The 72,089-nt window shown below is 41.9% G+C and overlaps 1 protein-coding gene across 1 annotated transcript; it reads right to left on the bottom strand.

Annotated features, from left to right (window-relative positions):
• Positions 1 to 19,838: 19,838 nt before the first annotated feature.
• On the bottom strand, positions 19,839 to 56,123 carry SEPSECS (Sep (O-phosphoserine) tRNA:Sec (selenocysteine) tRNA synthase). The gene is made up of 11 exons (XM_081083162.1): positions 55,986 to 56,123; positions 54,901 to 55,055; positions 51,315 to 51,433; positions 50,123 to 50,281; positions 46,132 to 46,285; positions 42,840 to 42,942; positions 35,992 to 36,121; positions 35,771 to 35,862; positions 24,155 to 24,248; positions 22,383 to 22,473; positions 19,839 to 21,036 (listed from the first exon to the last, which is right to left on the bottom strand). The coding sequence occupies exons 1-11, from the start codon at positions 56,097 to 56,099 to the stop codon at positions 20,733 to 20,735; spliced, it is 1,515 nt and encodes a 504-aa protein (XP_080939288.1). The 5' UTR covers positions 56,100 to 56,123; the 3' UTR covers positions 19,839 to 20,732.
• Between the last annotated feature and the right edge of the window lie 15,966 nt (positions 56,124 to 72,089).

Here is a 72,089-nt window from a genome sequence, read left to right as displayed (position 1 = left end):
ACTCAACTCTCAGGACTGAATTGAGGTCAGGACCACACTCACTTGGTCACCACTGTTCCTGCATGGCTAGCTGTGTGCCTGACCCACTGTGCATCTCGCCAGGTGGATGTGTGCATGAGGGGGAAAGAGCCAAAAAACTAAGATGGGAAATAAGAAACAAGGATATGTTTAGAAATGAGATTTTATTTTTAACTAGAGGCCCGGTGCACAAAAATTTGTGCACTCGGGGGGGGGGGGCGGTCCCTCAGCCTGGCCTGTGCCCTCTCGCAGTCTGGGACCCCTCGGGAGATAACGACCTGCTGGCTTAGGCCTGCTCCTGGGTGGCAGAGAGCAGGCCCAATCCCTAGGTGCAGCCCCTGGTCGGGCTCAGAGCAGGGCCGACTGGGGAGTTGGGGCGCCACCCCCTGTCACACACAAAGCAGGGCGGATCGCGAGGTTGTGATGCCACCCTCAGTCATGCTCAGGGTAGGGCTGATTGGGGGGTTGGGGCACCACCCCCTGTCACACTCAAGGCAGGGTCGATGGGGAGGTTGGAGTGCCACCCCCTGTCATGCACAGAGCAGGGCCAATCAGGGGGTTGGGGCGCTGCCCCAGTCACACACAGAGCAGGGCCAATCAGGGGGTTGGGGCACCGCCCTCTATCACCCACAGAGCAGGGCCGATCAGGGGGTTGGGGCGCTGCCACTCTCACACTCAGGGCAGGGCCGATGGGAAGGTTAGGGCTCTACCCGTCACACACAGAGCAGGGCCCGTTGGGGGGGGGGGGGTTGGGGAGCTCCCCCCTATCAGGCACAGAGCAGGGCTGATCAGGGGGTTGGGGCGCCTTCCCCTGTCACAAACAGAGCAGGATGGATAGGGAGGTTGTGGCCCCGCCCCCTGTCACACACAGAGCCGCAGGGCGATCAGGGGGTTTGGACTCTGCCCCCTGTCACGCTGATCCCGGTGCCGGGAGCCCTCGCGGCTCCGCTGATCCTAGTGCTGGGAGGCATATTGCCCTTTTACTATATAGGGTAGAGGCCTGGTGCATGGGTGGGGCCGGCTGGTTTTCCCTGAAGGATGTCCTGGATCAGGGTGGGGGTCCCCACTGGGGTGCCTGGCCAGCCTGGGTGAGGGGATGATGGCTGTTTGCAGCTGGTCACACACCATTCAGGGTAGGGGTCCCCACTGGGGTGCCTGGCCAGTCTGGGTGAGGGGCTGAGGGCTGTTTTCAGGCTGGGAGTGACTGAAGTTCCCAACTGCTCCTTTTTTTCTTTTTTCTTTTTTATTCTGGGCCAGCTTTAGCTTGAGGCTTGGCTCTTAGGCCAAGCCAGCTCTTAGGCCTCCACGGCGGCTGAAAGTAGGTTTCTGGCCTTTGCATACAATGTTGCGAATCTGCTGGCTGAAGTCCCACGGTATCTGTTACAATGTTTGAAACTGCAGGCTCAGAGGTCTGCAGTGGCAGCAGGGAAGGTTGGTTTCCTCCGTCACTGAAGCAAGCAAGCCTCATGTTAGTTTCAAGCTGCCTGGCTGCCGGCCGCCATCTTGGCTGATAGTTAATTTGCATATCTCGCTGATTAGCCAATGAAAAGGGTAGCGGTCATACACCAATTACCATGTTTCTCTTTTATTAGTATAGATGGGGAGGTCAAAGTAGGGAGAAAAAGAAAGACAAAGAAAGAATGAGAGAAGAGTGAGAAGAATGATGCTCAGCTATATCTCTGGTATGGATTTACAGTTCCTTATCTATTACCTCAGGAACAGATAGTTCCACACTGGGAATGTCAGGGATTTTAAAAAGGCTGCTATGGGGTATAGTCCATATGGGGCAAACTCCTGAACACAAACATTGATATTCCTGCAGCAAAACATGGAGGAATATTTATACAATGTAGGATCAATGAAGACTAGAATCAAGTCAGATTTTTTTAAACTTGCGGTTTTCAGAGGGTTGGGACTTGTTAACAAGGATACTGTTTACAGAGCCCGGCTCCAAAATGGCACAAAGCCAGGCTGAGACGGAATCTTGCTCACACCTCCCATTTCTAAGCAGGGAAATGCTCAGGCACAGAGCCCTCCCCCGCCACTGTGTCCTAAGGCCACAGCCACGAGGAGCTTGGGGAGGGGGTTCCCAAGAAACTGTTGGTGATAAAGCATGTGTTCAATGTATAAAAAGTGATTTGTTCTCAGTCAAAGCAAGTTGAAGAATGAGAGGCCAGAGGGAAGACTTCTTACTGAAGACTGAATCCTTCCTTTAGTTCCAGATCCCTCCCCACCTTCCCCCCTAATACCACATTTTCCATTGTTCTTTTCTGGGAAATAGTTCTCCAGTCATCTGCCCGGAGCCCAGCTGTCCCCTGTGGCAGATGGTCTGGGTGGAACACCCATGGGGCCCCAGGCATCTCCTGAGACCTGCTGAGCATTGAGAATGCTCCCCTCCTCGAGAATTTGTCCTTGAACCTGGCTGAGCTTATTCTCAAATGACTCGAGCCAGCTGCTGACATATATTTGCTGTCACTCAAGGATCCCAAAACTTGTGTAAGCCTAGGTTTCTCCATCCCACCAAGGGGTGAGGATTGGAATAGAGCAGAGGAAGGAAAACAGCAGCTCTGGCCTTCCATCCTGTCCTTAACACTTGCCTGTGACCTTAGGCATGTTATTAACTATATATATATATATATATATATATATATATATATATATATATATATATATATATAGTTTTTTGATTTTAGAGAGGAAGAGAGAAGGAGAGAGAGATAGAAATACCAATGATGAGAGAGAATCAGCTGCCTCCTGCATGCCCCACACTGGGGATCGAGCCCGCAACCCAGGCATGTGCCCTGACATGGAATTGAACTATGACTTCCTGGTTCATAGGTGAATGCTCAACCACTGAGCCACACAGGCCAGGCTGATTTACATCTTTCTCAATTTCAGTACCTCCCTATGTAGAAGAATGATTTCTTTTGCAGGATTGTTGTGATGACTAAGCCAGATAACATATGACAAATGTATGAAAAGCCTAGGCCAGCCGTGGGCAAACTACGGCCCGCGGGCCAGATCCGGCCCGTTTGAAATGAATAAAACTATTGAAAAAAAAGACCGTACCCTTTTATGTAATGATGTTTACTTTGAATTTATATTAGTTCACACAAACACTCCATCCATGCTTTTGTTCCGGCCCTCCGGTCCAGTTTAAGAACCCACTGTGGCCCTCGAGTCAAAAAGTTTGCCCACCCCTGGCCTAGGCCCTTAATAAGAACCTTTGCTATGTTTACTGACCCATGAACCATCCCTTGATACTTCCTAGAGCCAGCGGCCCACTGTTTCCTACGTAGGGGTGGTGGAATGGAGAACTTGGAAGACTTTTGGAGCAAAGTCCCAAGTTTCTCTTGCACTGGCCCATACCTCCAAACCTTGGGCAATTCCACAGCTTTTAGGACCCTCCACAGAGTCCCCTTAGAAGGTTGTCCCGGATTTGGGATGAGTTCCTGTGAAGGTAGGATGACCTTAAAACCACGCATCCAAAATGTGAATGCTCCCATCAGCTCCTCCGTGAGTGACCTTGTCTACCCGGGGACTGGTAGACACCCCATTCCCCCAGGGCTGGCCCTGCCTCAGCACAGACACTCCTCTGTGCCCAGGCAAATTTGCACTGGGCACAGCTCCTCAGCTCTTACCAAGTCAGTTGGTACAATGGTTGGCAGCTCACAGGCCCTCGGAGACAGGGAAGGGACTTAACCAGTACTGACTACTGATATTAATTCCCAAGCCAGCACAAAGGCCTCCTCAGCTTCCCAAATCCCAGGACACACCCATAAGGTTAGGTCTGGAAAGATCAGCTACACATGGTCCCTATTATTTGTCCTATGTTCTTGGCTCCTGGTGTGGAGTCTTCGTGGTCCAAAGTGGCTGCTTGAGCTCCAGCCATTACATCTGTGCTCCTCTCGTTTCCCAGGGGCCTCCCCAGGCAGAGTTACCATTACTGAGGTTCATTGATATGTGTGGTGGTTTTAAACATGCCCACAAATTCTTTGCTATTCTTACATGGAAAGGGGGAGGTCTGTGTCCCCTCTCCCTAAATCTGGGCCAATGACTCACTTGTTACCAATAAAAGGCAATGAAAGAGGTAGCGTGACTCAGCTCAGAAAGGCCAGGCAGCTTCTATCTAGCCAGTAGCTGCTTGCTTTGGAGGGCCAGGCACCACTCCAGAAGTCTCACACCCTGGGCCACTGTGCTGAAAATGCCACGCCTGGAGAGCATCGGTATAATGACACCGGATGGGACTCAGAGGCCCAGGGCCAGCTGAGTGCCAGTCCACAAGCCATGCTTCCTCTCTCCAGCCTGAAGGACAGCAGTGGCAATGGTTCGAGTGTGGGCTTCTGAGGCTGCGTGCCGCCACTCATGTGCTGTTTATCTACTCGCTGGCCGAGTATCCTCACACAAGCCGCTTCCCCTTTCTGTGCCTGTTTTCCCCCTCCGGGCAATGGGGTAAGAACCCTTTGGGCACAGAATTGACACAAAAACTATATGGGTTAAAACATGTGACAGTTTTTTTTTAAAATATATTTTATTGATTTTTTACAGAGAGGAAGGGAGAGGGATAGAGAGTTTGAAACATCGATGAGAGAGAAACATCCATCAGCTGCCTCCTGCACACTCCCCACGGGGGATGTGCCTGCAACCAAGGTGCATGCCCTTGACTGGAATCGAACCTGGGACCCTTCAGTCCGCAGGCCGACACTCTATCCACTGAGCCAAACCGGTCAGGACATGTGACAGTTTAGAATCACGTCTCATTCAATATTATCTTGTCTTCTTCACTTCACGGCATCAATTATTTCCTGGAAGGACTGTTTCCTCTGCAGTTCTCTCTCTCCACGGGACTGTGAGTGGACAGGGCAGGCACCGCGTGCACTATCCTCACTGCTGTCACCGCCAGAAGAACGTCTGGCACACAGTGGGGACTTGTATCAGTTTAGCTTGGGTTTGGCTGTATGTGACACGTGAACACTTGACAACAGTTTAAAAAATAGCAGTGTATCTGCCTCTCGTGAAAAATGTTTGGAGGTGTGCAGACCAGGGAAAGTTTTATGGAGCTGCTGTCATCAGAGGCCCAAATTATTTCTACCAGCTCCTCCACCATGCTTGCCATGCCCACCTCATGGTCCAACATAGGTGCCTGAGCTCCAGCCATCATATCTGAATCCTGTGTGAGGACCAAGGGAGCACAACCATATGTATTACTTCTCTTTTTAGGAAACTTTCCAGCAATCCCACACAATAACTCAGCTTCCATCTCACTGACCTGACCTTACTAGGTGGCTACACCTAACTCCAAGGCAAGCTGGGAAATTTAATCCTTCCAATGGATATTCCCAGTGAAAGCTGGGAAGAAACTAGCAGACTCTGGCCAGTGCTCAGTAAATCTCGGTCAGACAGGTAAATGGTCCAGCAGCTTCCGTCCTTTTCAACCATGCCCTGGGGAGTCCCACGAAGGCCAGTTGACTTGTAACTTGTGCCGTCCCTGCCTACACTGGCCTGTGACTACTGCTTGCATGAGTTGGAGTTGGAAGGTAGGAGGCTGCCTCAAGAGAGAGGGATGAGGCAGAAGCAGCCACACCTCCGTCCCTGGGTTCCCCCTCCATCCCATACAGAAGGCCCCACATCACTGCCAGAGCTGACCCTGAACCCGAAGGGCCGACTGGCCCCAGTGAGGCTGTCCAACGGAATGGGGACCGCTAAGGACCTTCCTCATTGGCATTCGCCCAGGAGTTCACCTGCTTCACCAGTGGCGGTGCTCACCACCCACGACCTCACGATGCAGTGTCACCTTGCGGTGTGGTCGGAGGGAGTGTCAGCAGTCCTCCGGGCAGGTGCACATTCCCGCTGACGATGGGGAACTTCAGGCCAGAGAGGCAGACACCCCAAACAGCCTCTTGGGACCGACGAGCCCTGCTCCCTTCTCTCCACCACATCCTCCCCTTCCCCCCCTGGCTCAAGGGTATAGAATCATCCAAGAAGATTGGTCTATAGAGGGTTCCAGAAACAGGTGCCAAGTCACAAGCTTCTGCTTCTGAAAGGGGAGAGGAGGGAGCCAGGTTTTGGCAGATCTAGGCCAGGTTCACACATGCTGAGCGGACAGACTCGGACTTTTTCCTGGACTCAGCTCCTCAGCAGCCTTCTGTGCTCACAGGCGTCTGCCTCCTCCCTCCTCTGTGATGCTGGAGCCCACGGATGGTAACCCTAGGGCTGGGCTGAACCCTCTGGATACCAGGAGCAGAGAGTTCCAAAGTCCACAGTGTCTTAGTTCCCAGGTATAAAAAGTACATATTTGGCTAATAGACTACCCTCTGCCCCCCACCCCTACTCCCACTATCACCATTAACACCAACACTGACTGGGCTCTTCAGAACCTGAGCTGAGAGGGAGGTGTGATGAGGTGCAGACAGGGAGTCCTTTATGTGCTCTGAATTGTGCTCCTAATCTGCTAAGCACTGGACAGCCATTATCTTATTCATTTTCTCCTCAGTCCTACAAAGTAGAGACTATGATTATTATCCCCATTTTACAGATGAGGAAACTAAGGCCAGAAAGCAGAAACTGCTTACCCTGAGATCCTGTCAGCAGGCCAAACATGCAGCCTATTTTCATTTCGTTTGAGCCTTTCTGTCCCTGACAAGTTATTATTTTTTAAAGACTTATCTTTGGCTAAAAAAAAAAAAAAAAAAAAAAAAAAAAGTATTTCTGTCCCGTAGGCATGTCTAGATTTCCCCTCAACACACAATTTTTCATTAGCACCAGGTGCAGGAAAAGGCTGAGGTTGTTTTAAAGAGATCAGAGTCCCCTTTCCATGTATTTGAGAAGACACTGTTTCCCCAACTTAGCATCATCGAATCACGGCACCTCCCACGTACTGCGGGCCGACTGTATAACAGACATTCCACCAGACACTGTGCAGTCCTAGCATTTCCTCCTCAGTCCCTGAAGGGACAAAGCAAGTTCCAGCCAGCCTCATGTTTTTGTACTGATACTGTTGTAATTAACCTAGTTATTAAGAACAGGAAAGAAGCAAAGAAAAGGCCAAATATTCTAGGCATATCATTTGGGCAGCTTCACCAGGAAGCTACAACTTTACACTCCCCAGGGGTCCAACACAGGGAAGAGAGATGCATGCCCAGTAAAGTTGGGGGGACTAGCAAAGGTGCTTACTGTCAGTCACACTTGGGAACGGGTCAATTTAATCCCCTGAACAAAGACGTTCACTCCCTTGGTTTCTCCTGGTGCTCTTGGCTGTCTTGGGATTCTTGTTGTAGGGGGTGCGCTCTTTGGCTCCCCTACATTCGCCCACATGGCCACGGACCACACATAATGGACTAGTGGACTGTCACTAGCCTGATGCTGAACTGGTCCCGGCTCCAACCTGGAACGGAGACTCTGGACTCTGGCCTTGCTTTTAGCTCTCCTGAAGCCCCAACTACACTTCTTCCAGGACTGGATTAAGGGAAATGGGACTTTGGAAACCCGTGAGTAATTCCACACAAATAGAAATCACTCATCCTCCCATGCACGTCTCAGAAAACTCTTTTTCTTGATATCATAAGGACTCCACCCCCAGGACTCAGTGGGGAAAGGGATACCTCAACTCCCCTGATAACAGTATGACCTATGAGCTAAGAATACGTTTTACACTTTTAAATGATCGGGAACAAAATGGTATGGAAATGAATAGTTCACAACTCATGAAAATTATATGAAATTCAAATGTCAGTGTCCATAAATAACGTGTTATTGGAACACAGCCATGCCCATTCATCCACCCTACTGTCTGTGGCTGCTTTTAAGTAGTTGTAACAGAGTCTGCATGGCCTGCAAAGCCTAAAATATTTACTACCTGGCACTTTATTTAAAAACAGCTTCCCTATCCCACCCCAACGTGCAGGATCTTAACCCTTACTCCAAAGTTTCCAAGGAAGCTCCACAGCCGGCATCAGAGCCCTGAGCACCACGATTCCTGATCCTCCCCCTGGAATGAGGCCAGATAAGCCATCTAAGCCACCCAACTTCTCAGGGGCTTAACTGCAAAACACCAATCATCATCTCGCCCTGCCTGGCTCCAAGGACTGTCAGAAGATGAAAACAAGATAATGTATGTGAAAGCATTTTGTAATCGGAAAGCACTCTATAGAAACGGGAAGGATACTGCATGATTTGATTCGGAGAAAGGAGGATGGGATAAGGGAAATAAACCAATTGGGGGAGGGGGGGGGGGTTCTGCCCAGCTTTTGCATAATTCATTAATTAAACAAACCAAACCTGCTAGACATGAGTAGGCCTTGGCCACTCATGTCAGTTTCTTTGGCCCTGAAGACAGAAATCACCCCTAACGTATTCAAATTCCGGGTCAGTGCCACCGCCCCAGAGAAATGGCTCATAGCCTTCCCAAGCAGTCATCTGCATCCCCCATCCCTGCCCCGCCCCCGCTCCAGGGGAATCTTAAGGTGCCAGGAGGACTTCCCTTCCCTAAACATGCCCAGATTCATTTCTCTTTATTCCAAACTTAAAACAAATATGTCTGTAATAGGCTAACGTGAAACCCTATTGGTTATTTCTCTAGTGTGAACAAGTTAGTTGTTCATTTTTTCAACAAATATTTACTAAGGTCCCCCAAAGTGCTGAGGAAATGTACATAGATTAATGATCCCCAGGAGGGAGGCCATCCTAGGGACAGGCAGGGGAGGCCAGGTGGGTGCCATTGAATCTGGTGCCATCACCACTGTGCTGAACCACCCGCATTTTTCAAGGTGTCTAGAAAAGTGGAAGGTGCAGAGCGAGGCGCAGGGAGTTCCAGGAGGAATGGTTGGGTTCAGAATGGTTTTGTAATAGAGAAGATCAAGAGTATGAGGTACATCTTGAGTGTGAAGAGGTATATGGAGCTGCCGCCTGATAACTCTGGGGTGGGGTTACACAGAAGCCCCTCCTACTCCCGCCCCCCCCCCCCCCCCCCACCGAAACCTGCTGCCCTGGGGGCTCTCCACACAAAAGCCAATCTGGAATCTGACAGCAGCCCTGCTCTCCTGTGCCCCAGCCCCGCCTGAGTCCCCCTGCTGGAACCGTGTAGGCCTGACACTCAGTCCATCTTTCAAAAGTGAGAAACAAACAAAACTGTGTGCAGAATTGGATGTTTATTTCCACCATCTGCGTGGCGATACAAGTTCAAGTTATAATGGCATCCGCTCTCCATCAGTATTAGGGAACCATTTAAACATACACAGCCATTTACTGATGATGAACACACACTGAAAAAGGGGCGGCAAGTGGCATGTGGCCCCGCACCTGGTGCCTTTGTGTGCGTCAGTCAATTTCATGCCTAGGAAGCGCTGGGCTCCGTGGGGATGGATATATAAGCAGCTTGGTTCATTGTGGGTTTTTATTTATTTTTTCCTGGGAAAGTGCATAAACCAAGTTGGCTCAAAAATACACTTATTGCAAATAGATGGGAATAAATGGAAAATAGACAATGATCATAAATGCAAACCAAAAAATGCTGACTTTCCTAATGTTAACAGGTCCATTTACTTCTAATTAGTAGATTAAAACTGAAGAGTATTTTTATCAGCCTTCAAGGAAAGTTATGAGGGGTTGCTGTGCAAAAGGCTCCTACCTCCCATGCCCAGCCCCTCACCACACCACACCACCCACTCTCTCCCTGGATGGTCTGAGTCACTGGCAATGACAAATAGGGGATAAATTGGACAGAGTAACAGCAGGCAGGGGAAACTGAAGGAACAAAGAGAAATTGATGCTTTTTTTAAAAGGTTGATTTTTTTAAAGATTATTTGAGAGATAGGAAGGTAGAAAAAAAAAAAAAACCCATGTGAGAGAACAACAGTTGCCTCTTGGATATGCCCTGATTAGGGATCGAACCCACAACCTGGGTATGTGCCCTGACCAGGAATCAAGCGCTCCAAGCAACTGAGCCACACCAGCCAGGGTGAAGTAGATGCATTTTACAGGGAAACAAAGGAAATTTACCTAAAAGGTGTGACATGTTTTCTGGATCAACTTTTTATCTTGCCTGCTTCCGACCAGCCCCTGCCTTGTCATTGGCCCACTTATGGCTCCGTACTGAGTCTGACTTGAGCAGCATTCTCGGAGCCTGTTTTCTTACTGGGACAGCTTCAAAGGGGGCGTTTCATTAGCCCACCGGATTCCAGGAGCTCTGGGTGGCACATTTCCAGTTCACTGCTCAATGGAGAGGTTTGTTTTTGCTCTGTTTTGGGGTTTTTTCTGACAGCTTTCTAACTATAAGTACGTTCTGCCTCTATGACCAAATGTTTTGGAGGGAGGAGTGTAGAATAACACTCAGCTTTTTAGTAAGTCATGGGATGTCAAGTACAGCACAGCAAATACAGTCAATAACATCACAGTAACTCTGTATGGTGACAGATGGATCCTAGATTTCTCGTGATCACCTCTTAAATGCCTAATCACTGTGTTATACACCTGAAACTGATATAATATTGTGTGTTGACTATAATTTAAAAATAAGTATTTTTAAAAGCTAAAAAAAATATCGAGTACAAAAGGTTTATGGGGAAGTAAGGTCCTATAACAGAAAAGGGGGACAGGCTGGGCAGGGGAGCCATCAGCCTGTGATGCAGACCCACAGAGTTCAGTCAGTGCCCAGGGGGCTGGAAGCAGAGCCTGCCTGCTGGAGTAGTCACATCGGGTGGAAAGAGCCAGGGCCCTCTACCACCACCCTGCTCCGGAATTGACCAAGAGTTGACTTTGGCTCAAACACCGAGTTTTGACCAACCCTGAAGGAGCCAAGAGCAGGGAGGCTGTCAGCCAAGCACACCCCTGCAGCGGTGGCAGGCCTTTTCTTGAAGGGAGAGCAGAGCAGTTCCTTTTGTGTCGGCCACACGGGATAGAACTTTTAGGGCCCTGTTCTAAAAGCAGTGGAAAACCACTGAAGAGTTTCAATCAGACAAGATGGGGTTTCATAGTTGCATGAATATGCAATGCCTACTGAACCATTCACACCCGAGTTGGGTGTCGGTCATGTGCCAGGTGTCTAGGTGCTGGGGACAGGAGTGGACAGAACTATGGTCCTGCTCTGGTGAAGCTTCTGTTCTTCAGAGACAAACAGCAGGTACTAAGAAATATTCGCATTACATAGTATTTCTGCTCCTCAGTGTGGTCCATGGGCCCACAGTATCACACAGGGGTTTGCTGGAAAGGCCGGCCTCACCCCAGACCTACTGAATGCAAATCTGCATTTTACCAAGAAGCCACGTGACTTTTATGCACAGTAATATTGAGGCTCCACTCTCAATCTTTTAAAAAAAATATTTTTATTGATTTTAGAGAAACAAGAAGGGAGAGGGTGAGAGAGATAGAAACATCAACGATGAGAGACAATCATTGAGCGGCTGCCTCCTGCATGCCCCCTACTGGGGACAGAGCCTGCAACCCGGGCATGTGCCTTGACCCAGAATCAAACTGGCAACCTCTTAGTTCCTGGGTCAACGCTCAACCACTGAGCCACACCAGCCTGGCTCCACTCGTAATTCCAAGACAACTTTTAGACAATGTTAAAGTGAGGGCGATAACTACAGTATTAAAAAGTATAGTAGACCTCATTGAAGAGAGAAGCTGATTGAAAACAAAAAGGAGGGGAGGGAGTTGGCCAAGCATCTGGGTTGAGATGTTCACAGGCAGAGGGAGCAGCTGGAACCAAGGCTCTGAGGCAGAAAGTGCCTGTAGCCTTTGAAAGCAAGATGGGGAGGGAGCTACTGCAGTAACCCAGACAAGAAACACTGGCAGTTCAGACCTACTTGGTAGCACAGAGGAGTGGAGAACTGGTTTGATTCTGCATACGTTTCTAAGGTATATCCAACATGAATTCTTGGTGGATCAGATGTAGAATGTGAGAGAGAAGTTGAGAATAAGTCCAAAGTTTTTGGCCTAAGCGGTTGGAAGAAGTGTGATCGATTTAAGTGGGGAAGGCTTTGGGTACAACAGGTTTTTTGGGGTAAGATTAAGGAATCATGTAGAAGTTGAGATGTCCGTTAGACATCCACAAAATGATCAGTTTTACAGAAGCGTGGAGCTCAGGAAGGAGGTCTGCTAAAGATATAAATTTGGGAGCCATGATCAATCATTCCACTATGGTCTTCTGCGAATAGGGCTAAGTATAATGAACTATTGCCATGCTTGCAGATCTGCTGATTAGACCAAAAACTCTGGTTAGACAATACAACCGATGTGGAAGTCACTGTAACACTAACTTTTTCTATAATCCCTCCTGGGTCGTAATCTGACATTACAGGTGCATAAAATAGTTAGTGCAGTTTAAATATTGTTTTCTTTAGAATATTCTCAAATATAAATGCACAACAAAAGTTAACTCACTTGTAAAAAACAAAACTGAAAATAAAAAGAGATGGCCATCTAAAATCAACTATACACTTTTTAATTTCCATTGGAGAGTGGACAAAACTCATTGATGACTCCCTCTCAAAAAATGTTCTACTAAAATAAAAGTTCTACTAAACTAGACAATGAATATATTTTAATTAAAATCTAGCAGTACTTGGTGTAGTATAGCTGTATGCAGAGCATTACAGCAGTTATTAACGGAAGTGCTGTTTCAGGCACTCATAGTTAACCATTTACATATACTATTATCTCATTTAGTCCTCAATCCTATAAGGTGGTACCCATTTCACTTAGGAGACCAAGATTCAAGTTAAATACGTGAGCTCACACGGTTAATATGCAGGAATCTAACTTCCTATAAAACTCAAACAGCCCGATTTAGAAATGAAATCTGCTGAGGAAGTGATACTAATCTATTTTATTTTCAAATAAAGATAAAGTTCTTCTTCTAGGAAAGACTATCTTCTAAGCACCCAACTGTCTACAGTCAATATATCCTTTACAAAAAGGTTGCTGGAATAGTCATTTCCTTCCTCTAAAAAAAAAAAAAAAAAAAAAAAAAATCTAACCACTCCCACCCCCTATGACTCATGATTTTCATTGTAAATATGACTTTTCTTGCAGATATCTAGGCAAGGTGATATTGAATTAAAAAGTGGGCAAGTAATTTTGTGTTAATTATCTGTACTTTCAGATTTTATCTGTAGCAATGATTAGGTGAAATGATACAATGTACTGTTAATGATTTTTTAAATTTTATTTCATGTAATAAATTATATAATTCATTTTTATCTTTAAACAGTCTACAGCAAAAAAATATTTTTGAAAACATCTTTCTCTTTTAGTAAAACAAATAGGTTAGCAGGCTGACGTCAGCTTCAATCCTAATGGCTAAAACCCCCTACAATTACACAGTTAAGCATAGTGTTTCTTTACACTTCTCTAAAAGTTCAAGTTGATACCACTTGATAAAAAGAATACATTTCCATTCTGCATAAGGCCTGGATTGAACTGTAGAATATTAGGTGGGAAATTATAAAGATGTATTTGTTAGCCTTGAACTCATCATCTTACATGTGTGTATATCATAATGGCCAAAAGGAGCATGACAGTGAAAAATAAGGCACAAAAGGATGCAGTGGGTAAGTCTTAGTCCTGTATATTATGAGCGGCGGCCATAAAAGGTGTATAATCCACATACTGTGACAGATAAGGACGAAAACAGTTCATAGGAGGTGTTGGGGTGGGTTTTTTTTTTTTTACTGTTACCAGTAAATTTGATTGTTCCTATCAAATTATTCAGAGGCTATCAAACTTCTGTGAACATCAAGCATGTCAAACCCACGGTCTGCGAGCCGCATGCCTCGTTTATTTGGCCCATGTTAGCCTTTGAGTTTGACATGCTTGGTGTACATAAATTGGATTACCTTTCAGTTACAAAGTAAGGTTGGCCTCATGAAGTGCACAGGATAACAAAACCATTTAAAGGCTTGGCAGAAATCAGTACCTTAGAAAGTGGGAAAAGAAAACCCAACTTTTAAATGCACCAAAGGGTATGTATGCAAAACAATTCCTCTGAATGTATATAAAATGAGACTGATCAGCATTTGTTGGTGTTGTCAATTGTTGCCTCTTTTCCTCCATGAGAGTACACAAGAATTTAACTCTCACAATGAGCTAGCTACTTATTCAATATTAAAGTAACATCACTGGTTAAAAAAAATTACCTTTGTTTAATTTAAATTTTACTAAAACCTATCCTAGGCATATCGTCTAAAAATAAAAGCACATCCTATAGCTTAGGCCTCATTAAAGTTCTCATTACGGGGTGGTTACAGAAACACAGCCGGACACCAGGTCACGTAAGGCCTACCCGCTGGTAGACCCAGCCAAATCATTAGTGCCAGGATGCTTTTCTTTGGTCCTCAATGTTCAATTCAGGAATTCATGCCAGTACATAAAGGTAGCACTTGCAAGTACAACAACAAGTTTCACATGTCCTTCCTTCCATCCGCTTTAACCATAGACACAGAGCCTTCCTCAGCCCAAGAAGTAACCCTCTTTTATAAGTTGAGTGAGCAAACACACCCTGACCTTCACACTAAACTGGTAGTTCCAAAATACCATCCCCAACAAGGAAGGGATATCACTTACACCAGAAGCCAGCTAGCACCCATTCTCTGCTAAGTTTGAAGTCGAAACTTACTCACTTGAAGCAATCCGCCCGGGCCCACTTGCGAGTGAAAGCTGACCAAAATGATTGCTCACAAAACAGACCAGACCTTACAGTCTTTATTAGACTCCACCCTCCTCAGACTTGCAGAAAACGATCTCTCTGCTGCTGCCTCACGCATACGGTCAGCTGTATCCACTGCTTGGAACTCCTCATCTGACCTAACAACTCGAGTTCAGCGTAACATCCCAGTCAACCTCAACAACAGAGTTTCTGAGGATATTAGAAGAAACATCTGTATTTGCTAGAAGTAATCCTCACGGTTTCCTTCTCAGAGACTGAGTACCAACGTGCAAGACCTATGTCATTGAAATCAAGGTGCTCCTCCCAAAGCAGATTCAGGAAGACAGCCAATTGGTTGCAGCCCTGGCACGTGTTGATCCTGTACGGGGAGGTCTTCCTTCTCCTGCCACTCAGCCTTCGGTCATGTTCAAAGGTACTGTTGACCCTTTGACTTTCCAGCTCCACCTACTCAAGACCGCTATTTCATGCGGGGTCTCAGCTGGAAAAATTCACCAGATTGCTAAGCTGTACATTGCTCAGGCACCAAGCTCGATCGCCTTATGTCCTGATCCCACGTGCCTTAATATTAGGCCGCTGCGGAAACCTAAGGTTGTGTTGAAGGAGAGGATTGAGTATTCACTTGGAGAAATGATGGGATCATCGAGAATCTTGAGCCTTATGCAGACGGACATTACTGCAAAAGGAGAGATCTTGGCAAATGATCTTTATACTCTGGAACCTTTATACCCTCGGTTACGTTATTTGTTCAATAAAAGCAATGCTGCCTAGTCACTGTCTCTGCTGGACAAGTTTCCGAAATCAAGCACAATCATTGCCTAAGTCAGGCTGTTAGCTTGAGGTCTATCGCAGAGGCTAGTAAAGCTCTCCTCATCCACATTATCACTAGCATTTTGGTGCCTAAACACAGTGGTCTTAACATTCTGGCTTTCCTTCATGGCTGTACTGTTGATGCTGCAGATAAGCTGAGAGAAGAAAATTACATGGTGTAACCATGCCTTCCATAGCAGAACAATTTTAACTCTGTAACTCAGCCATTGCCCAATCTGTGAGAAGATCAATAATCTTCAGGCCTGAGTCTTTGCTAGAACCACGATGCTGGGTTAAAAGGGGGAATAAGTCACTATATATAGGCTCACGAACATTTGTTAAGATAAACCAAGAAGCAATTACAGGCCTACCAGAGGGAAAGCTAGGCAAGACGGCTGAAGACCTCACAGCCGCATGTGACTGGATTAAGCTCCTCGGATCTGTTGGCCCAAACTTGAAGCAATTATTATCTTGCCTGCTTGAGGACAAGGGTGTGATTCCACCTGATGTTCCTAGTGTTGGGTGGAATGCTGACAACTGGCTGCCAACAGCTTCGGATGACTGATCTGTACTTGCTGGGTCCCTAAACATCATGTCAACCCGTCATGTTTACTACTGACTACATGGCAGACTTTGCCAAATTGCAATGTGACCATGTGGTACATTTTCAAGCAACATTCATACATGGTTTCAACCTCCTTGCCTCAATACTGCACTGTCGTGAGCTCCAGAAGAAGCATTCTACCCAACACTGTCATGCAACTCCTATACCCATGAGATCTTAGAGAAGGGGTGTAGCTTAAGTTGGAGAACTATTTATCCAGGGATTCCTTTCTCAAAACTGCCAACTGAGACTACTACTCATACGCCGTCACGGGAAGGCGATTCAGCAACTGCAGTGTCCTATAGGCTGGCAGATGAAATCTTCTTATCATTTGCTCAAGAAGTTAAAGAATTGGGTACTCTTCTTGACTCGGGTTAATTGCCTAAACACTTGGAGAGGTTGTCCCTAAGCCATATTGCCCCTCTCCCTGGACTGCTTATATTTGTGTCATTTTGGTACATGGGGCAAAAATATAGAGGCAAAGTCTTGTCTGTAGCCAGGTATATCAGAGTTGCCTCTTACATACCAACTCTTTTCCAACCCTCAGGTGGGCCACTAAGGCCGTTTATAATCTGCTTGATGTCAATGAGACCTTCCATCTAGCATTTAAGTTCAAGTTGACTCCTGTTATAGCTTAACCAGACATATCACTCAGGGTGGGGCTCATTTCTAAGTTACTTTTTGTAAGGATTGTGACGATAAGTCCTGATGCCACCCAGCTAATGAGGAGGCTAAACATTACCGGGGTTGACAGTCAAGGGGTGCAAGCGCCTGACTTGGACTCTTTACTAGGAATGCTGAAGCCTCTCGGCGCAATCAGGACAACAATCTCTGAAGTAAAGAAAACCATAGAATTTTGCCAACCCTCTCCTTGTCAAGCTCATCATAACATGAGGTCTTTGCTCACAAGCCCCAAATGGCACTTGTCTGTACTCCTGAAGGCATATATGGCAGTGTTTGTATCCGAAGTACTTGTTCTCTCTCAGGACACTCCCTCTGAGGTCATTCTAGACCTCTGCCATGTTTGTGGATAATTATTCACACAAAGGGTGATGCTAGGTATTCAGAGAGAGTTATTGAAGATTTGTGTGGCGCTATCCAAGAGAATTTGTTGTCTGATTTTTCACTCGCCACTATTACTAGTGCTCAGCACTACTATGGTCATGCTAATTCTAGGATTCAAGGAGCTATCACCTACTGTACCTTCGAAAAGCCTGCATTGGTAGGACCTTGCCAGACTTATCTTGTAACAGGTTACTCAGGGATAACAAGCTTATTGGTCTGTCAGAAGCGTCTTCTTTGCATCTTGAGCCTGGTGATTTGTGCTCCTCAGTATGTCCAAAAACTGACGGTATTTTCTGTGCCATTGTTGATGCTACACTGTCAGTACTCAATGCTGCAGTCTTACCCAACTGTTGCCAAGCATGTTCAGTTTGGAAGATCTGATTTCTCCCAGCAAGTTCTTGTTGCTCCAAGGCTAACTCCACTGATCTAGCAACTGCACTGCTATCTAGAGATGCTCCGCAGTGCAATGAAGATGAGGAGAAGGAATCCTCAGACTGATGTTTGCTTGCCCATGGCTTCTGGGGGTGTTCAGGTTTCATTATTTGGGGAAGGACTTCGCATACAGGTTCAATCTGATGTTCCTGACATGGGTTGGGTTGTCCCGTCTTCCAGTTGGGCTCTGGATAGGATCTCACCACTGTTGTAATCTAGTAACCATTGGGACCATTTAAGAAAAAAAAAAAAGAAAAAGAAAAAGAAAGAAAAAAAAAACACAGAGCCACAGCAGCATTATATGCTGGGCAAAACACTGAAAAAACTTAATTTATATTTAAATTTACCATTCTGTATATCAAGTGCCTATTGGTTGACCAAAACTGTATTCAATAATTCACATTCTATAGCTTCATTCATCTAATACACAAAGCTAACTAGAAAGATTTATAGCTGAACACTGAGTTCCTAAGGCTGGTATCACATGTCATTCCCTGACAGAGTGAGAATTCATCAGCTGAGAACATAAGAGCCAAATTGAGAGTTGGATTTAAAATACCTTTCCCTTCTGTGTGTACAAGGAACACATTGTGTAGTGACCTAAAGAATATTTTGTGTTATTCAATTTTCTTTTCTGGGCAGACTACCACAGCACAGTGACTTTAAAAACCCAACTCCAAAACTCTACCTGACAGCCTGAGGAAGAGCAGTTGGGTCACAAAACCAGAGAGGCCACCTTAGTCAATGACAGAAAGGCATCATCCTTGGCCCCTGCCAGTTTCAGGACAACTAAGGCCAATGAGGAGGGTTACCAATCAGTACTAGCAATTGAAAATAAACAACTCTTTGTACATACTTTTTCATACTTACATGTGGAAATGGGAGAGAGCAAGGAAAACAACACTGGGGTAAGGTAAAGGAAAGCCTGTATACACAGAACCTACAACAACTCTTCAAAAACTCTTAGGAATTCTATGATCTCAAGGTCAAATTTAAACCAGCAGGAATAGAACTAGAATTCCAAAACCTCTGAAAAGAAAGTGCTAATAATAAACACTGCATTTTATGCACAGCTGATTTTATGCACCAGGAATGAAATGTTATAACACATCTATCATTCACATGTGGGCTCATGTAATTTATCTTCAATTAGGGTGATTATCTATTCAGCAGCTGAAGCCTAAGAGCTGCCGATACACTGCAGAAGAAACAACATTTGCTAGTCTCTCTGCTCTGGTCTTTCTTAGATGACAATACTGATCACTTGCCTGTAAAGCAGTTCTGGCTTACACACAGACAAGTGCACTGTCAGCATTTACACTGGCAACATCACCTCGTTCCCTTTCACAGACTCCAGAGGTTCTGTGCAGACACTTCAGCTTATGGTTCTACAATTCAGTCCCAAATTCACATAGAAAACATGATGCAACTTTTAATCCAGGATTTACTCCTTTAAAATAAGTTGTTAAAGCTCTTTTTTAAAACAGATCTTTACAATATTTGAACTCTAAAGATATATGACATTTATAATTAAGTACTTTATCTCAACAGTCTTGACTCCTAAGGTTGTCAATCCAGTGTCTAAAGTGTTCTAACTTATACTTTAGTGAGAGTGTATCTGTCTAAGCTCATGTTTAATAACACACATTGCCAATCAAGAGAGAAAAACACAACCCAGAAATCAAGGCAGATTCTCTAGTGCAGTGTTTACAAAAGTATGTTCAATGGATGTCAATAAGTCTTCAGATAAGGATATGTTCAAAGTGGTTTCAAAGGAATTCTTAGAACCTTTACTACACCAATAAGCAGGTCTGCAAAGTCCCCAAATTATTTGTCCACAAGATCTTTTATCCCCATAAGCACCTCTTAGGAACAACACATCACAGAGCAGGACTTTAGAAACACAGCTTCACCATTTGGTGTATTCAGAAGCTTCACTAATTCCTCAGACTAGGAGACATCAGTCTATTTCTTCAATGACACAAATAATTGTTACAGCCAATAGGTCAGGAATTTCAGACTCAGAAAGTGAACATGTGGGCAGGGTCGGGTGTGGCAGGGATACACCTGTTTATCACACTACATCATTTTCACTTCCCTAGCAATATATGTTCAGAAATACCCATGGTTAACCACTCTTCCTAATGGCTGTGCACAACACCTGGGCACACTAACCAATATTCGAAGGCTGCTTAGAGCAAAAACAGTGAAATAAAGTTTTCATTTACCCAAATGGAAAGATGCACAAGTGCCATATAAAACAATTTATAATTACATATTTAGAACTGGTAACGCTGGTTATTACCCAGAAGTCTATACCATATAGACAGATAACACTTTAGAGCTATCTTCTTTGAAGCACTATTGAATAATTAAAGTTGCTATGGAAAATTCTTCCCTCGAGTAGTTAGTTTACTTTAGAGCAGTGTTTCTCAACCTCAGCACTACTGAGATTAGGAGTTGGATAATTCTTTGTTTTGGAAAGTTGTCTTGTCCACTATAGGATGTTAGATGTCAATAGCATCCCACCAGTCGTAACAACCAAAAATATCCCAGATATAAGCAAAAATGTCCCAGATATTTGCTTGTATATAAGCAACTCATCCCCAATTGAGAACCAGTGCTGTTGAGAGAAAATTAAAGCTTACCCCTTGACTACGCTTCTCTGGGAAGTGTCCATTTTACAGGCACACTGTGACTTGCATACATCCACAAACATCTAGAAATTAGTAGCATTAGAGATCTTTCTAAATTCTGTGTGATCAGAAACAAAAGTAATTTGTGAATGGTAGAGAATAGTTAGGAAGAAACAGTCTACACATTTCAAAAAGTATTGTGGTAATTTTACTGCTCTTATATTAGTAAAAATTATCTGAATCATAATGCTTAACTGACAAATATTTTCACAATTAGAAAAATGCTAATTGTGTATTATAATCCATTAAGGATCATAATGCTTGAGGCTATCTAAGAATAAAAAATGTAACAATCGTCAATGGCTAAATCAGGCCATATTCTATTCCTTGACCAAACATTCTCCATGACATTCTCAATTCAAAAATTTCAAGATTTGTCTTTAAACTGCTTGCTTATACTGTCACCTCATCATTTCTTTCAAATTATCAAAAAGAAACCCTTCACATGTCATGAAGAAGAATCCTCAAACTTGTCAAGAGATACATTCTCTAGTTTTAAACCCATTTCTTCAAAAACCACATCTTCAGTTTTGTCATTGTCAACTCCAGATCCATCACTCTCTCTATTTTGTTCTTTTCTTACTATCTTGAAACACTTGTCCAGTCTCTTTATGAACAAGTCCACATCCTGTGTCTTCATTCCGATGGCTGACGCAGCATTGAGGTAGGCACAAGGATAATCATTTGTATGTGACATGAAGCCTAGGAAAGTGTAGCCACTCACAGTTTGCACAGCCCCGAGAGGCACAACTCTAAAATAAAAAAAAATTTACCAATTTGATATGTCTGGTGGTATTAGAGTATCACCCACAAACAAAAGATAGCTATGTTACTAAGCCTTACACCTACTTCTTAAGAAGTTTATAAACAGCCATAAATCATGGTTTATGAAGAAAGACTGTCAGCCTTAAACTAAACAGTATACAACACACTCAATTTTACATGGAAAAGTGATTAATATTTACTTATCTCCTATTAAAGAGGTACAAACTCTAGGGATTGCAGACACCTATACATATTCTTCAAAGAGTTAAAAGAAAATTGTTTTTGTAGCAAATATGGAATCTGACTTCACATATATATAAACTTTAATGGAATGGTGGAACTAGTACATCAAAATCACTTTGGTTAACTGCCATGTATCACCTCAAATAATCAGAAACTAAAATTACACCTATCTGATCAGTGCTATGCAATAAGAGTTTTAAAGCAAGAATCCGAAAAAAATTACGTAACTGCTTACAGTGGGGCAGTGGTCAGCAATCAGTAATGGCACACGCATTTTTTTTAAGCTTCATTTCATTGGCATACTTGACATAAGCAGATTTCTAAGAGTCCTTTTTTATTTCTCAAAGAAGTCAATTAAGATAAACTTAAACATAAAGACAAATAGTGGCAACACTAAAAACAAAGCTAAGAAAACCATTTTAGAAATATCCAACTATGCTGTGTTATATCAAGGTAAAAGCTGAATTAATCTAAGATTTTTTTTATTTAAAAAAGTTGTCCTTTGATGTGAAATCTCTAACCGCTGGTAGTCAGAGGAAAGTAATAGAAGAATGTAAATAGGAATACTTACAACAAGGTATTTCTTTTCAAGTCATTCTTCTTTGACATCATCAAATTAAAAATGAAATTAATTTTTAAACCAGGTACATAAAGGAGCAAAATGTACATTTTTCAAAGACAGTACTTAGACAAGAATTGCATAACCTTTTTAGTTTAGGACATGGGCTTTTCCTTAAAAACACTTTCACTTAAATTTAGTAATGAAAATGACATTTCTAATACCGTTAAATGACATCACTGTAGATTATCTAACAAAAAAAAAATAAAGACAAACATAGAGAGGTAATGAACTTTTGTTTCTGTATGTCTATTAAAATAAACAAGATTCATATCTGTGTCTATTTGAAGTGTAGGCAGTCCACAGGTGGGCATATAATAGACTTATAGATTCTCGACCTCAATATTTATTCCACGATGAATTCTTAGGGGTAGTTCAGCATATACTTAGGGGACTGTTGTTAAAGAAAGGTACTTTATTAGTCAAATAATTTAAAAAGCCAAATCAATGCAAGCTTTTAAGCATAATTACCTGGCTCCAGAAACCTGTCTGGTAAAAAGCATTGAGCCAAGCTGAGTGACAGCTTTGTCACGGTGCTCATCTAGTGTCTTAAGTGTCATAGCTGAAAAAGAAAAAAGCACCACAGTGAGCCTTGGTTCACCAGCAAAAAATCACTCAAAAAACAACACTTAATAATGAAGACATTACTTTTGTGTGTGTTAAAATACACATAACATGAAATTTACCATGTTAGCCATTTTTAGGGTATGTTCAGTATTGTTAAATACATTCACATTGTTGTGCAACCACCATCCATCCATCCATCCATCCCTATAATTCTTAAAATTTTGTAAAACTGAAACTGTATACCTATTATAAAATAACTCCCAATTCTCTCTTCCCTGAGCCGCTGCAACCACCATTATACTTCCTGTCTCTATGACTTTAACTGCTCCAAGTACCTCATATAAATGAAATCACTCAGTATTTGTCTTTGTAACTAGTTTATTTCACAAAGACATTACTTTGTATTCATTGTCAAGTGGCATGACTGGTATGCACTTAATAAATTATAGTAAGGATTTGCTTGCATATCAGACAAACACACATTAATATAAATTAACATACTCAGAATTTCTGTATCACTTCTCTAAAGAGTGAATTTTCCAATTAAACAGATGAAACTATGACATGATCAATATGGCAGTTTAGTCAAATTCAACCATGTTTTAAGAACTTGTAAAATGAGAAAGTGGGATATATTTCAGCACATATAAAATATTAAATAAGATTAACTTCTGCAAATGAAAATGAAAATTATGAGATTATGTGAGTAAACTGTACTCTGTTCATACCACCAATCACTGATACTAGGTAACATTTCCTAAGGATGGACTTACTATACTAGGTAGTTTATAAATATAATCTCAACCATTCTTTAATAATTTTGCACGTGAGGATTATTATCTCTATTTTATAGATGGGGAAAGGAAGTTAGGAGCTAGTACATGGCAGAATTGGGATTCAAATTATACCACATCACCTTCTATAGCATCTACATAAATTATAAACCAACAAAGGACTGGCTGGGCCAAATAGTTCTCCATGGAAGCCATTCCTGAAAAAGGTTTAAGTGACAAATGACTATTTACAAACTTTCCTCAGATATACCTGAAATATGAAGCATATTACACTGCACATATTCACAAAGTAAAAGGAATATAATGAAGCTTACAAGTTACTTAAATGCATAAAAGTCAACATTCATATTATGCTATTCAGCAGTTCTTGTCTACATGACAAAAATCATAGCCCCTACACAAAGAAAATTATCATAAATGTAGAATTCGCTAACACAGAGATGCTCAAGAAAACAAACAATAATAGCATTAAAATCAACATAAGAATAGCTTTAACTTCTAATATTATGGTGTTTGTTAACTGACAGAAATTTTCAATATTTATATCGAGTTCTTACTAGCAACCAAATGATTTTCATTAGAAGCAGGAGTTAAAGTATTATTTTCTGTCTATTTACTATAATATTTAATGTTGATTTGGATTCTTTCAGAATATAGTTTTTTTTTAATCTTAGAAATACATTAAAGCATTTCCAAAGGCTAACTAAACCTTTTCAATTTACAAATTAATACTATAATAAATTTAGAAATATCATTGTAACCAGAAGGAATTCATACTCATCTAGAAATACCAGCTTCCTGCTGGGGATGGTTCAGAAGTGCTGATTTTCCTTTTATTTTACTTTTTATTTTTTTATTTTCCTTTTAAAGGAAAAAAATTACCTAAAGATATGGGGTTGTGAGGTGTATGCAGCAGTCTTTCATCGTAGGCTTCGGCCAGCTTCTTCAGTTGGATAGACAAATATGAAAACATTTCCTGCAATAAGAAAATGTTACACTTGAAAATCAAATAAGTATGTATTGAAACCTGCCAAATTTAATAAGACAAAATCTGACTGGTGTCAAGTCTGTGACATAAATTAAATTAAACTCATTCATGTGCCCCAGGAGCAATTCTTTACTTTGCTGCACTATCGTGAGATTCAAAGCTGCCACAATTATCAGAAACCACAGGATTTAGGTAAAGAAGGCGATGAACCAGCACATTTCCTGCTTTGGGGCTATCATGTATCCGTCACAAATTCATCCTCTTTTCAGAACCTCCAGGGCTCCTGCTCTAGTCCAAGTAGCTGTCGATCTCTGCCCTGGACCACAACAATACATTCTAAATGATTTCCCTGCCGCCCTTCCAGCTCCTCAACAATCTGTTCTACACACAGAATGGTCTTTTAAAAGCATAAATCAGGCCATGTCCCTCCCAATGACTACCTCCTATAAGGATAAAAATACAAACTCTTCACCCATAAGGCCCTGAACAATCTGGCTCAGCCAACAAGCACAACTCAGCAACTTACTACAGTGCCAGCCACATCGGCCTCCTTTCCAACAGCTGAACAGGCCAAACTCATTCTAGTGTCAGAACCTTCATGCCTGCTTCCCCTGGACTCAGAGCTCTTCTCCAGTCATTCTGTGAGTGGTCCCTTTTGACACAGACTAAGGAGACATTCCTTTATTACTTCCCCATTAAAGTTGCTCGAAGACTGTCCATTCTCAACTCTCAATCTCATTCCAACATCATTACTTATTTTGGTGTATTATACTCATCACAACCTGAAATTATCTCATTTATTTGCTTAAATGAATACTGCTTATGACAATTTACTAGAATGGAAAAACTCCCTGAAAGGAAGGACTCTGACTTCTTCACCACTGTTTCCTCAACACCAAGAAAAATGTGCCAAGCTTTTAGAATGAAAGTAATTTAGGAAGAGGTACTTTAAAAATGCATTTCTTTTAAATCATATAAACTTAATATTAACAATTCTCTAAACTCAATTAAAAAAGAGCAACTAAAAACTAAATATTGTATTCATGATCCTACTCTAGAGAACAATGCACAGCTAATAGTAGAAAATAAAGGAAAAATATTTTTATAAGTACAAAATTTCATGTGCACATATAAGAAGTGGGAGTTCAACCAAGCTACATATAAATATTAAATTGGCAACTGTGTGACCTAAAATTATACTTTTTCTCCTAGTAAGCCCTTTCCAAAGTTTTGAAATGAAAATCTGTCCGCAAAATTCTGCCCCTGAACAACCCATTTGCACTGACCTCCTCCAGCCAAAGTCAAAACCTATAAAGTCTATACACCTAAGAGCCCAGGGCCAACAAAGTACCCTGATGTGGAGACGGCAGGAAATTGTGCTTCTCTAATTTCCAAGGTCACAAAAGCTGCTTCCGAACTGTAAGGTAAGGGTTGCAGAGTCTGATCCCACACTGGGACTCAGAATAGCTTTTTCATGTCTAAAGCACATAGATGACTAACTCCAACCTTTGTTAGGTAAAGATTAAGAGAAGAGAAAAATTTCTACCAAGTTTATAAATTATTAATGAACCTACTGAAGACCACAAAACAATGTTGACACAATATATTTTATATGCTGACCTGAAGTTTTTTTTAGCTAATTGTTGTTCTTGAATTTTTAGGGTATAAGATCAATCTCAGCATGTCAGAAATACGAGATCTTAGATCACTAAAAGAAATTGATATTTTTATATTTAAAAAGTTAACATCCACATTTGTCATATCTATTGAGCATGTAGAGAAATATTTAAGGAGACAAATGTTATCACCAGAAACTGCCGGGGTCCAACCCCAGCAGGTCCAGGGGTCCCCAAAGGTGTGGACGGAGTCGGCGAAGAAGGAGGGACACGGAGACAGCGTTCAGTTGATCAGCAGCCTAGCCAGGATCTCCAGCCAGGATCTCCAGCCAAGTTCTGGTTAGGATCTCCAGAGAGGTTCTGCTTAGGATCTCCAGCCAGGTTCTGTGTCCATGTTCTCTTGCTAGGTTCTCCAGCCAGGTTCTGTAGCCATGTTCCCTCACTAGGTTCTCCAGCCAGGTTCTGTCCAGGTTCTCCAGCCAGGTTCAGTCACCAGGTTCTAGTCAGGTTCTCTTGCCAATTTCTGTAGTCAGGTTCAGTCCAGGATCTTTTGCCATGTTCTCTCCAGCGAAGTTCTTCTGTCTGTAGGTTCTGTCTAGGTTCTGTCTTCTTACATCTGTATTTATACCAGTTGATTCCAATCCTATCAATCTCTATTTCAAAGGTTAGGGCGTTTCTTATCTCCATTCCAGGGAGTAAAGATTATGTAGCTTAAGCATGATTGTTCGTAGTTAAAGTGATTAATTTCCCACCTGGCACTTAGTTAAGAGGTTTTATTCCCTCCCTAACTTCAGGGGAAAATCCCTACCTGGGGAAACAACCTTTCTCAGAGACCTTGGTTAAAACACATAGTGCCAAGAAGGTGAGCAAACATATTAAGAACAGTATGCCATATATGCCAGGTCCTTTGAAACAGCAAGCATGGACCGGCTCCCGGCAAGAAACAGAAAAAAAAAGTTGTGGTAGGTATCTTTTTTTTAACTTAATTTTTACTGTTGACACTATCACAGATGTTTTCATTCCCTTCCCCCCTTTACCCACTTCCACCCAGCCCTCACCAGAGCCCTTCCCTCTGGCCATCACCCACTCGCGGTCGGTATCTTTCCTTAGACATATAAACATTTCTGATCCCTCCTTCTTAAACTAGTTTCAATATTCACTTCAGAAGGTGAAACAACAAAAGAGAATAAAGAAGTTAAGAGTTTTCCAGCAACTGAAACAATTCATAATCTTTCAGCACACCGTGTTAAAAAAGTCACGGTTTAATTTAGATACTGATTTTTTCATCTCTATTACAAGCCAATGTCTTAATCTGCACCTGTCTCTCTTATTCTTATAAACCGACCTCTGAGCAGAAATAAATCTGACAGTCCAGAAATACCTTTCACAGACTCCTACGTTGCCCCCCTCCAATAGAAACAAGAAAACAACAACACATTTTAGAATTGAAGACCAATTTGAAATATTATTCTACCTAGTATGGCTGCCACAGTAATAACCAATGTGGTCACACTTATAGACACAACTGACCCTGAACGACACAGATTTGAACTGTACAAAGCCACATACATGCAAACTGTTTTCAATAAATACAGTCAGCCCTCTGTATCGCAAGTTCACATCCACGATTAAACCAACCACAAGTAGAAAAAAGTATTTCGATCCATGGTTTGGAATCTGTGGATAGGGAGGGCCTACTGTATACATTGCTCTACGCCCTTTTATATAGGAGGGACGTGGGCATCTGCAGATTTTTATATGAGGGGAGGGATCCTAGAACCAATCCCCCCAGAAACCAACGGCCACTGTAGGTAAGTTTTAGAGGAATCAAAAGTTATACGTGGGTTTTGAACTGCACAGGGTGTTGGCACCCCTAACCCCCATATTGTTCAACTGTACTTAATTTGTACTTAGCTACTTCTAAAAAGAGAAATGTTTCCTTAGTAACACCCCTAGTGGTGCTTTTAAACTTATTACTGCATACATGTCAATTAAAAAACTGAGATTTTTCCCAATGTTCAATTGGGAAAATACTTTAACAAATACTTTGACACATCAGTTTTAACTAAATTAGTTCTATCAATCACTTGCTAATACCACTAGAATTCAGTTTTAACTGCAGCTAACATTAGGATAAAAATCTTTAAACAGTAAGCATAATACTAAGGTAACTAAATCTCATATCACTACTATGGGAGTAATCAGGAAAAAAAAAGAAAATATTTATGCATCAAGTTCACATCCATCTGCAAGTATTTATAGTATCTCTACTCTGTGTAAAGGGTTATGAGAGGTAATCCAATAAGCAAAGAGGCTTAAATTATCTGAAAGCACGATATACTGAATCCTACAATATTCCACATATTAAGGTCCTAAATGTTCTCCCATTAATATCACTACTTTTAAAATAGATCGTTTAGGAGACTGTACCATTATTTCCTACACTAATACTTAGCTAAGCAGTTTTTTACCTGATATATTAAAGGCACTACAGAACCTGCTTGGCTTTTTTTTGCTACAGTTAAATCTATAGCTGACATTTATTATAAAATACTTCTGTAAAGGGAGAAATTTATTAGCACCCAAGCAAATATATATAGAGAGATTGTACTTAAAAGAAATGAAATATTATTGATTTTCTATGTCATTTTTGCTGTATTTAACTTAATTTTAAAAGACTCTTCACTACAGATAAACTGAGCTGTATACCTGAATGCTAATGTCAGCTATATTTTCAGAATAAAAATACAAAACTTTACACCATAGTTCAAGATGTTAATGGAGGAGAAGTTGAATTATACTAAGCGCTACCTTTCCTATGGCCTTTTGTAAATTGATTTGCAGTCATGAAGCCCAACATTCAGCCTACCCCTCCCCATAACCCAAAGTTGTGCATAATTCACTGTTTTAATGAAAAAGGTCTTATGTAATCATGTTTTTTAAAACATACTGTTTCATGTTCAGCTTAAGATATAAATAGAACTTTGCATATTACTACAGTATGCCTCACAAGGTGGGTAATACATCAAAAGGAAAACGTAACAAATAGTCTAATCTTTCATTGATAACATGAAAGGATGGATGGAAAACCGGCTGCAAAGATGTCCATATTTGAAGATAACAGTACAAATGCAATGTGCTGCACTCTATGATTGTGGCCAAATTAAAGGCCCCAGACACACTCAGCAGTCTTTGCATCCCAGGCTAAAGTACAGCTTTCAAACTCTTCTGTTGTGGCCCCACGTACAGGCCTGAAATCTCATGCTTTTGTTGAGATTCAACTACTCCACGTTTAGGGCTGCAGATCTTCTAATGTTTCCAAACCCAGCTTTGCTACAGAACATTGTTTGGCCTAGATGTCTGATGTTCTTTTATAATGCAGTTTGTCCTCCAAGTATCAACTACAAATTCCAGCCCCTGGAGCAGACATTCGCTGCCATCCTCTTCTGCACTTGTCTAATTCAGCAGATATTTGCAACCATGATTACCTGCCTGACCTGTCAACAAAGCACTCTTCTAAAAGGAAAGCTAAGCAGAATAATGGTCTTCTCCAGCAAAACAGAGGAGGATAAACTTCTAAGACTGATCTTTCTGTTTGCTTAGAGAAACTCAAAGAAACAGTCTCTTAAATTTAACCTCTTTCCTTAAAGGCTGTTTCAGTTAAATTCCTGGTCATTTCTCCCGTCAATGAAGCAGTATGTTGATCCAGAAGGGGCTGAGGGCAAAAGAGGCTCAATTCACACACATAGTTCCACTTCCTCTGATCCTTTCACCCTTCAAAAGAGACAGCTTGAGAAGGAATGGCTTCAAGCTGAGTTCTTGTCTGCCTCTACTGTGAGAAAGATAAAGCCTTATCTGAAAAGATATACTAGATGAAATAACCTCTAAAAATATCATTCTGGTGAATAAGGGCACAGAATAAAAAAATTCCAAGTTCTCTTTTAACACTCCTTTTTTTAGTACGCAATAACACCAATAATATAAAAAGGAGCTCTCAGTGATGGTATATAAATAGCTCTGGCTGGAACAAAATAGCTTTGCCTCAGCTTCTCCAGAGCTGAACCAATAAACTATCACGATTAAATTTTCACAGTTCAAAAGCAAGTCCATTTAAACAATAGAGGCTCTTACTTCTGCAACAAATCCAATAAAAAAACAATATTTATGCTACATATATGCAATTATGGTTTATGGAGGACATCGACATTTTTCAATGAAAAGACTTGCCTGTTGAATGAAGTTGTAAAAGAACAATTTTATTTACTTACAGTGACAGAGTTCTCAAATGAGCATTCTAATACTTGAAGTCTACCACTGCAGATAAACTGTATTCTAAGTCTCTATTTAAAAATTTTAAATAAAACCAATTAACACCGAACAGAGCGTTTGGAGTTTTACATACCTCCACTAGATAAGAATGGGGCAGTCACAAGATCATCATTTTTATGGCTCAAGTGCCTAGTACAGAGCAGGCAAACACTCCCCTGATACTGGAAGCAGTAAGAGCAGAGTGGTCAGATAGAAAGTAGAGACGGTAGCACCACACTAACCTGAGTTTCAGTGGCAGTTCTGGCACTTACATGTGGTCCCTGAGCAAGTACTTAACTTTTCTGAGCCTCAATTCCATTTGTAAAATGGGAATAATGCCTACCTCAGAAACTTAGTCTGAGTAATATGAAATAATGAATATAATAAACCTAGCAGAGTTTCTGGAATACAGCATACATTCATAAAAATGTTTTCCCCATCCACCTACTTTTCCCTTAGCCTAAAAGAGGTTTCACGTTAAAATAACAAACATTACCTAGCAGGACTCCTATAGACTCATACTAATACCCAATAGCTACAATCCTATCCTTATTCTGTCCCTGTTTATTCCACTCTACTCTATCTAGTTAAAAAGAACAGAACAGCCCTAACTGGTTTGGCTCAGTGGATAGAGTGTCAGCCTGTGGACTGAAGGGTCCCAGGTTCGATTCCAGCCAAGGGCATGTACCTTGGTTGTGGGCACATACCCAGTAGGCAGCTGATGGATGTTTCTCTTATCAATGTTTCTAACTCTCTATCCCTCTCCCTTCCTCTCTGTGAAAAATCAATAAAATATATTTTTTTAAAAAGAAAAGAACAAAGTTCTGGGTGTTACAAGAGAGCTGCCGCTTGCCATCTGACAGAGGTAGAAATGGATGAGGTAGCATGAAATTGAAGAGACCATCATCTTAAATTTTTCAGCCTTACAAAATGTTTGACTTACAAATTACCAATGTGACTTGTACTCGATTATTAAATTACAGGCCAATTACCATGATTATAATGTCATGGCCCAGGAAACAACTATTTTATTTTAAGAAATATTTACAGAGAACCAAGATGGCGGCATAGGTTAACGCCGGAGTTTGCTGCTTTGAACAACTACTTCAAAAGTGAAACTAAAAGACAGAACGGACATCACCCAAAACCACTGGAACGCTGGCTGAATGGAAGTCCTACAACTAGGAGGAAAGAGAAACGCATACGGACACTCAGAGGAGGCGCAGCGCTGAAGTCAAATTCTGAGGTGCGGAGTGCGCGCGCGGAGCGGGCTGGCGGCGGAGGGCGCGGTTGGCGTTTTCAATCGGGAGGGAGTCGCAGACTCTGAGCTCCAGATCCGGGCGAGTCTTTAGGGACCCAGACTCAAACGGGAGAAGAGGGACTGCCTGGCTTCGGTCAGAGCGAGTGCAGCTTTCTCTCCGAGCTTTGCAGCGGGTGCTGAGACTCAGAGAGGCAGAGCCCCTGGGGACAGGACTGAGAGCCGCCATCACTGCTCTCTCCGGCCCACCCTATTGATACTGTGCGACCCGCTCCGCCCAAGCCCTGCACAAAGGCATTTGCCGGATAGCCTCAGGCAAAGGCTAGATTAGCACCTCCCTAGAGGACAGAAGTTCTCTCACTGCTGACACAGCTGATTCTCATAGCCACTTGGCCTGGAGGTCAAACCCTCCCTGGAATTAGCTACAAGATTTAACTATAAGACTGCGCACAAAGACCACTAGGGGGTGCACCAAGGAAGCATAACAAAATGCGGAGACAAAGAAACAGGACAAAATTGTCAATGGAAGATCTAGAGTTCAGAACCACACTTTTAAGGTCTCTCAAGAACTGTTTAGAAGCCGCCGATAAACTTAATGAGATCTACAAGAAAACTAATGAGACCCTCGATGTTATATTGGGGAATCAACTAGAAATTAAGCATACACTGACTGAAATAAAGAATATTATACAGACTCCCGACAGCAGAACAGAGGAGCGCAAGAATCAAGTCAATGATTTGAAATGCGAGGAAGCAAAAAACACCCAACCGGAAAAGCAAAATGAAAAAAGAATCCAAAAATGCGAGGATAGTGTAAGGAGCCTCTGGGACAGCTTCAGGCGTACCAACATCAGAATTATAGGGGTGCCAGAAGATGGGAGAGAGCAAGATATTAAAAACCTATTTGAAGAAATAATGACGGAAAACTTCCCTCACCTGGTGAAAGAAATGGACTTACAGGTCCAAGAAGCGCGGAGAACCCCAAACAAAAGGAATCCAAAGAGGACCACACCAAGACACATCATAATTAAAATGCCAAGAGCAAAAGATAAAGAGAGAATCTTAAAAACAGCAAGAGAAAGAAACTCAGTTACCTACAAGGGAATACCCATACGACTGTCAGCTGATTTCTCAACAGAAACTTTGCAGGCCAGAAGGGAGTGGCAAGAAATATTCAAAGTGATGAATACCAAGAACCTACAACCAAGATTACTTTATCCAGCAAAGCTATCATTCAGAATTGAAGGTCAGATAAAGAGCTTCACAGATAAGGAAAAGCTAAAGGAGTTCATCACCACCAAATCAGGATTATATGAAATGCTGAAAGGTATCCTTTAAGAAGAGGAAGAGGAAGAAAAAGGTAAAGATACAAATTATGAACAACAAATATGCATCTATCAACAAGTGAATCTAAGAATCAAGTGAATAAATAATCCGATGAACAGAATGAACTGGTGATTATAATAGAATGAGGGACATAGAAAGGGAATGGACTGACTATTCTTGGGGGGGAAAGGGGTGTGGGAGATGCGGGAAGAGACTGGACAAAAATCGTGCACCTATGGATGAGGACAGTGGGTGGGGAGTGAGGGCGGAGGGTGGGGCGGGAACTGGGAGGAGGGGAGTTATGGGGGGAAAAAAGAGGAACAAATGTAATAATTTGAACAATAAAGATTTAATTAAAAAAAAAAAAAAAAAAAAAGAAATATTTACAGTTTTTGAAAATGGAACTCGCATTTGACCCTGTGATCCCACTTCTAGGAATATATCCCAAGAAACCAGAAACACCAATCAGAAAGGATATATGCACCCCTATGTTCATAGCAGCACAATTCACCGTAGCTAAGATCTGGAAACAGCCTAAGTGCCCATCAGTAGATGAATGGATTAGAAAACTGTGGTACATCTACACGATGGAATACTATGCTGCTGTAAAAAGGAAGGAACTCTTACCATTTGCAACGTCATGGATGGAACTGGAGAGCATTATGCTAGGTGAAATAAGCCAGTCAATGAAGGAAAAATACCACATGATCTCACTCATTCATGGATAATAGAGACCATTATAAACTTTTGAACAATAATAGATACAGAGGCAGAGCTGCCTCAAACAGATTGTCAAACTGCAGCGGGAAGGCCGGGGAGGGTTGGGGGGCAGGAGGGAGGGGGGTAAGAGATCAACCAAAGGACCTGTATGCATGCATATAAGCATAACCAATGGACATAAGACACTGGGGGACAGGGGAGTCTAGGGGATTGTCAAGGGCGGGGGGAAAAAAAGGACACATATGTAATACCCTTTGTAATACTTTAAGCAATAAAAAAAATATATATTTACAGTTTTTTAAAACCAGAAGTGGTCTGAGATAGTTGATTCTTTCACAAACAAGAAAATAAAATCTGCAAATTCAAGTACCTTTTTCATAGAGAAACAACTAGTTAGGAAAGAGCTAAGACCCACTGGTATCTGATACAACTAAACTTTGAGGTGACAGTTTACCTCACGTACAAACAAAAGCTTCATCTGTCCTTTGAAGAAGGTTCCTAGAAGATTTTGAGGTCTTCTCTTGGCTACTACAATCTATGGCCATGATGATTACTTTATGAGAGTTTATCAAACTGAAGTTCTATTCTAATCACTTAAATTTTTTTCCTCAGGTTTATCAAGGCATGATTTACATACAGTAAAATTTCAAATGTCCACTTTTCAGGTGTCCACTTCTATTAATTTTGAAAAACATATTAACAGTCATTAAACTACTTCCACAATTTATCACAATAGTTCCCTCCCCCAACCCAAGTCACTGGCAACCATTCATCTTTTTTCTGTCCTGATATTTTTTGCCTTTTCCAGCATAGCATATAAATGAAACCATATAAAAAATATGGAGAACTTAAAAAAAAAGTTTAAAAAAGTTTTTAAAAAACGTAGAACTTTTGAGTTTGATTTATTTCATGTAGCATAGTGCATTTGAGAATCATTATGCTGTTGAATATATTAGTAAGTCTGTTCCTTTTTATTGCTGTGTATGTATGTACCACAATTTGTTTCTACACCAGATGATGGACATTTGAGTTATTTCCAGGTTTTGGCAATTAAGAATAAAATCATTATAAACACTGATGTCTAGATTTTTGTACAGGCATAAATTCTCATTTCTCTTAAGTAGTAAGAGGTAGGATGGTTAGTTTACATGGTAAGTGAATGTTTAACTTTATAAGAAACTGCCAAAGTGTTTTCCAAAGTTGCTGTACCATCAGCAATGTCTGAGTTCTACTTGCTTAGGATCTCAGCCAAGATTTAAAGTGTCAGGTAGCTGTTTTTTTTATAGTAGCCCTTTTAATAGGTGTGTATGTAGTGGTATCTCACTGTGGGTTTAATTTGCATTTCCCTAATGACTAATGATACTTAGCATCTTTTCTTATTCATGTAAATTTAAGAGATATCCTCACAAGTAAATAATTACTTTCCTATAGACTGAATAAATGGGGTAGGGGAACTAGGGTAAAATAGGGTACAAAAGCTTTATAACTTATCCATATTCATAAAGCTGTTGAGAGGATCTATCTGATAATAAAAATATTTTAAAATATGTAAAGTATTATTAGAAAATCCAAGGTGCTATAATTACTACTAAGTACTAAAAAGTTATTCAGACACAAACATTGCACCAGGGGCCTCCTCCCAGAAGAGAAATGAATGAATCATCTTAGTCTGACTCACCCTGCCAATACTGTCTTTGTCTACAGTTTGGAGCTGTCCTGAATTAAGCTAATTTTTAGTGTTAAAGACAAAGCCCAGTTTTCAAGCACAAATGTCACTTTTCTTTTCAAAGTCAATATAACCAATGAGTTCAACATTCCAATAATGGCAAGGGATAAATTTATTATTTTAGAATGAGAAACTGGCCAACTTCTGACCTGGTTCTTCCTTCTTTGACTGATGTCTCATGCCTAAACAAGTCTCCAGGCTTCCAAAAACTAAAAAGAAAAGCCTTTTCCATTTGTCTTTCAAGAACCTCTATCTAAATGATAAATGAATTGAATTTTACTGAACTAATAAGAATCCCTGATGTAGGAGTTTCTCAAGACAAACAAAAAAAAGCAAAATCACCTGTCCAAGATTCCTCAAAGTATCTGGATAAACAGGATGACAATGACTAATTGCAAACTATCTATGGTAGTTCCAGATCAAGTATATCCCACAGGACTGTACTAGATATCTACTATCCAAAGTGATAAGCCAATAGGCAAAAACACCAATGATTAGGAGTGACATCCAAATACTAGTCAGGAGTATTAGTTTATAGTTAAAAGGAAAAGCTTACCTTTCTTTCTTTTAATAGCTTCTTATAGCCATTTGATCCAAGTGATAATAAAGTAATAAGGACATCTAAAGAAGGTGAAGCTGAAGCTCTTCCTGAAATAAGAACAAGTTACACTCAGGAGAGTAAAAAGCTTTGGAAATTCAGATTTATTATACTAGTCTATGTACAAATGGATTTTTGTTTATTAGGTACTTTTTCTGAAGAGCAACTAATTTATTTACCTGGATACATCTTGCTGATTTCCTGAATGAAGGAATCATTAAAGCCAGCAATTATAGCGCCACCTACTGGAACCATAAAATTTTTGTCCAAGCTCTGAACGAAAGCGTCTATTCTACCAACCCGAGCCCCCTAGAATGAAATAACATGTAGTTTTACATATTCATTTCTAGAAGAAGAGACAACAATAGCTATTAATGCATAAATACCATTAAAATAATGCAGAAAATAAACAATTTCTTTGTAAAAGTACCAGTAATATATATTTTAAGTATTAAACTGAGTTTTTAAATGCTCCGCCTTATATGTGTAAGAGCACTTGATAGTTTACAACCTGCTTTCCACAAAAATCACTGAATCTTCACAACACCACTGTGAGAAAGGCAGGGTTTCAATATTAGTTCAGGTGGAAACTACAATGAAACAGAGCTTTTCACCTTAAAATTGGGTATTAGAGTGTGGATTCCTCCTGTGCCTCTCATCTCTGATCTTCTATTAGGCAATAAATGTCATCAGTGGGCCCTAAAACTATTAAGTAATTGTAAGCACCCTCTGGGAGGTTAAGAGTGGCCACCATAATCTAATGGACTGCAGCCACCCATGCTGCCAATCAATTAGCTACACACTGAAGTGCCCCTCTTTGATTCTTGGATAACCTACTAACTGCATGATCACTCAAAGCAATAATCCTGCTCCTACCACCACTCAGATAACAAAAGAGAAAAATAAATTTTTATTTTTAACATCACCTAATGGATTTTTTTTTTTTTGGGTATACTCTTGGCAATGTTTCTACATTAACTCATGATTCCTAATGTTATCATCTTAGATGATCTCATTCCACTGCAAATGAACTTCAAGTGAAAATCTAATATTCTGGTGAAAAATTGAATACTTACTTACCAGAAATATAAAACCAACACAGTCCCCATCCAACACAGTCTATGACCTTCTGTCTAATGTGCTTCAATTTTCTCCTCTTAAAAATAGAGATACTATCTAAATTTCAACTAAGATAGTTTATTTGCTTTATCTGTGGGGACAGATTTTCAATCTGTATTCAGAATCTACATTCCTACTAATATAACCGCCTTTGACCTTCAGCTTCACACTTTCTCTCCACGTCCATATCTCAGAAAGAATGGAAGCAGCAGAGAGCTGCTCTATCTCGGAGACCAGATCCAGGCAACAGGGAGAAGCTGCAAAGGCTGCAGGCTATCACATGATTAAGTCTCCACCTTCCCGTTACTCTTCTAATTCCTCATAAACTGTGATCAGAGAAAATCTCACATCACAGGAAAACAGAAGCATGTAAGACTTATAGAATAAATAACTGAAAAACATACAAGATAATAGTACATAAAATAAAGTGGAAGTTACAGTTGCCTTTTATGAACATTTAAGTACTACTGTCCAAGGCTTCCTGAAAGAAACATGAACCATGGGAGCAGAATTACCAAGAACAATCAGTGCGCCAGCCTTTGCTAAGCCCCTTCACCACTAAACACAGAAAGCCCTGAAAGGGCAGCACACCTTGTGGCAAGGAAAGACAAGCTGGACCTAATCCCAGGAAGGGTATACAGACCTCATGCTCCATTATCAAAGAGCAGGAAAAAAGATTTGAAGGATGGAAGCAATTAAATAGAACAGGAAACACAGAAGTATGTTCTATGAAGTAAAGAATTGCCATTTATCGGGCCATCCATTTACTCATTTATTCATAGAACAAATATGTAGGCACTTAACATTTGCCAAACATTGTTCTAGGTTCTGGGGATGGCAGCAGTGAATAATACTAACCGCTGACCCTTGAACAATGCGGGGAATAGGAGTATTGAGTGCGGAGAATAACTGAAATTGGTCCTCCACATATGCAGATTCCCAACTGCCTGATTCCAGGAGAGGATGCTGGATCACTCCATCTACTGACACCACCCCCACCACCCCCAAAAGATGAGGGCATTAACCAAGACCTGTCATACTTATTGTTTACTGTCTGCTTCTGCTCCATGAGGACGGGATTTTGTTGTACTCACTACTGCATCCCTACCACCTATCCTGTTGCCAGGCACATCCGTGGGAACCCCATAAATATCTGTTGAATGAACTGACAATTAGGTCCGTGAATAAGTAGTATAAGACCTACTTCTCTCAAATTCTTAATAGGCAAAGTTCCTGCTCCCTACACTTTGGATCTTTATAATCCATTCGGACTCTAAATGTCTGAATTAATTATATGTATTTTTGTAATTCTACTATATCCCCTACCCTCCATTAAGCTGTCTTAACATCCATATTCCATGAGTCTCCTAAATTAGACAGTTCAGTATATAATCGTAAGTATAGGTTCTGCAAAGCTAACTTCCTGGGGACTACATGTGCATATAGGATGTTCTGTATGCTCAGCCTTAAGTCGTTTGGAGGCACTGCCCCTTAAAAAAAGAGAATCCTGACACATTTTAGTTATAGCTCTTGCTTCACTGGTTGCCTCATTATTGTAATACATGCTTCCCAAGAAAGTATTTGCAATTTTAGTACTTTGTCTTTTAGAGCAAAATAAAAGTTTCGGATCTTGGGCAAGTCACTAAATCCAGCTGCGTTTGCTTCTTCATTTGTAGAATGAAAACAATAAGAAGTACACCTTAAATTGTTAGGTTAAGCCCCTGGTCGGCAAACTGCGGCTCACGAGCCACATGCGGCTCTTTGGCCCCTTGATTGTGGCTCTTCCATAAAATACCACTTGCGGGGGCGCATGTACAGTGCGATTGAAACTTCGTGGCCTATGTGCAGAAGTCGGTATTTTGTGGAAGAGCCACACTCAAGGGGCCAAAGAGCCGCATGTGGCTCACGAGTTGCAGTTTACTGACCACTGGGTTAAGCTAACAAACTTGAAAAGTCTAACAGGATGCTTGGTACATGGTGGGTAATGAGTAAATAGTATATTAGTAATAAAAACCTATTAGGAAGAATTAAAGCTAACTAATTTTTTTTAGAATGACATGAAACAGCAACCAGCCCTCAACAAGATCCATGTACTTATTTGATTTAAAGGAACTGTGCCACCCTAGCTGGTTTGGCTCAGTGGATAGAGCATCAGCCCTGAAGGGTCCTAGATTCAATTCTGGTCAAGGGCACATGCCCAGGTTGCAGGCTCGATTCCTAGTAGGTGGCGAGGCAGCCAATCAATGATTCTCTCTCATCATTGATGTTTCTATCTCTCTCTCCCTCTCCCTTTCTCTCTGAAATCAATAAAAAAATATATTAAAAATAAATAAATAAAAATAAATAAATAAACAAAGGAACTGTGCCATCACCTCTATTTGTGAGGGGAACTTTGGGGAAAATGGAATGCTTATGCACTGCTTTATTTTATTGTGAATAAATGATAATTTTAGAAGTTAACACAGTATCTCCAACAAGTTTTAAAAATAGCTATATTTTTAAAAATTTATTCACCGATCTTATAGTGTTATAATCTCGTTAAAATTTTAGTAAAACCATCTCATGAATGAAGAGAAGTGGAGTACAGAGTACAGTATTCCTGATTCACAACTACAAGGGAAGCTCATTTTCTTTTAGTCTTAATCTCTTTGAATATGCCACCAGATTTCTAGTATTCAAAATATGTGTGAGCACCAAAACAGAGTACTTCCAGGTTAGTAAAGAACATTGCAGTAAATGTAAAGGAGCCATTGAAATTATCATTATAAAAGTTTATAGGCATGTAGAGATAATTTAAGTTTATGTTTAAGTTTAAAATTATATATATTTTCACTGTTTTTAAAACTTAATTCTAAATGTACACAATGACTGTAACTATATAAAGAGCAATAAAGGTATATAAAATAAGAAAAAAGTAGATATATAGATTACTATGATTATTTGTTAAGGTAACAGGGTTATGAATAAGCTACTTTCTCACTTTTCTAAAGTTTTAGTAATGCTGATACATTTGACTTTTAAAAGAATTGAAGCTGCTAAAAATTAAGGAAAAGGGGAGAGAAGGGAGAATGAGGGAGGTGGAATAAAAATAAATCACTGAAATTAAATTATTTTTAAGATTTCCAGCATCGAGAATTATAAAACCTTCTTCTGCTACCACTCAAAGTAGTTACAATCTAGTTTAGAATTGTGATGAAGCCTTAAAAAGTTAAAGAAGCCCTAGTCGGTTTGGCTTGGAGGATAGAGCGTCGGCCTGCGGACTGAAGGGTACCAGTTTCGATTCTGGTCAAGGGCACATGCCCAGGTTGTGGGCTCAATCCCCAGTCAGGGGCGTGCAGAAGGCAGCCGATCAATTTCTCTTTCTCATCATTAATGTTTCTATCTCTCTCTCCCTCTTCCTTCCTCTCTGAAATCAAAAATATATTTTAAAAAATGAATTATTTTTTAAAAAGTTAAAGAATAAACACTGGCCATGTGGCTCAGGGTTGCAGGTTCGATTCCTGGTCAGGGCACATACCAGAGTTGTGGATTCGATCCCCGGTCAAGGTGAGAACAGGAGGCAATGGATCAGTGTTTCTCTCTCACTCTCAAATCAATTAAAACATATCCTTGGGTGAGGATTAAAAAAAAAAAAAGTTAAGGAATAATAGAAAAGGATTTCAAGGAAATGGTAGCTCTTACAAAATACTGACATACAGTGCCTACAGAGTACTCCACCCCTGGACTTATGTAAACAAATCTATTTCCTTACTGGTTAAGCTAATTTGAGTGGGAATTTCTGTTACTTTCAGCCAATTATATCCTAACTGGTATAACCTTTGAGTAAAGAAATTAGCAAATTGGCTATTACTGTCATATAAACCACATGTATATTAGAGATGATACTAGTATACACAAATAATAAAAAACAAAAAATTTACCAGATAAGATTTACTGGGCTAAGGAGCATTCACCATCACATTGGAGAAGACCACAGATAATCTGTGAATAACCTGTGTCCACATGACATTAAATCACATGTATTTCAAAACGAAATGTGATTAACATCATTATGCACACAAATTATATAACTCATACCATATAGGGGTAATATCTATCCCTACCCTAATACAGTATGAATAATTAATCACTATAAGTCAATATAATGCTTCATTTATTCATTCCCTTTTTTCAGTAACTAATTATTGAGTGTCAATTATGCACCAGGTACCATCCTAATTATCTATAATAATAAAAGCATAATATGCTAATTAGACTGGATGTCCTTTTGGACGACCTTCTGGATGAAGCTGGGTCCTCAAGGGAAGCCCAGATCCTGGGTGCCTGGCAGCAGCCAGAGGGAAACCGGAGCCAGCAGTCAGAGGAAGGAAGGCCTACTCTTGCACAAATTTCATGCATCGGGCTTCTAGTTAAGGAACTAACAGTAAATAAAACAAAGTCCTTGCCCTAACAGAAACTTAATAACTTGACAATAAGAAAATAACCTATTAAATGGTAATAAGTGCTATGGAGAAAAAGAGCAAGAGGTCATCAATTTAAAGAAGCAACATTATTTTACTAGTACATACCACTAGGTAAGAACAAAACTGCCAATTAACATTATAAGATGCCAATGATTGTAAAACATCCCAATTTCAGAGATGTTATAAAGTGAAAAAATGTGCACCTTAAAATCAATGAAAATGGTAAAACAGGAAAAGGGGGGTAGAAATGCTGGCAAGGGAGAGGGAGGGGTTATTTTATATAAGGTGTCTGAGGAGGTCTCACTGACCTAAAAAAAAGGTGAAGTAAGAAGCCACGCGACTGTCTAGAAGAGCAATCCAGTGAGAAGGATGAGCAAGAGCAAAAGCCTGGCGGTGTGCGCACATGTAATGTGACAGAGGAATGGAAAGGAGGCATGTGCAGTGAGACCATGGGGAAGAGGAGAGCAGTAGGAAATGAAAGCAGTGGAGCTGCAGAGGCCTGAATACACAAAGCCCTGCAGGCCATGGCGGTGACTCTTATTTTGAATGGGGATGGAAAATGCAAGGATATTTTCAAAATAAGAATCCCAAAATAAGATGATTGGGATCTAGTTGATGCTTATAAAAATAAAATAAGTCAAAAATGTTTTAAACTTTCTTACTCCATAGTTATATAATAGAACTAGAGGCCCAGTGCATGAAATTCCCCTCAGCCCAGCCCGCACCCTCTCCAATCTGGGACCCATGGGATCGGGCCTAAACCAGCAGTTGGACATCCTTCTCATAATCCGGGACCAATGGCTCTTAACTGCTCACCCTACCAGCCTGATCACCCCTAACCGCCTCTTTGTGCCGACCTGATTGCCCCTACCTGACCTCCCCCGCTGCCGGCCTGGTCGCTCCCAACTGCCCCCCTGCCAGCCTGGTTGCCCCTAACTGCCCCCCCGCTGCAGACCTTGTCACCTCTCACTGCCCCCCTTGCAGGCCTTGTTGCCCCACACAGCATGCTGTTCCGTCATCTGTCTGGTTGTTTTGGTCATGACGGCCCCTGGCTTTTTATATATTAGGATGTTTATAAATGAAGTCATTTCCAGTCTAAGATAATAAGGTAAAGTGTTTTCCTTAAATATTCATATTAAATCAATATAGTTTTAAAAATACCATAATCCAGTATATTACAAAAATGAAAATAACTCAGAAAGTTAAAAACTAAGCTCCTGAAGTATTTCTTTGTTGGTTCAGACCAAAGCTATTAGTACAATTACCACCATATTACCAAAAAATGACTTTTACTAAATGAATACTGTATGCAAAATACTAATGCTCCATAAAATAGAGGGTGCTAGATAACTGTTTTTACAATATTAGATTGCAAGAAAAACAAAGGATTAATCATATATGTTAAAATCCATTTTTTTCTTGACATATTTTTAAAACTCTCTTACCTGCTGAATGAGGTGCATACACTTTGAAGACTGCAATCCATAAGCATTGTTGACAATATGTGGAACACCGTAAGAAGCACAAATCACAGCCAGTTCTTCTAATCTACAAACATAAATATATTCAAAATAAAGACCCATCCATATTATGCTTTATAAATTACAGTGTGAAAACTAAATTAATAGTTATTAATGTACATGAGGAAAAGATGACAAAACTGAAATTTCTACAGCAGTATTTTAGCATATACTAGAGGCCCGGAGCACAAAATTTGTGCACGGGTGGGGTCCCTAGGCCTGGCCGGTGATCAGGGCCAATTGGGACCAGGCCCATCGGGGCCTGCCGGCTGGGGGGAGGAACAAGGGGAGGGACAGGGCACAGGAGGTTGGCTGCCAGCCCCGAGGAGGGAGCCAACCCTCAGCCCCCCTGGGAAAGGGGCTGAGTCCTCTACCACCCACCCCCAGTTCCCCATCCCAGCCCGGGGCCTGGCCCCACAATGCTCTCTGTCCAATTAATGAATTAATAAAGATAATATCTACCCATCCAAATTAAGACTACAAAAGAATTAAGCTTAATTTAAAGACATCAAAATTTTTAAATTTAATAAAACCAGAAATTCAAACATACTAATAACGATGCAGCACCACTTTCCTAAAGTTCACTCTTGTAAGAAATACTCACCATATAATACCACTGAAAAGTGGTATATGAGAATTTTACTGATAAAAAACTTCATAGATGTAAAATACTTAATACTGCACCAGGCATACAGTAAACATCCAAAAAGAGCTAGTCGAAACGAGACAGAAACAATACTATCCTCAAGGATAAATAATCTAACTAACAAATATCCATATGCTGTTTTTGGAAATGTGATTTATTTCTATCACATTAAAATTTTTCTAGCTAGCAAAACCGTCAATGAAGAAAGAATAGGGATGCTTAATTTTTCAATGTAAATTTAAAATATGATTGGTAAGTAATAAATAAAGCATATACAATACAAGGTGGGGCAAAACTAGGTTGGCAATTGTGAGTATGTGAAACAGTTTATTCTTATATTATTAATTACTAGAGGCCCGGTGCACAAAAATTTGTGCACTTGGAGGGGGCGGTCCCTCAGCCCAGCCTGTGCCCTCTCCCAGTCTGGGACCCCTCAGGGGATGACCACCTGCTGGCTTAGGCCTGCTCCTCGGGAGACTGGGCCTAAGCTGGCAATCAGACATCCCTCTGGCAGCCCGGCAGCCCTTGGGGGATGTCCACTTGCCAGCAGGGAGCAGACCTAAGCTGCAGTCGGACATCCTTAGCGCTGCTGAGGAGGCAGGAGAGGCTTCCACCACCACCACCACTGTATTGGCAGCCATCAGCCTGGCTTGTGGCTAAGCAGAGGTCCCCATGTGGGAGCGCACTGACCACCAGAGGGCAGCTCTTGCATTGAGTGTCTGCCTCCTGGTGGTCAATGTGTGTCATAATGACCAGTCATTCCCAGTCTTTCTGCTATTAGGGTCAATTTGCATATTACCCTTTTACTATATAGGATAGAGGCCTGGTGCACGGGTGGGGGCCGGCTGGTTTGCCCTGAAGGGTGTCCCGGATCAGGGTGGGGGTCCCGCTTGGGTGTCTGGCCAGCCTGGGTGAGGGGCTGATGGCTGTTTGCAGCTGGTCACACCCCCTTCAGGGTGAGGGTCCCCACTGGGGTGCCTGGCCAGCCTGGATGAGGGGCTGAGGGCTGTTTTCAGGCTGGCCAAGCTGGCGATGGAAGCTCCCAGCCTCTCCTTTTTTTCTTTTTTTTTTTATTCTGGGATTTATTTACCTTCTATAATTGAAACTTTGTTGCCACTCCAGCTCTGAGGCCAGCGCCTGCTGAAAGCAGGTATCTGGGGTTTGTTTAGCTTCTATAATTGCAACTTTGTTGCTTTGTGTGGAGCTCAGAGTCCGGCTGCAGCAGGGAGGAAGCTTGGCTTCCTCCATCACTGGAGCAAGCAAGCCTCCTGCTCACTTCAGCTGCGTGGCTGCCAGCCGCCATCTTGGTTGGGTTAATTTGCATATCCTGCTGATTAGCCAATGGGAAGCATAGCAGAGGTATGGTCAATTACCATGTTTGTCTATTATTAGATTAGATTGTATTATTTGCAATAAAATCTTAAAATTCACAGACTCATGGTTGGAGCAAGGCAAATTTTCATGAGCATAGTTTTAAAATTATCTCTTATCTTTATATAAGATAGTATAAGATAGTAAAAGCCAATATGCATTCATTACTGCCAAATTATGTGATTCCATGGAAGCCAAAAGTATAACTTGGTGCTACAAAAATAGTAAACAAAGTCAATATAATTTTAACAAATTACTAGCATTTTATTCAAAATGTTAAAATGAAACAAAGACTTGTTACCAAAACTAGAAATCTGTATTCCTATAACTAAGCATATTACATTTTCAGATTAAAAATTTGTGGCCATCCTTTAGAAAAGTAAACATTTGCTTTTTTCCCCTTTACTTTTATTTTCTTAAATTTGCATTTTTCTCAGAATGCAAAGGCAACCACTGTGTACACCCAAGTGTATATCTGTATTAATCTTCCAATTAAAAAATATTCAAAGGGTAACAAATAATTCTAAAATTTTCTGTTTAAAATCTGTTACTACTAATAGTTCCTACATAGGAAAACTGTTAGATCAAAGGAGTAGCGATAACAATGAAAACAAGTAAATCCACTATTTTGTTTAGAAACCTCTATTACATAATGAGGGAAAAGATGCTAAGAAACCAGAAACAGAAAAAAGAGCAAGAAACAGATGCTCTGCATCTACTCGGTGACAAAGGAATCTCCACTTGGTACTCGTTGTTCTTCCTTCTATATCAAATTTTTATTTTCTCAAGAGATGATGCTGTTTCTCAGTAAGTAGCACTATTCTACACAAGGTCAATTTATTCTCTTGGAACAGTCCATTCACCTATTTACTGCCAAATATTACTTACGCATCTTTGAAAATTAGTATATGTATACTTTATTTAAAAGACTGATGAAATCCTAGCCAGTTTGGCTCAGTGGACAGAGTGTCAGCCTGCAGACTGAAGGGTCCAGGGTTCGATTAGGGACAAGGACACATTCCCAGGTTGTGGGCTCGGTCCCCAGTGGGGGCAGGCAAGAGGCAGCTCTCTCTCTCCTCCTTTCCCTTCCTCTCTGAAATCAATAACAATATATTTAAAATAAATAAATACATAAATAAAATAAATACATACATAAAAGACTGATGAATACCTAAAGGACAATATTCATAAATCATTTACCTGTCAGGTACCCTTGGAGCAAAACAGGATGTAGTAGAATGAACACAAAGCACGTTATCAGACCCAAGTTCCTGGATTTTAGCTTCTACTGCTTTCAGGTCTGTGCGCAGCTCATCACCTTCTAAAACGTTCTCTATCACCACGGGCTCAAAACCTAACCAACCAAATCAGAAATCAAAATATTAGTGTAAACGAAATAAGAGAAGACCCTGAAACTCTAGGAAGTAGCGCTATTCTACACAAGAATTCTAAATACTTATTTTGGTTGAAGAACCCTCCTCTAGCAATAAAGACCTGGCTCAACACTGGAATGAGTCAAATGCAGGTCAAAATAATGTGAAGGACCACTAGACTACAATTAGGACCACAAATCTATTTAGCACTTTTGATATGACAAAAAAGACTAATTCTGGGAAGTAAGGAGAACATGTTAAATATATTACTTCCTATAAAAGTAGTAACAGCCACTGATGACAAAAATGATCACTAGTCCACAGAAAAACAAATCTACACATTCTCTGGCAATGCTTAAGTTTTATTTTAAAGTTCACTTCATTTCAGATATGAATAAAAATAACTCAAGTATTGAAACAAATCACAATCATCAACTTAATGTTTTACCTCTAAAGAAAAGGTAATGCATTTTATTAGCCTAGGGATCAATGACTCATTTCATAGCTTACAAGGGCCTTCTATAACCTAAATATAAAAACTGGTTTTTGCCCTGGCTGTTGTGGCTCAGTTAGTTAAGCATCGTCCCATGCACCAAGAGGTCACCAGTTCTATTCCCAGTGAGGGCACATGCCTGGGTGGTAGGCTCAATCCCAGGTGGAGGGCGTGCAGGAGGCAGCTGATTGATGTTTCTCTCTCATTGATGTGTCTCTCCCTCTCCCTTCCTCTCTCTAAAATCAATAAAAACATATTTCTTAAAAATTGTTTTCAATTTTCAATTGAATTAGTACACCTAACTAGCATGTGATCAAAGGTCCCCCCAAATAATAACTATGTAGCCTTGTATGGTAAATACTTAGGTATCCATAAACTTAAAAAGTTGTATAAGCAAAATATACACTAAATAATGTACAAAGCACTTATATAACTACTAAATCACACAGCGCCACCCACTCCCTCTCTGGCCCTTGAAGCAGCCACTACCGCTGCTGATCAGGCCCTCCCCCAGCACAGGCGCTCGGAGGTGCTCGGAGGCCCCTGCAGCCCCACCCCCAACGATGCACACGCAACCTCCTCCGGTGCAATCGACCCGTTACAGCGTCCCAGTTAATTAGCATATTTCTCTATTTTATATGTATATATAAAAACATGTGTGTGTGTATGTGTGTGTATATATATATATATATATATATATATATATATATATATACATACATACATACATACACACAGGAGGCTGCCAGGATACCCTCCTGTGGGGCCACCAGGGAGTATGCGCTAAGCCTTAGCTATATGTATATATTCTAGAGGCCCGGTGCACGAAATTCCTGCACTGGGGGGGGGGAGGCCTCAGTGTGGCCTGTGCTCTCTCACAGTCTGGGAGCCCAGGGGGGATATCCAACTGACGGCTTAGTGGGCTAGGAGGGCGGGTTTAGCCACACCCCCGGCAAGGTTCAGTGCACTTCTGCTGCAGAGATGGCGCCACTGCTGTTGGGGAGGAGGTGTTGGGGGGGATGAGTCTGACCCTGAGGGGCCACTTAGGCCTGCCTTCACCCAGGTCTGGAGTTGTAGGGAGGAGAGGCGTGCCTGGCCCCAGTGGAGGGGGCCCAGCAGCGGCAGGCCACGGGCCTCAGGTGCCTCGGGGTCACTAACGGGTTGTCGCAGGCGTGCTATTGTTGTGGGCGCCCCTGGCGGGGGTGGCAGGAGAAGAGATTGGGAGTCAGAGATACAGGCTGCAGCTACCCCCAAGGCTGGGTCTTCTCCTGTCTGGTCAGCCTCACCGTCCCCCGGGGGTATGGGGGCTGCGGTAGGGTGTCCATGCAGGGGGATTGGAAGAGCTCCCTATAGCAGCTTCCTCTTCCTTCTTTGCAGTCCAGGCTCCTGTCAAGCACTCTCCTCAGACCCCCAGGAACTTGGTTCAGGCCTCTCTGCCCCTCCATGGCTCCCTGCAGCCTCTGCCCCTCTCGGCTCTCCCGGCTGCCCTCCTGTCAGGAGGCTGCCAGGATGCCCTGCTGTGGGGCCACCAGGGAGTATGCGCTAAGCCTTAGCTAAGCCCCCGGCCCGCCGCGCACGGGCCGGCGGGCCCCCCTCTTTGCTCTTCGCTCGCCATGCCAGCCTTCGCTTGCTGCTCCTGCCCGGGGCCAGCCGGCTTCGCTCCATTGCTTGGCGCCTACATATGAAAATTAACCACCATCTTTGTTGGTGTTAACCGCCATCTTTCTTGGCAGTTAATTTGCATATTGCCCTGATTAGCCAATGGGAAGCGTAGTGGAGGTACGGTTAATTACCCTTTTTGTCTTTTATTAGATAGGAAATATATATATATATATATATATAGATGTCCTCTGTGATACTAGTAAATACCTAACAAAGCAAAACCTAGGATAAAAGTAAAACCTAAAGGTTTAAGTCTCAGAAATTGGATAGAAAATAAACCTGGGAAATTTTGCACATAAAGTTATTATGCAGTCTCATCTTCAGTCTTCCCAAATACCAAATCTAGCAGCAGGCTAGATTCACAGATTGAAAAGCCTAAAGGATTTAGAAATCATTTAGCTCAACTCACTCATTTCAAAGATAAGGGAGCCAAAGTTCAGGAAGATTAAGTGGTTTCCCCAAGGTCACACAGCAAGTTAGAGCAAAGTGAAGAGCAAGTCGTTTTCTTTTGAGTTTCAGAATCCACACCAAGTTGTCTGCATTCTATCTACAGAAATATAAAACCTTGGCCACTATGAAGTCATCACTTCAAATACGTGGTTCAGAGGTACCCAGGTTTTTTAAATACATACCTTCATAGCTATTAAAACAAATATACAAACTTTACTTAAATAAGTAGTTTCCTGAAGACAGCTAATTTTTACTGTTTTTCAAATTCTCTAGACCCAACTCTATTTTGCTTTCAAGCAATTAAAATACAAGTTGTGGTGTTTTTTTACAAATACAATAATCTTGCTTCCTAAGAATAGAGGCTATCCTGAAAAAAGAATAAACTATAAATCATAGGCCAACATCTTTTGGAAAATAGTTTTCAGTTTTTCAATAAGGCAGTCTTTTCCAAATTCCAAGAATGTGGTTATCAATTCTTTGGTTAATAGGATGCAAATTAACAGACTTGATAACTTTACACCATTTAAAATAAATCAGTGTATTTTTTGAAGTCTATCAATTTCTGCTATATGTCCCTATTATAAATCCTTTTACATGAGTTTCTTTAGGATTATTTATGGAGTTCAATTACAGCCCAATACTGTTCATTTCATACAACAGACTGAAGTCATTCAAAAATAATGTTAAATTCTCAAATTTGACTTGGCACACACATGCATGTGCACGTACAAGCACGCGCACACACACACACACACACACACACACAGAATGGAATGTCAGTCAGTCTTTAAAAAGGAAATTCTGACACGTAGTATACCATGGATTAAAGCTTAAAGGCATAAGTAAAATAAGCCAGTCACAAAGGGAAAATACTCTAGAGTAGTCAAATTCATAGAGACAGAAAGGAGAATGATGATTGCTAGGGAATGGGAGCAGTGGAAAGGGGCAGTTACTGTTTAATGGGCAGAATTTCAGTTTAAGAGGATGAGTAAGTTCTGGAAACGAATGGTGATTATAGTTGCACAACAATGTGAATATACTTACTGTCATGGAACTGTACATTTTAAAGTGGTAATTTTATGTATATTTTATCACAATAAAAAGAAATAGGTTTAGTTTATTTTCATTTATATATCTTTACATAAAAAGTTTGAAATGTCTAACTGTGATAGTGAATACATTATACTAGTATACAACATGTCTCTTCTTTTACCTGCAGTGATCATGGATTTAAAGCAGGACTTCTGGTCTATTCGTGGCCATATAATATACTTTGCCTTTGGTCTTTTGTGTCGTAATGTCAAGAAACACAGAGTTAGACTCATACCAGTTGCCATAGGCACTACAAAGCAATTGGTCACTGAATGGACACCTAGGAATAAGAAGTAAAACAGAAATTAGTTATTCCATTGAAAAACCAGCTTTCTTCTTGAAGGAATTATATACTTCCAGCAAATAATAAGAGTTGTAGATTTAGTGCTGCTTCTTCTTTACTCACTCTCAGGAAGCTCACTGCCAATTTCATCCTCCATGCTTATGGTCTGATTTTCTATCTTATTCTAAAGGTTTGTATATATACATTAGTGACCTGGTGCACAGATTTGTGCACATTGAAAGGAAATTTATTAGAAGGTGGCCGGCGGGGTGGGACTGGGTGAGATGGGCCGGACATGCCCTGGAGCCAACTTCCCGTGGTCCCTCCCCAGCCAGGCACACCTGGGGCAGCACCATGGCTCGAAGGGTGTCTGTGGAGTAAGCAGGGTCCCTCTGGCAGGTGGGGTACCCTCAGCCTGGCCTTCAGGATCAGCCGAAACTGGATCTCCGACATCCCCAAGGGGTCCCAGAGTGTGAGAGGGCACTTGGCAAAGTTGCTGTCATACAGGGTGTGGAACACAAACACAAGTGTGCAGTAAACCAGATTCGGGGCCAACAGTGCCCCAGCAACAACATAACCCACGGCCAAAGGTGAAATCACATGGCCCCCTCCTCTCTGGTTCCGAGTGTGTCACCCGAGAACCTCTGCTGCCAAGTCACCACAGCTCGGCAGTAAACCAGATTCAGGGCCGACAGTGCCCCAACAACATAACCCACGGCCAAAGGTGGAATCGCATGGCCCTGGGAGGAATTGGGCTCCCTCCTCTCTGGTTCCGGGATGAGTCACCCGAGAACTGCTGCTGCCAAGTCACCACAGCTCAGCAGCTTCTGCAGTGAGCGTCTGCCCCCTGGTGGTCAGTGTGCATCATACCTACCAACTGGTCGGATGGTCGCTTAGCCTTTTATATATATAGATAGATATGTCTTCTCAAAAATCATTTGTATCCTTTTTGAAAGAGACATTAATAAAAGAAAGTAGGCAAAGTTTGTGTGGCTGGTCAGCCAAAAGTATTGATTAACACAGTACATACCAGCCATCTTTATGATGTCCAGGACCAAAGAATTGGCAATTTTGTTCAAAAGGCTAGAACCTGCAGCTTTTGGTTGCACAGCAGAAATATCACCCGATCGTCCAATTCCATGAATGAACCTAAGCAAAAAATGGGCCAACAACTGGACAAAAATATTCAATGTTCTAAGTAATCCATTGTATAAGTATACAAATGCAATAACCAAAAAAAAAAAAAAATACCAGGAGCAATACTTGACTATTGTAGATATATTGCATAAACTATTAGTAATATGAAAATATCCTATTATGTTGAAATAAATTCATCAATTTTGCTCTCCTATCTAGTCTCCAAAGCTGGCCACCATTAATTCCTTTTCTCCCTATGCCCATATCGTACTGCCACACCAAGAGATGGAGTCTAATTCCCTCCACTTGAATCTGGTCAAGCCTTAGAGACTTGCTGGGCCAGAAAGAAAGTAGCAGAAGTGATATCTGGAACTTCTGAGATAGAGAATAAAAAGCCTTAAAGTTTCCTACCCAGGCTCTTGAAGGGCTTGTTCTTGAGGACTCCCTCTTGTGCCCTCCTGGGAGAAGCCAAAGCCACATCGAGAGGGCAACTGGGCTCCCAGCAACCTAAGTGTGCCAACTTGGATAAACTGCTCCGTTGAACCTTCAGATGACTAAACGCTCAGCCACCATCTGACTGCAACCACATGAGAAACCCAAAGCAATCATCACCCTGCTGAGCCCAGTTTACCCACAGAACTAGGAGATGATACATGACTGTTTCAAGCCACTACGTTTTTGAGGTTTGCTGTGCAACAACAGAAAAGCAAAATATCTGCAACGTTAAATTCTCTTCTTTCTTTCCTTTTCCCCTAACCAGAGCAGGGGACTAAGTTCCAATGGAGATGAGTTGATATTTCAAATACTGCCTTAATCCATTCTTTGAAAATGCATGTGCTAATCCACTCATTTTAAATTAGATGGTATACACTGCTTAAAAATACCTCTGAATATTCTTCAAAATCAAAAATCTATTTGTAATTTATAGTTAAATAGATCAGAAACTCTGCATATTGGAATTATCACAGAACACTAGTGTCACACTTCATTACCACTAAAATATCATGTACAAAGCATTTTTTACAGGTAACTGTTATCAGCCCATTTTTAACATGAATTTTTCACCCAAGTTATACATTAGTTATCGTTAGTTTTAACTGCAATAAGGTTTTTCTTTTAACTGACACATATAATCTGTACTAGTAATAGCCTAGGTGGCGTCACTCCCTCACACATTACGCCCTCACGTCGTCACAAGATGGCCGTCACAAGATGGCCATGCACACAGCAGAGGTGGGGCCCAGAGGAGGAGATGGGTCATGGCAGGGCAGGGCAGTTGTGGGCGATCAAGCCAGCATGGGAGGGCAGTTGGGGGTGAACAGACCGGCAGGGGAGGGCAGTTGGGGGTGGTTGGGCCAGCAGGGGAGGGCAGTTGTGGGCAATCGGGCCAGCAGGGGAGGGCAGTTGTGGGCAATCAGGCCAGCAGGGGAGGGCAATTGGGGGTGGTTGGGCCAGCAGGGGAGGGCAGTTGTGGGCGATCAGGCTGGCAGGAGAGGATTGTTCGGGTGATCAGGCTGGCAGTGGAGGGCAGTTGTGGGCAATCAGGCCAGCAGGGGAGGGCAGTTGGGAGCCATTGGGCCAGCAGGGGAGGGCAGTTGGAGGTGGTTGGGCCAGCAGGGGAGGGCAGTTGTGGGCAATCGGGCCAGCAGGGGAGGGCAGTTGGGAGCCATTGGGCCAGCAGGGGAGGGCAGTTGTGGGCAATCGGGCCAGCAGGGGAGGGCAGTTGGGAGCCATCGGGCCAGCAGGGGAGCAGTTAGGTGTCAATCAGGCCAGCAGAGGAGCATTTAGGGGACAATCAGGTTGGCAGGCAGAAGCAGTTATGAGAAATCAAGCAGGCAGGCAGGCAAATGGTTAGGAGCCAACAGTCTTGGATTGTGAGAGGGATGTCCAACTGCCAGTTTAGGCCCGATCCCAAACTGGAGAGGATGCAGGCCAGGTTGAGGGACACCCACCCCATCCCATGCACGAATTTCGTGCACCAGGTCTCTAACTGACATCTAACATCATGTTAGCTTCAGGTATACCAAATAATGATTCAATGTTTGTATATATCGTAAAATGATCACCAACAAGTCTAGTTCACATCCATCATCACACACAGTAACAAGTTTTTCTTTCTTGTGATGAGAACTTTTTTTTTTTAAATATATTTCTTTATTGATTTCAGAGAGGAAGGGAGAAGGAGAGAGAGATAGAAACATCAATGATGAGAATCATTGATTGGCTGCCTCCTGCACACCCCCCACTGGGGAACGAGCCCGCAACCCAGGCATGTGCCCTCAGCCAGAATCGAACCCGGGACCCGTCAGTCCGCAGGCTGACGCTCTATCCACTGAGCCAAGCTGGCTAGGGCTGTGACAAGAACTTTTAATATCTACTCTCTTAGCAACTTTCAAATGTACAAAACAGTGTTATTAATTATAGGCAACATGCTATACATTACATCCCATGACTTATTTATTTTATAACTTGAAGTTTGAACCTTTTGATTCAACTAGAAGTTTGGTGGTTTTGATTGAAAAAAAATTCAACTATGGGATAGAAAATATCATCATGGAACTTTTCTTCAACTAAGATTATTCAAACCAGACTGTTAAACCTAGGGGTTGTCATACTTCAGTAAAATTTTAAATCATGGAAGACAGGAGTTTTCATTTTAGAGTTTACCTATATTTCACAGAAAGGTAGACTAGAGAAATGACTATATTTGAAACCACTGTCAATTACATGGTTATCAGAATTGATGAAAAGCTTTTTGAAAAAATATAAGAGTAACTTAATAATCTAATATTAAATTTAATATACCCTTTCCTACATCTATCACAACAAAGCAAGGTGCTTATAAAATGGGATTCAGTTTAGATGCAGATAAACAATGATTTATAGTTCTATCTATATATCATTCTCTAAAAATACTTGCAACTGTAGAAAAGAAACATGGAAAATCATAAAAAAGCTTAAGATATTTTAAACTCATACAAATAATAGGTTTATTATGTTAATTGTATTTTTTAAATATGTTTTATTGATTTTTTACAGAGAGGGAGAGGGATAGAGAGTTAGAAACATCTGATGAGAGAGAAACATCGATCAGCTGCACCCTGCACACCCACTACTGGGGATGTGCCCGCAACCAAGATACATGCCCTTGACCAGAATCGAACCTGGGACCCTTCAGTCCACAGGCCGATGCTCTGAGCCAAACCAGTTAGGGCAGGTTAATTGTTCTTAACAGAACATAGAGCCAGTGTTGTTAACTACCCAGAACCTGACAAGAACTTTTACCCTGCTGTCTTGAAGAGCACCTATTCAGATTAAATTGTCTCATCTAAGTTTACATGCCCATTTGAATAGGGAAGAAATAGATTCCAAACAGACATTTTATAATCTAATATGATGAATACTGCCACCATTGTTTTTAGCAAAAAAAAAGGGGGCAAGGAAAGCAATGTTTTCACAGGCTATTTTAAAAAAAATACCTATAATGGCGCCGAGCAACTAAAGCCGAAGCCACTCTCCCTTCCCGTTCTCCCACACCACAGTTGCCCAGGAAATTGTTGCTGTCCATGATCGCCAGTTCATGTAGAAAGAGTTCGAGCGTACTTTCATCCCAACCATCCTCTGGACATTTGCCCTTAAAACAAAAAACACATAATTATAGTGAACTATAATTTAATTATTATTTAAGATGGTTTCGCCATTCCTTAGAATGCACCTCGATGCATTTTAAAACCTTTCCATGTGTCATTTTGCCATGCTCCTTGCTGTCCAAAATTCAGATCGAAATTCAGCACCAATGAAGAACCCTCAACTAGGAAGAACGTTTATGTTACACTACATTACAATGACCTACAGATTCGAGAAGGAATAAATAAATAAAAGCGATGAGATTTACTCCGATTTAAAGTTGCAGTAAGTTAAGGTTACTGAAAACCAGTAAAACCTTATCTTCAACGAAGATTCTTCAAACCAGACCGTTAAAACAGACACGGCGGGGGGCGGGGGGGGAGGGCATGAGTGAGGGGGATGGGGGACAACGGGGCGATAAGGACACATTTGTAATACCTTAATCAATAAAGGGGGGGGGAATCTAAAAAAAAAAAAAAAAAAAAGCTACAGGTGGCCAAACTTGAGTGAGATTAAATTCGGAAATGCCGTGCCCTGTGATGTTCCGGGGCAGCCCTTGGTATATACCGTGACTTATGAACACGTGTTCCCCGAGTTCTGGGCAAGAGTGAAAGGCGGGAGGTGCGACCTTGGCCCTTTCCGCAAACAACAAAGTAAACCAACCGGGACTTCCACTCGCTTCCGCGTCCCCAAGTTACACGCAACGGGACTCACTATCTCGGCCCCGCACACGCCCTAACGCACTCTCCGGTTTGGGGGCGCGGCGAGGTGGAGAGGGAGCTGAGCGCAGCCAGTCGGCATAGCGCCTGCCCCGCTGCGAGACCCCGGGGACAGCTCCCCGCCGGCAACCGGAAGCGGGCGAGGCTGGACGTGGCCGTCCCAGGGGGCGCAGCGGAGCGGGGGGCGCGGCGGCGGGCAGCCACCGACCCCTCCGTACCTGCTCCAGAAGCAGCCGGATGAGGTGCTCGTGCGTGCGGCGGGCCTCACAGCCCTGCCGCACGTAGGCCGGCGACACCAGCCTCTCACCGGCCGCGAAACTCTCCGGGTTCATATTGGCGATAGCAACGGTGGCGTTAGAACAGTTGACACCGGGACGAACACCCAATAAAACCAGGACGCCACTCGCCGCCCAGACGGTACGGCAACGCCTAGGGCCAAACTTCTGCGTCTCGTTCTTGCACCTGCGCAAAGTGCCCCAGAAAGTGGACCCGAAACTGGTGAATTGGCGCATGCGCGGCGGGCTCCCGCGGGGCTGAAAATTAGCCCCGCCTCGCTGCCTCTGATTGGTCAGGTTAATCCTTGGGCTTTCTGAGCCGGACTTGAAGGACTTTGCACTCGTGCGGAAAGGCTGAGGAAAGGGAAGGGCCACTGCGTGGGGGTTTCGAAAGAAAAAATGTCCTAAGTTACCCTGTTTCCCAGTCGTAAGTTACCCTGTGTCCCTGTTGAAATGGTGAGATTTGCACTGAGTCTGTGCTTCAGTTTCCCAGATTCCAGGACATTTCATTCAACCTTCATACGTCTCACAACCCTTAGGAAAAGCAATTCTCACTCCTTTTCTCCTTTGCACTACAGAAGTTTTAACCCTACTTCCCGCAGCCTTATATGACAGACATTTGTCTTATATGACAGACATTTGTCATTACACACACACACACACACACACACACACACACACGGATGTAAACTCTCTACAGACAGGTGCTTGGTTTTTACTGCCATGCCCACCCCCACCCCCACTCCCAAGCTCCTAGAATAGTGCCCAGAATACAGTCAGGGCTAATTTTTTTAAATTTGCATTAATGATTTACGTTGACCATTCAACAACCTAGTGCTAGGTGCCGGAGATACAGAAATGAAAAGGCAGGATCCCTGCCTTCGATTTCCTTACCATCTTCCCTTTAGGTGAATCTACAGTAATTCCAGACATTGCTTTTGTCCTGGGGCTTGCTAGAGCCCATTTGCACTGGTTCCCACTTGTTTGCAAGAGCTGATGGTTAAATGTTCAGTAATGTTGTGAGCTGGTTTTTAAATGTAGCTGTTCTTTAACAACAAATTAGATAAGTTTATAATTAAGTTAACTGTATTAAAAGCAAAAGTAACAAATACTCGAACTCATCACTTCCTAAGTGTTTTACTATATCTTACTATTACCTATGCTTTTGACATTATTTACATCGATTGTATTTGTATAGGGGAAATGGGATGTAATGGTGTGCTGATGCACATCTCTATCCAACTTCCTTTTTAGGTGGCATCATGTTGGTAGCTTGAAATGGGGGAGTATTTACACCATGGAAACCAGCAAATGCTGAAAATCAGGCCCTTATCTCTCTACCTCCTCCCCACCAGGAGTCAGTGACTTAACATGTACCAGCTCACCACTGTTCCTACTGCATGTTCTCAGGGTATCCTGCCATTTATCAGCCTGGTATTATCCAATTGCATTTCAGTTGTCAACTTTCTGTCTTCCTTAACTAGACTTGGAGCTTCTAGTTTACAGGGCTATATTTCATATCTGTGTTCAAAGCACACACTGAACACATAATAGATGTTCAACCAATATTTGTTGAATGATGTAGACAATTTGAGAACTGTAAAACTACACAGAAAGATAAATTGCAAAAATAGTGGGGAATTAGCTTATTTTTTTAAAAAAACACGCATTGGCCTTCCAACTTTGGAAAACTTGAGATCTTATTCCCAAAATGCAACTATTTTTACAACTTTTCTTTTGCAAAAGCCTTCAAAGCTGCTTTGTAGATCACATGCAGGATATGCAAAAAGCCCAAGATCCATCTCATTACTGAATGCACACACTAGGCTTTGAGCCAGCAGGTTCTCTCACATTATTCACCAGTCTTCATTTGGAAAAATGTTTGTTTCCAAAATCTAAATCCATCAAGACATGCCATCATTGAAGTTTGTTTTTTTTTTTTTAAATGCTGGCTGTGGAGACAATTTCAAAAGAAGTGTTCCAAAATTATTGTCACCCATTCACTCATACAATGAAAAATTTTGAGTACCTACTATTTCTAACAGATAGGGCAGCATCAGAATAATTTTATGGTCTTTACAAGATGGACCTTAAAAATAGGCCCAACATTTGTAAGTCTGAATTTTGCTTGTTGTCACTAGTTGTATGGCCTTGGATGCATTAGTCATAGTCCCTTGAGCTTTGCTTTTTCTCGTCTGTAAAAGAGGAACATGGAGGAGATAGTTATGATGATTAAATGAAATCTAACTTCTCAATGACATCTTCACCTTGATAGACTGATTATACCAATGGACAAGGGCTAGATGAGAACCCCAACCCACAACCTCAGCAGCAAGTAGCCCAAGAAGCCAACCCAAAACCCCTGCAGCAATCTGCCCAGAACAATTAGAACACGGTCCATGACTGCCAGTTTCCCAACTTTTTCACCTGCGTCCACCTCAGAACCAACCAGAGAAAGCCAAATATGCCCCCCAAACCAATGACATACGATGTTCATTTCTTTAACCAACCCCCATCTTCTCCCTGCCTATAACCGCCAAGCAGAGCACACCTGAATTTTTCCTCATTCTTTTACCATAAAGCTTTTCCACTGCCCTGCCTGCCTTTGAGTCGTCCCAATGCAAGTAGAGTGACTATCTCCCTTGCTCTAGAAAGCTCTAAAAATCTGTTAGTTATTTGGGTGGTCTCCGTTTATTTCCACAATTTTCCTGGAAGACTCCATGGAGATATGGTCTGCACTGTCAGCCTTCCACCAGATAAGGTACCCACAGAGGCCCCTTGTACCTTGCTGCTTGTGGCTTTGTCAAGTCTGTGCCCTCCTGGTATGTCAGTGCTGGCTATGAACTCTGCTGTCTTTGCATTGAGTTCCTCAGCTATTTATTCTAAATTTGGTGCCCGGGTTTTGTTTTTGGCTCCCATCTGTTAGGCATCCTTGGTAGAATCATTCTATTCCTTTTCATCCTTTTGTACTTCTATTTTGTATTGTGCTGCCTACAAGTGTTGTTTGTCATAGGAAGCAGAATCACAGGGTGGAACACAGGCCCAGGCCCTTTAAGCCTGTTGTTGGAGCGGCCTTAGAGACCAATGAGTTTGCATTTCTCTCCAGACTGGCATTCATTTGGACATACTTTTTTGGGGTAACCAATAGCACCTTTGCCTGAACTAAAATACCTGTCAGAACATTTTGAGGGGGGTTTAGAATAAAAATGAGATAGAATCCAAAATAAACTATGATCTTGCAGATTAAACAGCTTAAGTGGCCCACTACCCAAGCCACCATTTTGACGAGGAGAGCATAGATAGTGTAAACAGAAGGGACACTGGAAAAAAGAATGTCCAGTTTTAGAAAAACCAAGGTAAAGAAAATCCCTCAATTCTGATCAATGTAGGCGCTCTGGAGAAGGAAAAAGCTCCCAATACTCTGATTTTTACCGTAAACACTCAAGTTCAACAAATGTAGATGGTCACACTCATCAATTCCTGGTAGGTAAGGGTGTTCCTCTTACTACATTAAACCCCTCATCTTTCCTCTACCTCTTCCTATCTTTCAAATAACCCACATATTTTTTCTATCTCCCAGCCCTTAACTGTAACCCTTGGGCACTTGAATGAGAATCATTCCTTCCTACTCTATGGGACTTCACCCCTGCAAATTTAATAAAGAGAGACTTACTCTGCAAGTGGAATTGTAGTATTAAATGTTCAACAGAGGAACTACTTCTTAAAGTTCCAGAGAAGTTTTCTGTTCATAATCAAGTTGTGTCTGCCCTGATATACCTTTGCCTTCCCCATTATATTTGATACACACCCAGATAATGGTCTTAACATCAAACCTGACATTCTGTGATCTTCAAAGTCCACTGACACCGAAAAAATACTTGGGGTAGAACCGAGTGAGTAGATAGATCCTACCAAACTGTTGCCCAAACACTCCAATATCCCTTAAAGTCAGAAACAAAACAAGGGCTCAAAGCTATAATTGAAGGCCTTATATCTTTCAACTATATAGGTCTTCTCAGACCCTGCACTAGCCCTTGTAATGCTTTGGTCTTGCAAGGAAAGAAACCAAATGGGTAAAGACATCGATTTTTTTCAAGACTTCAGGACAATTAACAAAATTTTTGTTTCTCACTTGCAGCTAGTACTGATCTTGGCATCAGTTCTACCTGAAGCTACTTGCTCCACTGTACTGGACTTTTGCTTGCCTTTTTTTTTTTTTTGATATGCCAATCAGGATACCACATTGCTTTCAGTCATCGTGTCTCTCTATTGTCCTTGGTTTATGACAATTTCCCAGTTTCTTCTTCTTTTCCATAACTATGATAGTTTTGAGGCGTGCTGCTTAGGTATTTTCTAGAATGTTTCATCAGTGATCTTACTAATTCTCGCTTTGTTCTCTATTTCCCTAAAAATCTGGTCTCATCTTTATTATTTCTTTCCTTCTGCTTTCTTTGGGTTCATTTTCTATTCTTTTACTAACTCTTCAGATAAAATCTTAGCCATTTTTTTCTTTTCTGCTATATGCTTCCCTCCCTCACCCCCACATACACACACTATTAGCAAAACCAATTATGGTTTCCATGAAAAAAACTAAGGGTGAGATGAGAGGGAGAATCCAGGTCCAGTGGCCAGGAAAACTGCAAGAAAGGAGGGGAGCGGGGGAAGATATGCAGCAGGTGCCCAGGGAAGGAGAGAACAGGCCAGATTTCCAATTGGGTTTTGAAATGAAATGTACACTCTAGAGCAGTGGTTCTCAACCTTCTGGCCCTTTAAATACAGTTCCTCATATTGTGACCCAACCATAAAATTATTTTCATTGCTACTTCATAACTGTAATGTTGCTACTGTTATGAATCGTAATGTAAATATCTGATATGCAGGATGGTCTTAGGCGACCCCTGTGAAAGGGTTGTTCGACCACCAAAGGGGTCGCGACCCACAGGTTGAGAACCACTGCACTAAATCCTGCTGTAAAGGTGGGTGTAGAAGGAAGGCAGATCAAAAGCACCTGGTCCCTCTGACTTACACTAATATGAGCCTGTATGCCAGGTGCTGCTCTGAGCACTTTACCTGCAGCAGCTCTTCCAATTCTCCCAGCCACCCTATGGGCTAAGCCCAGAGAAGCCAGGTGAGACTGCACCATTAGTCAAGGGAAATAGCCAGGATTCACACCAGGCTGTCTGGCCCTGTCAGACAAGGCCACTTTCTTAGCCACTTTCCCCCACTGTCAGAGCCAAGAGGCATCTCGGGCTCTCGGCTTTAGGCAGGTAATTATGCAGCCTGAAAGTTCTGTCCACTGGGATGTGGATGGAGTAACAAGAATGTAGCCAGAAATGTAGAGAGGACAGGTTGCCAAAGTGTATTATTAAGTCAGCAAGCCCACTAAATCCCATGGGCAGAAAAGATCGCTGCCATCAGGATTCCTTGATTCTGAAAACCCAAAAGTCATCACAGACATCTCCACTCCGCCACCACTCAGATCTCATCTATCGGCAATCTTGTCAGGCCTCACCCCACCCCTTTCTCTCCACCTCCCCCACCACCACCTAGTCCAGGCCTCTGTCATCTCCCCACAGCAGAGGACAACCTCAGTGGCCTGGCTGCTTCCACTTTTGTGTATCATCTCCCATCCCCGTCCTGTCCCACTCCGCAGAGATAATTATCTTTTAAGTATCCATCAGATCACATCCTTCCCCTGCTTAGAATCCTTCAACTCTTTCCCATCACACTAAACATACAATCCAGACTCTTCACCTGGACTTCAAAGGCCTTGTAAGTTCTGGCCCTCATTGATATTGAGCGCTATCCTCCCTCGAGCTGGTGGGCTCCCACCCATTGACCTCCTTGCAGAATATGAAACACTCCACATGTTTATTTTCCTGCCTCCAAGCTGTGCTTGCTGCCTTAAATGATCTTCCCTTCTCATCTTGCATGGAGGGCTCCTGCTTTTCCTTCACTGTAAATGTCACCTCCTCTGAGAAGCCTTCCCTGACCACGTTATCAAAGTGGGAACCTAGTTTGAAGTAAAAACGTATTTTCCCCCAAATTATTTTATGAGTAGATTACTTGTGTAAGCAACTGGATTAGAAGCTTCTGGAAGACAAGAAGCTTGACTTTTTACCTACTCTTCCTAGCACCTAGCATGTGCCTACGACATGGCATGCATTCAGAAACATGTTTGAGTGAATAAATGATAAGAATGGGTCCCAATGATGGCTTATCATGTGATGGTTGCGGAATAAACCCAGAGGTGGAGAGAGGAGAGAGGGCAGGAACCAGGGACGAAGAGGTGACACCTCATGTGATGAGGCTACTCTAAGGAGATGGTTTACAGTGGCAGATGCAAATACACAAAGAATGACCACATCCCTTTGCCATTCCATTCACATGTGTTCTAAAATGTTTGGGGTAGGAAATGACAAGTCTCTTAAGAAGCATGGCAGGATCTGGCTGTCATCAACCTCATTAATGTGGCCGCTCAAGCAATTGGAAGCAAAATAACTTCCCCACCAAGGCCAAGCTTCAAAGAGCAGTTGGAAAGAGGAAGTGAGGGAGCCGTAGAATCAGTAACTAGGTTGTTCAGAGAAGTCTCCTGTGATTAGGAAAAGAAAAAAATACATATAGTAATTACATTTTGCTGAGACTCAGAGAATTCTGAAAGCCTGGTCTCGCCTTCATCTTCTCTACTTCAGATGGAGAGAGATGAAATAAAGGTAGATGTGGATGTAGCAGAAAGTAATTTCAGACCTTCCCTGGGATGAGTAAAGCAATTCTCTCTCCAGTGGGAGGACAGGTAGGTAGAAAAAGCTTCCTCCAAGCAGTGAAACTGCTGAGATAGTTGCAAAGTTACAATACCCAGTTAAGAGCAGGAGCCAGAGAAAAGCTGCGGGAGGCTTGTCAGGAGTCTGTGAACTGGCCCAGAGCTAGGCTTGCTGACATTTGAAAGGGAGTGAGAAAGAGGCATGGACTTAGGGTGATGGCAGGTGGTAGGGCAGTGATGGCAGGATGTGGTCCAGGAATGGTGGCGAACAAGCAGGTGGAGTTCAGAGCCTGGCTCCTCTTCTTCCTCCAGCATAAATTTGCACAAATTACCCAATCTCTGTAGGCCCCAGCTCACTCCACTGTGAAAGGAGCATCGTAAGGGCGAGGGGGAGGCAGTGACGGATGTTCAGGGGTCTGCACAGCGCGTGCCACAGAGGGAGCACTCAGCACATGTGAGACCATGATCTCTGCTGCCAGGGAGGTGAGTAAGCCACTAACCCTGGGTGTGGAGAGTGTGGGCTGGCTGGGAGAGCATTCTTCTCTGGGCCTTTCCAGAGGCTGGACAGCTACAAACTACATTTCCCAAACTCCCTCCCAACTAGCAATTCTTAATTCTAGAAGCAAATTAAGTTTGGCCAATTAGATGTACTTGCATGTGACTTGGAAAGTGTCCTGCTTCTTTCGACTGTGCGTCGTCATTGGCAAGCAACGCAGTAGAGACATGAGACATGAACAGCAGTTTCAGCCTTTTGGAGTCCATTCTCCAGCCTCCTGGTGTCCAGGCGGCTTCCCAATTCCAGAAACACAGCCTCAGCAGTGGGTTCTGGACATCAGTGGTCCTGTTGGTGGCCTCCAACGTGATAGCTCCCCTGGTGGGTCAGTTCTGCAGAATCCTGGGAGTCATTTCTAGAAGTCAGTCTGGAGCCCACACTCCTAGACTTCCCAAGGATTTTGTACAGACATTACTCCTTACCATTAGTCCCTTCTAGAGTCATATCTGCTTTCAATCCTGACTGCTACACAAGGTATTTACTTTTCCTGCAATGTTCTCACCTACAGAAAGACTGACCAATTATCCCATCCCTCTATACTTAAGCCTAAGGCATTGCCATCCCCTGGTGCCAGCTGCCCAAACTGCAGCTGTGACACTGGGAAGTGAATAATCAGAGTCAGCATGGAGCAGACTTCACAATCCAAACCAAGAGAGCAAAGCCAGTCAATATTGATGTCCTCATGCAATATTGAACACGGAGACGTTGAGAGAAGAGAATTTCTCCAGGAACGCCCAAGGGAGATGGAGCATTGATGACTCAATATGAGTCTTCCTGGCAGATTCAGCATTTTAATTGAGAATGACTCACCCTGCCTCAGTGGTGACTGTATTACTTAAAAACAGCCACTCCCTGTGCAATGGACTCAAATCCTTTTTTGGAAGGAGGCAGAACGTAAACATACTCTGTATCCTTCTCATCTTAACTTCGTTTCCCTTTTGATAGAACATTATGCTGACCAGTCTGATATCTGTGCTGGTATGGTTGTCACTTCTTCATCTCCCGAAACACTAATAAGTAAGCTGTCTAGATTGTTGTTTTTTGGTTTGGAGTTTTTTGTGGTTCTTTTTTTTCTCAGTTTTCTGAGTCAGAAATCATTCGATCAGTGATTCAGTTCTACAGAACCGGAACCGAGACCTTTTTGTGAACCTCTAGCCTTGAGTAAAAATCTGAGCTCATCCATGTAAGAAGCCCATTAACCCTGACACCTTCTTTTACCCCCTAAGCCTGACTTGCATTCCCAACAAGTGTAAAAACACACACACTCCTCGGCCAATTCTTAATTATCTGCATGTGGCTTATTCAAACTGTTCTTTTCAACCAACGAGAAGACTAGTTGAAAAGGCCAGGCTCTGAGTTCAATGGATAATGTGTTCAAATCCTGACTCTGCCACTTCCTGGCTCTGTGATCTTGTACAAGTTACTTCATTTCTCTGTGTTTCATCTCCTAGTCTATAAAAAAGGAGCCAATAAGAACACTTACTTTGTATGAGATAAAAGATTTATAAATTAACTACACTCAAAAAATAGTAGCACTTAATAAATAGTTGCAATTGATATTATTTGCTGGATATTATAGGAATGAAAAAAGCAAGCCCCAATCAAGACCCTTTAGAAATATCCCATCTAGTAGGGGAGAATATAACCTGCCCATTAGTCAATATCAGAGTCTGAATGAGATGTGCCATATGACTGAAGAGCCCATCCAATGTAGACACCAAGCTTAAGTAGGAGATAGCATTGGAAAGCGGCCGAGGGCTCTGTTCAAAAGTAGATAGAAAGTGGCCCAGGAGAAATGAAAAAGCAATAGTGTGGAGAAAACACAAATCTCATAAGCCTCTCTGGGGAAGGCCTTAAAGGCCAATTTGCAGTTGAATATTCAGATTGCAAAAGCAGCCACAAGTGCTTCCCCCTCCTAGTAGCCACACCCTTACTTAGGTAATTCTGCCCTGCACTGATGCTGAATTTGGTCATGCAACTTGCTTTGATCAGTCAGCTGGATGGTAGCAAACTTGATTCAGGTAGAAGAATGAAAAGGGCTGGCCCTAATGCTGCACTTAGACCCTTCCTGCCACCATATGAACAAGCCTGCTGAAGCCGGTTAGATGTTCTTGAGAAACCTGTGGTCCAGTGCTCTCCACTGCACCAGCCATCAGTCAGCACTATCAGGAGAACAGCAACTAAGTGCAGCTGACCATACCCAACCCAAATCGTAACCCACAGAACCGTGAGCAAATTGAATAGTTGTTGTTTTAAGCCGCTATATTTTGGGGTGGTTTGTCAATGCAGCAAAAGCTTGCTGATAATGGGGAGCCATTAAAAGCTGGGGGCAGCCCAGACAGTGTAGCTCAGCGGTGAGCATCAACCTATGAACCAAGAGGTCACGGTTCAACGGTTCAATTCTCGGTCAGGGCACATGCCTGGGTTGTGGGTTTGATCCCCAGTATGGCAGGAGGCAGCCAATCAATGATTCTATCTCCTCACTGATGTTTCTATCTCTCTATATCTCTCCTTTCCTCTCTCTCTAAAAAAAAATCAATAAAAATATTTTTTAAAAAAATAAAAGGTGGGGCCAGGTGAGCGACATGAGCAAACATGATATGCTATCCAGGTGGATGTGCACTTGGGAAAATAGAGGCACATCATAAATACTAGACTAGGCAAAATAATTGTTAATGTAAATTTGCTTCAAAATAAAGAAGTTGATGAGTGATTATCAAGAGCAGAAGGTGCAGTTCATGATATCCTGTACCCTTGCTACTCAGGGTGCTGTGTGTGGAGCAAAGGCATCACCTGGAGCTTATGAAAATATGGAATTTGGGCTCCACTCCAAACTCATTGAATCAGAATATAAATGCCAACAACATCCTCAGGTGATCTTTTGGCACTACTGTATTACAGTTTGAGAAGCACTATGTTATCCTAAAAATGCAAACTGAATCTACATTGGGCACTCACCTAGTCTTTCAAATTCTGGTCAGCTTTTTTTTCTTTTACTTCTTTGGATGCTTCAGTATAGCTTCCTTCCCACCTGCTCCTTATCATTGTTTTAGTAAAACAAAAGTAAAAGTCCACCTTTATCTTTATAAGTTGTATTCTCATTAAAGTATTGGTTTGTGCGCACGGGTGCATGCGTGTGTGCGCGCGCGTGTGTGTGTGTGTGTGTGTGTGTGTGTGTGTGTTTTCTTTGAGTAGGGTCCATAAATGGAAATGCTTTCCTCATCCAGGTTTTGAACCACTTAAAAAATAAGACAAAGGATAAGGCAAATAGAGACCAAAATTCATCTCAGTCACTGATAAAGTGTAGGTTAGAGACATTGTCAAATGGCTTCCTATACGCTATCCAGAATTAACCAGGCTTATCCAAAATCAGTGCTGGCACAGGGAAGTCTGGCTGCTGCCTTCCCCAAAGACAGGGAAGAAGAAAGGCCTGGGTGTGCGGGGTGGGGGGGGGGGGGCGGGTAGTAGGAGTAAATGAGGGGCTGGAGAGAGCCACAGAGTTACCTCTATAGAAAAGGAAACAGTAGGAATGGAGGCAGATATGTGTGTGGTAGTGATGAGGGAGACATTCTATAAAATGTGGTCATCATAATTGCTTAAAAGTTTCTTAAAAACCAATTCTTCAGAAATGATGTTTAATGATGACTGATTAGTGGTATGATCTTCATTAAAATGAAATAATGAAGATTAGAATTGGTGGATTTTTTTTTAAAAAAAATGACATTAGAGTTTAGGCTGAATGGTATTGATAGCAAAGAACATATATGAAAGTTTATGAAGTGCAAAAACTGAGGTGGAAAAAAAGCAATGTAGATTTGGAGGAAGAAGCAGGGCTGTATTTATGAAGATTTATATTTGGCCCAGGAATGGAGAGAATGTTCAAAGACTTCCATGTCATCCCATGACCTTGAACAGTATTCTGTCACTATTAATAATGACCATGATAACAATGGCTAAGCTCTTGGAGCACTTACTGTGTGCCAAGTCCTAAACTAGAAGAACAATATTTTATTTAAGTCTCATAACAAGTCAGTGAGGTTGATATTTTTATTTCCAGTGTTCTCATTTTATGGATGAGGAAATCAAGACCTGGAAAGGTTGATAACTCATCCAAAGTAAAACAATTAATAAATTGTAGAGTGAGGATTCAAACCCAGGTCACCAATTCCTTCTTTCAACCTGGTGCCTTTTATCCATTTTTTAGGTCACCAATATTCATTACCTTATTTTTTAATTTTTTATTTCTATTTCAAGTGTGATACATTTTTTATATTTCCAAAGTTTTAGAAACTCCACATTTAAAAAAATAAGAATCACCTATAATTTCCCAGAGGGATAACCACTGTTGAAATTGTGATAGACTGTCTATCCATTCAGTCTCTCTTCAGTACACATATTTACTGTTTTGCTGTTGTTTTACAAAAAAGGGAACATACTATATATAAGTTAGTTTTGTTACCTGCTTTTTTAAATCAACAGTGCACTATAAACATTTTCCACGTCATTCTAAACTATGTATTCTTCTAAAACACCATTTGTAACAGTTCATTTTATTCTTTTGTATGAATCCATCATAATATATTTAACCACTCTCCGATTATGGCTTCTTTAAGCTGTTAGAATATTCTATTCTATTCACTATTATAAATAACTCGGTGATGAAAATTTTTGCAGCCTCATCTCCATACTCATTCTTATTTCAGACACTGTTTTTTGCCTAGTCCAAAGCCATCTACTTCTCCCTTTTTCCTCCTAAGGAAACCTATTTACTTTGTAATATGTTTTTATTGATTTCGGAGAAGAATGAAGAGGGAGGGAGAGAGGGAGGGACGGAGGGAGCGGGGAAGAGAAAGAGAGAGAGAGAGAGAGAGAGAGAGAGAGAGAGAGAGAGAGAGAGATACATCAAAATGAGAGAGAATCATTGATCAGCTGCCTCCTGCACGTCCCCCACTGGGGATTGAGCCTATAAACCCAGCATGTGCTGTGTCCGGGAATCAGACTGTGACCTCCTGGTTCATAGGTCGATGCTCAACCATTGAGCCATTCTGGCCAGGCGAAACCTCCACTTTTAGAAGTTAGAAGAGAGATGTCCTTTGACCTAAAATTTTCCCAGGCCTTCTTGCAGTTAGGAGAGGCCATGTGACTGAGTTCTAGACAATGGGACTTAAATGAAAGTTGTGTCATTTCCTAATGAACTTGAAGGGGCAGCTATGCTTCTTCCTTTCTCTCTGTGCCCATCCACTACGGAGAGGCAACCACAACTATGTCATGGCCTGAGAGGGTGGTTGTGTTGGTCAGGGTTCTTCAGGAACAGAACCAACAGGGTGTATACATAAAGATTTACTATAAGGAATTGGCTCACATGACTATGGAGGCTGAAAAATCTGAGATCTGCAGCTGGCAAGCTAGAAACCCAGGAGAGCCAATGGTTTAGTTACTGCTGGAGTCTGAAGGCCAGAGAACCAGGAAAGCATAAAGTGGAAATTCTAGTCAGAGTTGGAATCCAAAGACAGGAGAAGATCAAGGTCCCAGCTCAAAGACAGTCAGGCAGAGAGAAAGAATTCTTTCTTATTTAGCCTTCTATTTTATTCAGCTTTTCAACAGATTGAATGAGGCCTGACCACATTGGGGGGTTGGGGTGGACGGGGAGGGGAAAGAAGGCAATCTCCTCTACTCAGTCTACTGATTCAAATGTTAATCTCATCCAGAAACCTCCTACAGACACACCCAGAAATAATATTTTACCAGATCTCTGGGCATCCGTGTCCCAGTCCATTTGACATGTAAAATTAACCATCAAAATGGCAGAATCAGAAGATGACAGAAATCTGGGTTACTTGATTGAAGGAAAAATCTTTCCAGACAGAATATCTTCCTTGGACTTTTCTGTGGGTAAAAGAAAAACCCTCCTGTTATGTTGGAGCCATGATGCAGTTATTTCTGCTGTGACACAGAATAGACATTGTGAGACAAGCCACACAGTCAGCAAAATTGTCCATTCAGAATAATGCTTTTAGGAATATTAGGATTATGGTCAAAGCACTAAAAATGTATGTAAATTTGCAACTAGAGCACTGACAAAAACAGTAATTGGTACCTTGAGAGGCAACTTGGACAGTCCAGGCAGGAAGCTCAGCATGGTTGAAGGTTGCCTCAAAGCTATTAAAATGCTATTAAAAAATAATTGTGGGAAATTATAGAGATAGAAAACAGATTAGCTGTTGCAAGGGCTTAGAGATGGTGAGATGGTAGTGGAAGGGATGGGCATGGCTCTGAAGAGATAGCACGGGGAGCCTGTGGTGACAGAGCAGTTTTGTCACTTAGTTGTGGTAGAGGTTGTACTAATATACACATGTGATAAGATTGCATGGACACACACACACACACACACACACACACACACACACTACATGTAAAACTGGTGAAATCTGGGTAAGCCCTGTGAATTGTACCAGAGACCAGTGTCAATTTCCTGGCTGCGATATTGTACTATAGTTGTACAAGATGTTACCACTGGGGAAACTGAGTGCAGATATATGAAACATCCCTGTGCATTTTTTGAAATTTCCTATAAATCTATAATTATTTCAAAATCAAAAGTTAAACACACACACACACACACACACACACACACACACAATTGGGTGGAAATGCTGTCTGTAGTTGTAGAAACCGTAGATAGAAATGGAGCTCTGAGCTCCTGGTGGCCAGAGGAAGTGCAGTCTCCCCTGAGCAGGGCTGGGAAGGAAGCCCAAGGTGTTGTTGCACTTATTTTTATTTTCTTAACCAATACCTGAAAGGGCTCTTTTTTGCTTATGTATTAGCCAAGCTGAGGGCTGTTTCCCTTCCCACGGAAGATTATAATCCTATTCCCCTTCTTCAAGCTCTTCTTCTTTCAAAGTATGTTACTGTTTTGAATTTGACTTGTTTTCTGCCTGGACATTTAGAAAAGTATACTTGATTATATGGGGATATTTCCAAAATATAAGCCATAAAATCTTTAAGGGACAGAAAGTTTTCTTGGATGATTTGAATCCTATGAATAGACCTGCCTTTGTGGTATTCCCAGGTGTCTTTCTGGAAATGAGCGTCTGCAGATTATTGATGTCCCTGTGTGTAAAGGAATACATAGGCTCAACCAAAACATAGTTAGTGACTGTAAAAGCCTTCAACTCAGAGGTCTTAACCACCAGTCCATAGGAATCCCTGAGGTAAATGCAGGTTACCTGAGCTCCCACCCCTAGAGCCTCTGAACCCATTGGTTTGGGAATGAGGTCCAGGAATATGCAATGTAACAACCACCCCAGGCATGTGGATGGTGTCTACCTGAAGATCACTCTTTGAAAAAGACAGGATTTAATCCTCAACACAGAGGAAGCTGGCCCACTACCTTTTAACGATTTAGCTGAGTTCCTGCTGAAATAGTGTAATTTGGCTGAACAGTGAGCTGTGGAAGAGATGAGTAGAGGCAGTGCTTCAAAGACATGCTGAGCAAACTGAAAAGCAAGTTAAAGCACCGTGACATTGCTTCCAAAGCCCGGGATTGACAGCCGCTGACAGTCGTGCTTGTACCAGTGTCACCTCTGAATACAAAGAACATTGGGTATTTTGACTTATTTCAGCAGGAATAAAATGTTAGGGAGGAAAATAGTCCCCTAACTAGTTTCCTCCTCTGAAGGCTCACTGTGGAATAATAATGCCTTATATTCATGCATCAGCTTCCCAATCACCAACGTATTTGAAGCCATCACAGAGAGATCTTTTAAATCATCTGCCCTGAGGCAAATGGTACATTTCTTAAAATTCCTTGAATGTTGAAAAAAATGTACTTTTGAAAAACACATTCCAAGTTCTTTATAGCTTAGAAACAGTTCCTTCTCAGGTTGTTAGGAGCTGTCCAGCTGAAATAAAAGTGAGCACAAACCGAGGCAGAAAGCTGGTTAGCAGATGGTTAGGACATCAAGGAAATGTCTAGGCCCATGTGACACTGTGTGGCATCTGAATCTATAAAGATTATGAGAACTATGATTTGCCAAACACTGTCCTGAACTTTCATTGAAGATCACCCCGCTTACACTCTTGGAGACTCTGAGGTCTGTCTGGTCCATGTTTAGAATACACGTTTGAAATGTTTTTGGCTTCTCAAGGATAAGAACCATGGCCTGTTGGTTTTGTATATTCCACATTTAGTACATGGCCCAATGTATGACAGATATTCAATAATGTTGAAAGAATGAAATATGGTTTCTAGAATGCGCCAATCAAGAGGAATCCAGGATGGGGTGGTAGGAGGGGAAAGGAAGGATAGCTCTTGGCCCCTTCCTTCTGTTTTGCTAATAATTCGTTCAGATCCAAAGAGTTAACCAAAGTAAATGAGGTGATGGTAGGACTTTTGTAGGCCACAGGAGGCAGTGGGGAGTAAGAACCTGTAACTATTCTCAAAAAAAACCTGGAGATCGTCAACAAATAAGACCAACTTCCAAGGCAGGTTGCTCTAATTAGGTATTTGAATCAAATATAATTTAAAGTTAGCTTGCCTGGCATGGCTCAGTGGTTTTACGTCAACCTATGAACCAAGAGATCACGGTTTGATTCCTGGTCAGGGCACATGCCCAGGTTGTGGGCTTGACCCCCAGTGTGGGGCATGCAGGAGGCAGCCTATCAATCATTCTCTCTCATCGTTGATGTTTCTCTCTCTCTCTCTCTCTCTCTCTCTCTCTCTCTCTCTCTCTCT

This window comes from Myotis nattereri (genome assembly GCF_964212035.1).
Source record: "Myotis nattereri genome assembly, chromosome: 1".
NCBI classification, from domain to species: domain Eukaryota; kingdom Metazoa; phylum Chordata; class Mammalia; order Chiroptera; family Vespertilionidae; genus Myotis; species Myotis nattereri.
Note: the sequence above shows the minus strand (reverse complement) of the source record. Positions and strands in the feature narration are given on the sequence as shown.

Bases quoted from the DNA above. Each gene is read 5' to 3' on its own strand.
- SEPSECS (XM_081083162.1), bottom strand. From the start codon at position 56,099: ATGAACCCGGAGAGTTTCGCGGCCGGTGAGAGGCTGGTGTCGCCGGCC. The intron at 55,056-55,985 runs GTACGGAGGGGT...TTTTGTTTTAAG, and splicing joins TCCGGCTGCTTCTGGAGCAG to GGCAAATGTCCAGAGGATGG. The intron at 24,249-35,770 runs GTAAGCTTTTCC...TTCTTATTGCAG, and splicing joins AGCTATTAAAAGAAAGAAAG to GAAATGTTTTCATATTTGTC.